The sequence below is a fragment of the Podarcis tiliguerta genome, assembly GCF_965153285.1.
Source record: "Podarcis tiliguerta genome assembly, chromosome: 5".
NCBI classification, from domain to species: Eukaryota; Metazoa; Chordata; class Lepidosauria; order Squamata; family Lacertidae; genus Podarcis; species Podarcis tiliguerta.
This window is the reverse complement of record NC_139538.1, coordinates 52,658,719-52,720,996: the sequence shown is the minus strand read 5'-3', so window position 1 is coordinate 52,720,996 and position 62,278 is coordinate 52,658,719. Positions and strand designations below refer to the sequence as shown.

The window sequence follows — 62,278 nt, the reverse complement described above, 5'->3', positions numbered from 1 at the left end:
ATTCCATAGGACTGCTGCTGATGCTAAAGGCCTGGTTCTTTATTGCTGTCAGTTGAGCCTTGCAAGTATTAATTTTTTCAATTTAGTATCTAGCCGTTCCATTTCATTCAGTCTAACTGTAGCACAACACATCATGGGTTACTCAAGACAGCTCTGCAGTATGTAAGAACTGAGAAAGGTCAGTACTCTCCACTGTAAGCAGCATTCATATTTCTGATCACATTTGAGCCTCATCTGGATACATATTTCCTCCCATACCTTGCTCCCACCAAGATCTGCAGTGAGGAAGAGTAATCTTATGGCAGCTTGTCAGAACCAATAGATCATTGTCAAAGGTGAAGCCGAACTGAAATAGAAAAGAATGACTTAACCTGTCACCAGCCTGCCTTCAGAGGAATCTCTATTTACACTTCATAGCAACACAACCCTCTCTCTTGCAGTTATGAATTTTATCCACTTATTTTGAAGAAAAGGGAGCTATTACATGCTGGCAGCATATGTTTGGGCATAAAGGAAAGTGTAAAAGCATTTAGTACACGAAAGCTCATTTTCATGTGCTCCATGTGGGTGAATAGATTACCAGTGGCCAGGCAACTGAATTGTTAATAATGATTTTCCACACCTGCTATACCTTTTACACACCACTAGGGGCAGCAGGAGAGTTCAATGTAGCCATTGTAGAACGGAGAAAATTTCCAATTGATTCTTTTGTTTTAAGTAGTTTGTACACTTTCCAGTTCTAAAGCTTCCCTACTTGCTCCTGTCCCTAGCCTCTGCATGCTTTCTCCCAAACTGATCTCTTTCTTTGAGGAAGAACATTGCTTGTCAACACTGTGTTGACAGTTTCTTGCATCTGTGATACCACAGCAACTCAGCCAATGGCTTACAGATAGACGAAAACAGATATAACACACAAAAGCTTATGCCACAGTTACGTGAATGACACATTCACTAAGTACCTCTGTACAATATCAGGGTACATCTACAATTTCTATGATTACATCACAACACACTTAACTGTTTTTGAAACTAAATTTTAGTAACTTTTCCATGACTTAACAACAACAAAAAGCATTTTACAATGATTTCCCCCCCATCTTTGTACAAGGAATCGACGGGGCACTTCATATTGTGCAAAATATACAAACTTTAAGGCTGTAATGCTGTGCATATTTAGTTGGGAGTAGACCCAGCTGAACACAGTGGGGCTTACATCTGAGTAAACATGCACCAGATCATGCTGTGAAGCACATAAACCCAGTGTAAGAAGGCTCCTCTCAACGTCAACAATTTCCAAACATGATGGTACTGATTTAAAAAATGTTAACTATCACTATGTGAAATTCTAGAGTGACAAATGCACAGCCTTGTTTTTACAAAAAGACTGCTGCCGCTATACATGTCTTAATGATGGAGTCTACCAAGAGCATGGCTGACAGTATGTTATGTGGCTTAGCCTAAAAGTTAAAGCCTCAAGCCAGTTCTGTTGTGAATTTCCCCAAGGCCAAGTTATTACATATTTTCTTTTTACCAATGGACCAGGACATTGCTGTGTTGACTTTCAATGCAGTATCATGTTTAGCACTTCCTTCCTGTCTCCTACTTCAAGTCATTGTCTACAGCTTGCAAGGGGACACTGAATGCAGTGATGTGACAGTAGCACACTTAAAAAACCCCACACAAAGACCCGCAAGGTGTTTCAAAAGTGAGTTGGTAGGAGTTGCACACTTCCTGTATTGTCTAAAAGGAATGCATATTATGACAAGTGAAATGTGTTGAGGAAAATGTATTGAGAACACTTCAAGACATTATAATTTACAGTTTTCCATGTATATAAGCAATGGCATCAATTTTGCTTATTATAAATGCCACATAACAAATTCCACTGTGAATAGGTTTGCCGCTGGCAATGTTCTCTTGGTTTAGATTAAAATAATACGTCCACAAATTTGGAGACTACTGAGCAACTTTAAGTAATTGTGTGTCAATTGAATTAAAAAGGGTTTCTTACAGGCTTCCTAAAAACAGAGACATGTCTTTCATAAGGAGGAGAAAAGAAAGGGAAAGGAAATTTAAGAGACTAGAAGATATATGGAAAAACTAGACTACAAAAATTTTGAATACTGACAAACCACTAACAAATGAGCAAATTATCAAAACCAGGGTAATCAGTTTTCTGAACATTATTCACTCAACAAGCACTGTTTTGAATTGACCAGCTTTCATGAGCGCAAATCACATATAATGATGTTTTGCCCCAGCCAGTATTTCTAAGAGATAACTTGGCCTGCTATACAAAAAATAGATGTGGGGGGAAATGCCACTGTGAACCAAAGAAATAAAGATACGATCATACAGTCATCACATCCTAGATCTGTGTTTTTCTGATAGAGGTATTTCTCCTGTGAGCTGCCCTGTTAATTTCAATGGAAGCAGCATTTTCATGCATGTAGAAAGATATGCCCACAGATCTGATGCTTCAATTGAAATTTGTGATATCCCTCCACCCAGACTTTTACAATTCCTGCCAGATAAATGAACGGGAAAGGTCTTGCAGGTTGAAAACATTTGTAAGCAAGCACCTTCATACATTTCTCCAGCTTATGACCATTCTGCAGATAGAAATGCTCCCAGACATCATAAATGGGTTTTGAACAGATCTCTACTTAGTTATGGTACTGTTTTAGGATGTCTTCAAGTGGCTACCACTACTGTTTAGCACTAGCACAGAAGGCAGGCCACTCAAATAGTCTTGTTAACCACAATAGCCTTTCAACCACTGCAAAGACTCCCTGTGTTTCAAGAAGTCTGAGAATCTGAGTAAGACTATTCTCAATCTAAAATTCTAACGATTTTGAAATCACAACCAGATGAAAGAGGAGGCATCAAAAGATCCTCTACTGCACTGATCCTATGAAGCAATCTGTATGAAAAGGAGCCAAAGGAGACATTCAAAACACAGTTAAATGAATCCACAGTTCAGTGCACATTACATATTGCCAGAAACCAATTATCCAGTTCCCAGAGAAGTTGGAAATCCAACCAACATGAGCATTTCTCTCACAAGAACTTGAAAAGGGGTTATTTTGTTGTTCTTCCTTTGATAAGATATTTCATTTCGCCCTTCGCTGTGCCAAAGTGACATTAGCTGTTAAAGGCAATGCAGCCGTCTGTGTGGTTGCTGTGTGTTGCTGATTTATTTAAACTGGCAAACAAAGTTGTGTTTGAGGACCTAGAACCCATTTCTAAGTGCAAATCATAAGTGAAATTATAAAATCATGGAATGCAAATAGGTCCTGATAATACACTCTTATAATAAACACAATGAACAAAACAATATGGGCAAGTTTAAATGACCAAATACCAAATGTGTATGTTTCCCCTGTTTTCTTGTACTCTGCATTAATATTTTATTATTATGAAGCCCATGTAGGTAGGAAATGTTCCTCCTAAGTTTTATGAAGTCTTCATGTGTTTGCTCATTTCTGACTCTCCATCCCCACCCTTAGGGTGCTTGCTTGTGAAATATACATTTGCTCTCACTGAATGATTTACTACTATCTCCTATGATCAAGAATGATGTAGGGAGAAGCTGTCCCAAAGCGATAACATCTTTTTCTGCTCTAAGAATGAGTGAGTGCATTGTGGAATTTGGTACTGTACTGCAGCTATACATTTTTTGCACAGTATACCCATTAGATTAGATCATCAGCCAAAAAGGAGGAAAGTTTTGTGCGCTCCCTTCCGTTGAAGATGCATACTTAAAAAAACAGAACCCATAGATACCTCCGTGGAACCAAAGTGATTCAGGAAGCCATACATATTATGCCACAGTGATGATGAAAACCCATGCTGATTTTCTGGAGGAGAAACGCTGCATAAAATATTTAAAAGATACATTATTTTTCATTAATAAAGCTTTAATGTATACAGAATGGGATGGCAGCCTCGACACAAAGAGACCAGGCCGTGATCAGAATGTATTTGAGCGTGCAATTAAACACACACATAATGCCCAAAATACAAAAGGAGAAATAAAGAATTAGAATAATAGAACTGTGCTTGTCTTCCTAAACCAGGGAGAGAGAACCTTCAAGCTATAGGTCGAATGTGTCCCTCTAAACCTCTCTAGCCCTCAGAGCTTTCCTTAGGCCAAGGCCCCCACTGGCCTGCTACCTTGAGTGGTTTTGTCTAGTGGGAATTTATTTCATAAAATTTATACAGTTTGACTGTAAAAAAACACAAAAAGCTACGAAAAAAGAGCCCTTGAACTTTGATAATGTTTCTTGCTTGCCTAAATGTAGGATCAAAGACAGAAGAGCTGGAGTGGGGCTTTCACACGGCTGCAATGTAGACTGCACTACAGAAGGTGCGAGTTTTATCCGTTGCTCCACCTACTATGGCCTTGGGCCCCACCAACCACTGGCATGCAGGCCCCACAAGGCTGCCCCCACAGGGAAATGTGGCTCTGAAAAAGGACCCCTGTCCCAGTTCCAAACAGAAAACAATATTACGCAACTGGCAGAAGTTTAACCTTGGTTTCATTTAAAATCGGTTAGGGTTATAGGTGCATTTAAAATAGCCGAGAGAGCTCAGCAAAATGTACATGAGAGCATACTCTCATTTTTAGTTTTGTTTGGGAAATGAGCAGCTTTAAAGGGGGATTGGACAAAAGGAGGTTAAAGCTATCATGATGAGTAGTCATGATAACCATATACAACCTCCAGAATCGGAGGCAGCATGGGGACTTCTGCATAAACGTCCAGCATTAAATGGACTTTTGCACTCATGCCCTGCTTGTGGGCTTCCCATAGCCATCTGGTTAACCACTATGGAAAACAGGATGCTGGGCTAGATGGTAGGCCTTTGGTCTGATCCAGCAGAGTTCATATGTTTTTTATTCAAGTCCACTTGAAATTTCATCTATGTCTCTTGCCTGACTCCTTGACACAAGCAGGAAGCATATCAAATGCTGGCTCTGAAGGCCTCCAAACTCCTTCACAGCAAGAACTTGGGAAATTCCAGAGCTCGCCTGACAATGCTTGGGAAGCATCCCAACAAGGTGCTAAAGCTCAGGCAGGATCCCATTACACATTTTCTCATCCAAGTGGCTGCAAACAAGTCCACAGCAGAGCTTACTAGTCACATGGGCTTGGGGAGGGGGTGAAGGAAGACATGCACAGAGATCATGCTTTAAAAGGGAACCCTGTCCAAGCTTTTCCTCAACTGGTAAGGAAGACTGGTCAGACAAGCTCTGGGAATTACATAGCTCCCATGCTTTTGGGTGAAAGAGTCTCCCCCTTTTTGAAGAAGCTCACTTTGAGATGAAATACCAGGTCATCTCCAGTATCAAGTGAGCAAGCTGCTTAGATGTTGCATGGAGCAGTGATATATTTAGCAGAACGAGTGAAGCAGTGTACAAACTGAAATGTATGTTCCTTTTCACAAAGCCACAGAGAATGCTAGAATGCAGGACTGAATCCCAATATCATCTGCATCATTGTAAGAGACTCTGCTGGAAATGTCAGATCATGTGACATGGGTGCTTGGGGGTTGCAAAATGTTGGAACTTCTCCTGGCTCTGTACTTTTCATTCAAAAACACCAGAAGATGAATCATTTCTTTACCTTAAGTAGCTAAAAGCTCTTATGGGCACTTAAATTTTGGTTTAAGAGAAATTCAGACATTTTCCTTAACTCATTATCTCTACAAATTAGGAGAAAATTCTGCCCACACATGACATTCAGCATTTCCAATTTCTACTGTGACCAAACTGTATTTTTCATCATAAAGAAGCCCCCTTCATTGTCTTTTAAAAGAGTTACTTCACTGATGATTACATCTGATGGGAAATCTCAGTTTTTAGTGGTTCGCTTAAGAGCTGTCATTCTTCTTCTTTCAGCTGTTCAAGTTCATTCAATAGATCTTTACCAGCTGGTCCTGCTTTTGAGGCAAATAAAGTAGCAGCCTGTTTAAACCCCAGAGTCTTCAGGCTTCTGGCATAGTCTGCAAATATCGCATGGATGAGTTTTTGTAAAGTGTGGGTTAAGGAATGCACAGAGTGAAGTGAGTAAACAGACAACCAGCTACCAGACCTCTTCTGTCCCATCCCCCACAAAACAGAATCATAATGACTCTAGAAAGCGATTCAAATTAATTTAAATTAAATTAAATAAGCTAGCACTATCTGAGAGGAATACTTGGCTCTTGAACATGAAAATGCCCAATACTACTTGTGCTATTTTTCACTTAACTCTCTGCTTATAATCACCTGGATCTTCCATATCATTTTGGGGAAAATGTTATCCCTTCCCTCAACAATGAATATTTTTTTCTTCTCTCAAAATGAGTAATTCAGTTGAAACACACATTACACAGTACAGAACCCCCAAAGCAATCCTATTTAAGAGACTTCTTGTATTCAGTCGCTGGATAAAAAGGATATTTGCATCTTCGTTGACTTCAATTGTACCATAGTTGAGACAAGCTTCAACAAACAAGGCTGCCCTGTCAAAATACCGCATGCTGTTAAAAGAGAATAGATGATTTTTATTCTTAAGGGCAAGGCAGCTTACAACATTCTCTGTCACTATGAGAGTATGTTGAGAGGCTTGCGACTGTACTCAGGAATGCCTCTAAGGCAAAACCTGGAAAGGGTCACAGGCTCAGCTCCCCAATTCTGAGCCAGAATTTATATAGCACGTGCATTTGCGCCACTAAAAGTAAAAGTACTATTTTCTAGCCTCTACTGACTAAAGAAATGTAACAGTTCAAACACATTAACAAGGAGATACAAATAGTAGTTTACTCATTTTGTAGCTTTTGAGGCCCACTGCGTGAAATTATGTCTCTTGCGTGCATGTGTCTATCTGCCAGATGAAGATTCCCCATAGCATTTGATGGAGTGGACTCTAGTCCATGAAAATGCTTGTATTCCATAGACCTCTGCCCAGCGTTTATATTGTTCTCTTACATGTTATGTTTGTGTGCAACTGTGCTCACACACTTCTATACAGTGGTACCTTGGGTTACATACGCTTCAGGTTACAGACTCCGCTAACCCAGAAATAGTACCTTGGGTTAAGAACTTTGCTTCAGGATGAGAACACAAATCATGCTCCAGCGGCGTGGCGGCAGCAGGAGGCCCCATTAGCTAAAGTGGTGCTTCAGGTTAAGAACAGTTTCAGGTTAAGAACGGACCTCCGGAAGGAATTAAGTACTTAACCTGAGGCACCACTGTATTACCTACCAACTGAAAATGGCAGTTCAAGTGAGCTAATCCATAAATGCTTATACCACAATGTATCTGGCTACAAAAGGACACTTAATGTGTTTGCTGTAATGGACTAAAACACAAACAGCAGCACAATACAATAAATGTCTCCTGAAGTTTAATGAAGCTCACACCCAGGTAACTGGGTACAGGATTGGAGCCCAATCAGATTACCGTATTTTTTGCTCCATAAGACGCACTTTTTCCCTCTTAAAATCTAAGGGGAAATGTCTGTGTGTCTTATGGAGCGAATGTGTGGTCCCTGGGGCTCGGGGGGGGGGGGGGGAGAACCCGGGCTTCCCCCACTGCCAGCCCCACAAGCTCGGGGAGCAGCGGGAAGGCTGCTCCTTTCACTGAAGCCAGGAGAGTCCTGCTCTCCTGGCTTCAGCGAAAGGAACCCGAAGCCTCCGGAGCGCAGCAGGAACTCCCGCTGCGCTCTGGAGGCTTTGGGCTGCCTTCACTGCAGGCGAAGGCAATGTGGGAGAGGGAGAGCTGCGCAGCACCCCTTCAGCGAAGCGGGAGGAGAAATGGAAGGGGCTCCGTTTCTCCTGCCGCTTCGCTGAAGGTGCGCTGCGCAGAGAGGGGGAGATTTTTTTTCCTTGTTCTCCCCCTCTAAAACAAGGTGCGTCCTATGGTCGGATGCGTCCTATAGAGCGAAAAATACGGTACTTACTGAAAAATTAAGATGCTCTCTCTCAGAGAAAACACATGCATTTGAACTTATTCAGATATGACTTTTAGGTATAATTGCTGTTTTAATTCTCAATTGAATGTGTGTCTTTTCTACTTTTGGTTTTCCTCTGTTTGTATATATGGTCCTGTTGTTGACCTCAAAAATTCTAACAACAGTATTTTTACGTATGCTGCTGAGTATATACATCTATTGAGGAATGCCTAGTAAATTTTCAAATAAACAAAGCAAAGAAAAATGCCTCATTTGACCTGTGCAACATCTCTGCAACTCTCACGAAGCAACCCAGGGAAAGGAGGACAAGGATGGCCTTGGATTTCTGATTGATTTGTGGAGAACAAAGGTGATCGACCCAACGCTTGAACACATCAGCACACTCCTCTGGATTCAGACGAACCTGCAACAGATTAGAAATATTTGAAGCAATCTTAGAAGTCAAGAAACAGCACAATAAGGTACAAAAATATACATAATACTGCATACCAGTTATATTGCCTCTCCTTTGGGTGGAAGCTTTTAAAAAGGTTTTTGGTAAACAACATTTGGGGGTGGGGAGAATTCTTATAGATTTGTATTCACACAACTGTTTTGGTGAACATCCTGCAGAAAGCACCAGTGTTCCCACCACAAATTCCAAGGTCAGGTCCTGCCAAGAGCCTTGAGTGGAAACGTATTTCCCCAAAAGCAAGAGGGTTCCAGTTAAGCACAGGAAGTGGACTAGCAGAAAGCAACAATAACATCATCACAAGAGGCAAGGTCAGGGAAATGTCTGACCACAATAAAGAACACAAGGGAGCTTGAGAGACCATAGGAACTGGAGGCAAAGAGTAACATAAGGTCAGAAGGAGACTGTGAAGGAAGACCAGCTGGGGAGGCAAAAGTAAGAACCTGGAAGTAAAAGCTGGGCCTGAACTGCATTTTAATAAAAATAAAAATAAATTCTGGAGATCTATGAGTTTCCAATCAGGAAACATGGGCAAGACTTACCTGGCAGTATTATGAGGGAAAACAACTCGTCAGCTGTCATAGACAGCTCAATTCCAAAGGCAATGGTTCTGGTTAAACAACTCTTCTCCCTTGGAATTGGCTAACAGCCTCTCCCTGCCATCCCAATGTTGGTTGCTTCTATTCAGAAGTCTGCAATACTCTCTTTGATGTGTATCGTTAAACCTGAACAATCTTAAGTGTGATGTTTCCTGAACAGGCTGTCATCAAAATGTGCATGCGTGAAATTTACCTCCTCCAAGAGTTAAAAACACTGAAGCTGAAAATCCCTCACCCTCCTGTGAGTGAACTAAGAGTGTGCCAGCTTTAACATTTATTAGCAAGGAGCAACTCATACAGGATAGACTGAGGAAAAACGGCCTACTTTTGCAAGCCATGCTGCTCGATTCCATTCACCGTAGGTCTGCAGGTAACGACAGGCATCAGCAGCTTTATCTATTAAGCACAGTAACTGGACCCCCTCTGAAAAAGAAGTTGTCTGAGCTTAACAAAACACAATTTAAAAACATGGAGAATTTCAAAGAGATTGTGAGTATTTCTACCTGGAGAGTACAAGCAGCCCAATTATCCTCTGACCCAAATTCCATTACTTACAAACATTTACTTCTATCCTGTAGAAAGACACTTCAAAAAGCCCAAATAAACTTTCTAAGAGCTCAAAGAAACCATTTAGTTGCAGTGCCGTGTTTGCACCTATCTCTATTGTTGTTGTTTAGTCGTGCCCGACTCTTTGTGACCCCATGGACCAGAACACGCCAGGCACTCCTGTCTTCCACTGCCTCCTGCAGTTTGGTCAAACTCATGCTGGTAGCTTCAAGACCACTGTCCAACCATCTCATCCCCTGTCGTCCCCTTATCCTTGTGCCCTCAATCTTTCTGAACGTCAGGATTTTTTCCAGGGAGTCTTCTCTTTTCATGAGGTGGCCAAAGTATTGGAGCCTCAGCTTCAGGATCTGTCCTTCCAGTAAGCACTCAGGGCTGATTTCCTAACTCTATTATCCCCCTTCCTTTAATGCTTTTAATGCAGTCCCTGCACAGCATAAAATCAGCTGAACTTTATCCTAGCTAAATATGGTGCAGGCAATTTTGCAAGTGTCTAGCGGCACTCAAAACTGGGAGTGGTATCCAACTAAGTGCTGCTTTTGGCTGCACAAAGGAACTTGCCCTCCCTCTCCTCTCCGCCCCTGACCCCTAAGTCAGTTCAGTAATTATTTTGGGCTCAAGAAACAGAACGAACAGTTCACCTGCCAGCTTTCCATTTGCAATCATGTTGGTCGCTACCAATTTAATAGTACTTTGGGAAGGACCTGAGGAAGTGACTGTTGTGACCAGACATGCCTTTAAGGAATCACAGTAGTAATAGGGATTCTCGGCACTTGTCTCCAGAAGCAACTGCACAGCTCTGTCAGTCTAGGAAAGAGGAAAAACAAAACATTATGCAGCTTTCAATGGTTCTTTTACATTCAGAAATACCTAACCCACCACACAAGTTTGAGAACTTTTTTTTTAAAGAAAACAAAAACTACATTGTAGCAATGCCTAATGTCAATGTTTCACTCATTTATTCCTAGCCTGCTAATAAACTAGGTTAACTAGGTGCCACAAACCTGGCCCAAAAGCAGCAGCTGGTCAGTGCATTTTTTGGTGTGGTCGTAATTTGATCTCTTAACTTCTTGGAGATTGACCCTTTCAAGCTGGAATTTCTGCAAATAATGAAGTGATTAAGAAACTGAGAATGATTTTTCAGAAAACAAGACATATGAGACTACACCACTAATGAATCCAGGTATTTAGGTTGCATCACTTTGGGTCTATGATTGACAATAGGCTGTGGGTTTGCCTGACATTGAAGTTAAGTTATTGAAACTTTAGCCCATTTGTACAATAGGAGACAGGAATATTTGAGTTAACTCCACTGTTTCTGAAAGCCCCTCAAATTCACAATCAAGACCAGTGAACCTCTTGATAGTAATTCACCTAGTCTTTAGAGCAGAATTGGTATAAATCAGGCCACAGGCTATGGGGCAATGTAGCTATAAATGCAAAATAAAAAATAAATACTATTTCTACTGTGATCAGTGACCAATGTTCTCTAAATTCAACAAACATTGAACCGTGCTGTACATCTATTTACATTCCTTGTAAACCACTTAGAGATTTTATTATAACCAAGCAGTATAATTGCTTTTAAAAAAACCACATAATTAAATATTTTTGTGCACGAATACCAAAAACAATTAGACATGCTCTTAAATATAAAAGCTCTGAAAAGGAGAAAAGCCTTTATGTCAAAAAGATCTGACTTAGTTTTAAAATCTTGCAATACCTGGAAATAGGAATTTTCACACAGTATATCATAACATATATCTAGTGGACTGATCCATTTTCCTTGAGGAATCAGTGTGTCTTCAGCTTTTACAGTTAATGGTTTCCCTCGGGAAAAAGTATGCAAATAATGGGCAGCAGCAGTCCAGAAATGCAGTTCAGATTCATCTCCATACAGCCTGGCAAAATAAAACAGCTGCCATTATAGTCACCATCAGCAACACAAAGAAGTAATGCAGAAAATAGGCAATTTATTTATCACATATATAACCCATTTTCCTCCAGGTAACTCAAGGCGGAGTACATACTTCTCCCCATTTTATCCTCACAGCCTTGGGAGGTAGGTTAGGCTGAGAGTGATGACTGCTCCAAGGTGAGCTTCATGGCTTGAATGGGGATTTGAAACCTGGTCTCCCAGATACTAGCCCAATACTTTAACCGCTACACCACATGGTTCTGCACTGTACAATCTTCCCCATGAGGAAAGGTTACAACGGTGGCAATTTTTAGTTGAGAATGATAAATAACAGGTAAAGGATGTACAAAATAAATCATGGTATAGAGAAGCAGACAGAGGTTTTCCTTCCTATCCAAGGCTCATACAATGAAACTGAATGTTGGAAGATTCAGGACAAACAAAAAGTTGCACTTCATCACACAGTGCATATCCAAGCTGTAAAATTTACTGCATATCATAGAAGCAATGACCACTAACTTGGACAGCTTTAAAAGGAGATTAGGCAAATTCAGGGAAAATATGACTATCAGTGTCTTCTAATCAGGATAGCTGTAGCCAGTATCGAAGGGATTATGCCTCCAAATACCAACTGCTAGGGATCTGAAGTGGGGAGGGTACTTTTGCACTCATGTCCTGCTTGTGGACTTCCCATAGGCATCTAATTGGCCACTGTGAGAACAGGATGATGGACTGGATATAACTTTGGTCTGATCTAGCAGTGCCCTTCTTATGCTTATTGCTATGTAATGACAAAGAGCAGCAATATAGCCCACTTGGGATTATGATGCTACCACTGGTGGCTGGTGACCGCTGGAGCTAGTAGGGCAGAAGACAGTGAGTCCATCAGTAAGTAGAGCCAGAACCAATGACAGGTGGAGCCAACTAATTCTACTTGCCTCCAACTTCCTCCCTGCTGAGTTCCAGAAGGACAACACCATGCAGTGATTCTCCCTGGACTGGTTGTATATAGGAAGGTGGGCCCTATTAGCTTGAATGGGCAAGCCTCCTTTGGCTACTGCAGATGGTCCTTTCTACTATTTCCCCACATGTACAGAAAATTAAATTAACATGCTGGTTTTCTACAGGCAAGAACATTCAGCCACACAATCTCATACCAGCATTCTGACATGGCAAGTCCCAAACATTGATGTATGCTTTCCAGACAATGTATCTTGCACAAGTAAATATATGCAGTCGCACAAAAAGGATTAAATGTGATTTGACAGGTAGTTAAAGACTGAAAGGCTTTTACTGTACACAACTTTATAGATAACACCATCAAATACAGAATTTCAAATGATTTCTTTGATTAGTAACATACCCCTTTGCACCTATCATTTATACAGGGATGCTGATTCTGTTACAGAAAGCATGCTCTAATAGCCCTATTGGTTTTAAACAAAAATACCGATCACCAGGCTAAGGACTACAGATAAATTACTGCAAAACAGGGATTACACGTTTGACTTAAGTTCTCTGTTACCTTGAAACCAATAGACATCGCTGCAAGAGGGTGAACTCTGGATCAAGCAAAAGTTTCCTGATGTCACTAAGAAAAGATAATTTATAGTTTATAGTTTTGTATCTTGCTATGAAACACATTCAGACACAGTATGTGCATCAACCTAGATACTGCAGGTGGTGGTTGTTTTTACTTAAAAGGAAACCATTTTCCACACATTTTTATAAAAAGGTTAACATACAAATTATAACCACTGAAACTTGACAGGGAGCTTTGTATGCAAAAAGTCCCAGGTTCAATCCCTGGCATCTCTAGGTAGGATTGGAAAAAACTCCTGTTTGAAATCCTGGAGAGCTACTGCCAGTCAGTGTAGACAATATGGAACTAGGGGAACAGATAGCCTGACTCTGTATAAGGCAGCTTCCTGTGTTCATATAGAGTCAGTATATCACTATTACAGGATTTAAGTTATTTATACAAAATGACATCCATCTTTTACAAAACCATTCAACCAATGACTCATTTACAAATCAGATAATTTGTACTCTTTAATAGGTGATTCATAGCCATTCAATTAGAAGCATGGAGCTGTTTTGTATGCTTGTCAATATCAGTGTTTTACTGCACTAGAATCCCAATGAGATTCTCCTGCTGGTATGCTATTTCTAGTATTGCTGCTAGCGAGACAAAAGGATGGCTGTCTAAAAAGACATTACATTGCTGATTTAGCTACAAGTACAAAATTCTAGGGCATAATTTCATCAATGGTTTGCCTCCAGAACCCATTAATGATACTATATTCTTGGCATATATGAAAATATGTTCCCATAGCCCCTCCAGTATTTTGCGGAAACATTTATTATTAAGGGGATGCTGTGGATTTTTAAAGGAAAAGTAAGCTTGAAACGTATGGCAAATTTTGGACGTGATAAAGCTGAGTCATGGATTAAAACTGTATTTAAGTTCATGTAGTATGTGCCAGCACGGATTCTGCATCACACTAAACTATTTTGTTAATCCGTAACATTAATTTGGCTTCCAGATCAATATGACTGCCAGTAGCGGTACTAACACAAAAAGTAAAAATATAAAACTGTTCTAAAAGCTTCCTTGTCTGCCATGCAGTCTTATACACTACTCAGAAGAAACTCCATTAAATTGAATGGTAGTTATTCTGAGGCTAGCATGTATAGGATTTCAGTCTATAAAGGTTTGAAGTTAACAGTGTGACTAGATCTGATAAGAAATATGAACTTAAAGATTACTGCCACATTAATATCTCTCAAGATGCATATTGGGGAGAAACAGAGGAGAACTCAAAAGAAAACAGTGTTAATGCATTTTAGTAGCATAACACAAACTGAAATATGCTTACTTTGACAGTGAGTGCAACTGTTCCTGTAGCAGATTTTTAACGTTTTCATTCTCTGGATAATTTCTGCAAAGCAAACATTTGATTTAATAGACAAATATCTAGAGTCTCAGATGAAACATCCCAATCTGATGAAGAGCATGGCTGTGCTCAAAGTTCAGAAGAGCCAAAGGGGGGGGGGGGGGAGCAAGTCTAGAGTGAGAAACTAGAGTGCTGTCTGCTGTTTCTAGGAACTCCTCTCGTTGTGAAACTTTTCTGTATGCACCAAGTTTGTTTGGATGCTGGGTGAGAATGCAGAGGGAGGGTGTGTCAGAAGGAAAATGAATTGATATTGATTTATATATACTACTTTGTATTAATGTAACATGTTTATATGGAACCATGGATTTTTGTAATATTATGTTTAAGTTGTCTGTTGTTTCTTCAGTGTTTTGTATACTACTTAGATATATTTAAATATATTAAGCGGTATAGAAATTAAATAATCAAATCAAAAATAATCAAGAGCAATCGAAGTTGAAATAAGTGGGTTTCTCTCAGGTCTGGATCAGTGTTTAGATGCTGACAAGATGTCCCAGAGTCACTCTGGGCACTTTTCTACATTTCAAGTCAGGACTGCATGAACAGGAGAGAATATACTTTGCCCATGGATGGATACACTAAAATGATGATTAACTATCACTTCTAGATGGGTAAAATTCAAGTACTTAAATGGAAAATAGTTGGGTTTTATTACCCACCCGCATACCCCTAAACAGTTAGTGGGCACGTTGCCATTTTATAAAAAGCAGGTGTTTCAATATAATAATATATATTAGACTTACATATGTGAAATATCAAGAGAGTATTTATTGTTCCACGGTTGGTGTAGCAAAAATGCTTTCAATGCTAAGGAAGCTCTTGGAACAAGTAGATATGGGCACCACACAGGTTCTAGAACCAAAAAAAGGGAGAAAAAAGAAAGAAAATCTGTTGTTAGTCAATCTGATATTAAAGAACTTGGGATCTGTGCTTGCTTACAGTGCATCTGCAATGGAGTATGAGAAGGCTTGTTTTCATTAGTGTTCCAGAAAGAACTGCAGCCCCCAGAATTGTTGCCATTGCACAGACCGTAATATGGACGGGTGTGATTTTGAGTGCATACCCTGGGAATCATGACCAAGGGTTAGGAGACTGGTTTTCTCTTTTGTTCGTGGTTGTCAGTGCTTAGCTTCACTGGAAATATTTGGCTTGCAGGCATACTGCAGTCTGGGTTTCAAAAACTGATCTGAAAAGGTAACTGGTTTGGATCTCCTCCATCAAATTTTTGTTAAAGAAGTAAATGCATAGTTTAGGGGCATGGCTTAACAAAGTCCAGCACAGATTTTAGGCAGATTATTTCTCAGTAGTACATAAGAGCTCCAAAGTATAATTTTTCCTTGGAATCATATAGTTCTGCTGCTCTGGTTCTAGGGCATTAACCACAATTTAAATAAAGATCTGAGCAGTGATGATAAAAAAAAACCAAGTGGATACTTATAGTTAGACAGCACTAGAGGAATTATAAAGTGGCTCATGAAAAGGCAGGAGCACAGAGGGAAAAAGATGCATTCTGCAGAAACAGCACAAGCTATGTCACAGAATTGTCTGTGTTTCCAGGGAATATCTGATAGTAAATATACAACAGAAAATCTGAATCTGACTCAAAATGCAAGACCGTGAATAGTAATAGATATTATTATTATTAAAAATCACACCGGCAGTCTAATAAAATAGCAGGGAGCAGGAAGCATCATTATTTTACACTGCAAACAGAATTAATGATGTACTCCAACACATACTCAAGAAGTATAATTTTTCAAAAAATATGGACTGAAATACCTCTTGAATCTGCTGAATAGAAGATGTCAATTTATTTTAAACATAGAACTTGCATACACATTTGTGTATAAGTATCTTTAGGAAAGTGCCCTGTCACGATACTAAAAACAAAAATATTGAGTACCGTATTTTTCGCCCCGTAGGACGCACTTTTTCCCCTCCAAAAATGAAGGGCGTGAGGCTTGGGGCGGCAGCCTGCAGCCCGAAGCACGGGGAGCCAACTGGAGGGCTCCCCGTGCATTGGGCAGGTGTCCGCAAGCCTTGCGCGCCCGACGGGAGGTCCCGCTGGGCGTGCGAGGCTTGGAGCGGCAGCCTGCAGCCCGAAGCACGGAGAGCCCTCTGGAGGGCTCCCCGTGCTTTGGGCAGGTGTGCGCAAGGCTTGGGGCGGCAGCCGCAGCTGGGGGGGGGGGAAATAATTTTTTTTTATTCATTCCCCCCCCCCAAAAAAAACGGGGTGCGTCCTATGGGCTGGTGCGCCCTATAGGACGAAAAATACGGTAATTGCCAAAGTACAATGATTAAACTCTTGTACAGTGCAATGTCTAAACAAGTAAATCAGATAGATTTCAAAGCACACGCTGACGGGATTCTGTCCTTTTCGATAGTAAACCAGAGAAAGGACCTCAGAATAGGCCAATAATTTTTTAATAATAATTTTAAAAGGTAGAATACATAGTCAATAAAGAAACATTCTTCATTTTATTCTGAAGTGCTGTTATGAAGTACAGTAATCATTTAAGGCAGATATATTGTAACATTAATATTATTGTGAACACTCAGTTTTGGAGCCTTTGCCGCTACCACTGGCAGGAAAACTGCTAGTGGTAGCTTCCTGCCTGAAGTCAAGAACATTTCAGTTCTTCTGACTCCATAATCCTGGTAAAAAAATATATGCATCTATCTCATCCTCTGGCTATTTGAACAGGGAACACTCCTCTGTCAATCACTTCATGTGCCAAATGAATGCAATCTAATAAAGCATTGAGCTGCATTTGCTTGGCCTTTGTCCATACCTGTTAATTCTTGCTCATCCATTCTAAAACATGCTGATTTCATTGTCATCTCTAGCACTCTGATGCAGCCATCATCTGATGCCAAGATCACTTTGTCAGAGGTACACCAGTCAACATCAAGTACTCTAAAATTGACATTTCTTCCAGTTCTTAAGCTGTTCACCATCTGTACCTGAAAAAAATGCAACATATTTTAGCTTTAGAAGACGAAGTGGTCTCCCTTTCCATGTACAGACACAGTGAAATTATGTTTTGTTTCCACGATTCTCAGTAATATAATCTGGCAAGGGAGAAAGGCTGTCCTTTAGAGTCAATTATATAAAACAAAAATTAAAATGTAAAAGCCTACCAGCTAATATGTGGCAGCATTACTGTGACAGTCTACAAAATGTGAATATTTCATAAATGCTTTAAATATTTTCAACTTTACTACTGTCAGTCCTTATTGCAAATATTACTGGGTTCCTTTTGTTTTATAAACATCTAAAAAAATTAAATTTAACACCACACATACATTCAACTGTAATTAGTAATACTTGGTTCTCCCTTCCACCCTTGTGGTTGAATTTGAAGCTTCTCTATTCAATTAAATCTAGTCAAGATGGTAGTGATGTGTCTGATCAGGGCACAATGGCTGTTAAGCAAAACTCTAGTATTGAAAAAACAAGGACAAGCCATCATTCAATAATGGTCGTTGTCATGCTTGGTTGTATTTCTACGTGGAATGTATTTAACTTCCAAGAACCTTTGGTCTGAAAAACAGACAAATTAAATACACTGAAATTGATGGGCTGATTTATTCAAGTAAATATATATCCCACACTTTTTCACAAAGGAGCCCAGGGCAGCAAATGCATCTGTGATAAATAATAAACACAATAAAACAATTACCCAAGTCCATTGATTTCAGTGGCTCTGCTTAGAGTATGACTGATGTTGGATTTCACACAATTAGTTTAGCAACACTTTAATGGCTGAAAAATCTAGGCAAAACCAACTAAGCAGCTGGTAGCAGTTTGAAAGAGCCAAGAAAAGTTAAATCTCCTTTGTGACACCAGTAAGCATCATTTTAAGCTTGCAGTTTAGAACCAATTCAGACAAGTAAAGCAAAATTGGTACTGACCTCCTTTGTGTCCCAAACTTCAGCTCCATCATTGTACATTGCTATTAGCTTTTGGTTTCCTTTTCCAGGGGCGAAGCGTATCTTCCTCACCCAGCCGCGGTGTGTGGGGATGCCTCTGGAAAGGAAAAGGTAGGACACAAATAGTACATTTCCCCCTTGAGTTTACCTTAAGGACAGACTGAAGAACTAAACTTCAGAGACCATCTAAATGGAAGTATTCCATCTAAATGGAATCATAAGGAGAACTTGTCATCTAAACCACCACTTCGCTCCTCTACAGTTACTCTTATTTTGATTAAATACATAGCAAACGAGTGAAGCATCAGTGGTGGGCTTTGGGCTCTTAAATTTCAGCAGCACCGTGTGTGATGCTAAAATTTGACGCACCCCCCCAACCTCTCTCGTTCCGTTCTGCAGTATTGTGGGGGTCCCTGCAGCACAGCACCCTGTGCTGCCACACTGGTTGTGCCACCCCAAAACCGCCTCAGGAAGCATCACTATAGCAACAGCAACATGTCAGCTTATTACGTACACAATCCCAGTATTTGTGTGGCAATCCTTCTGGACCCGTATTTTGTAAAAAGAAAGCTGTGTGGCTAGTGTGCTCATAGACAACTTGGGTCTGACCTGGTTTTGTGGCAAAATTTAGAATTATTTCAAACACATGCTATGAATTAGATCCACTTTCTCTATTACTTGGTATAGTAGTTGCCAGCAAAAGTAAATACAGCACTGAACTCCTACGTGTGTGCATGGTTAGCCATTTTTGTTAAACATAACCCTTGTGGTTTGGGCATTTTCTAGAAATGTCAGGAAGATTCTGGAGGGATATGTGTAGAGGAGCTTTCCTGGGCAGTTTCTCACGACGGGATTATTGATTCACAGAAAATGACTTTCCACACCTCAATCTCTGACTTTTTGGGGGGCAATCACTTGAGTCATGTGCGAATTAGGCTTCATTGGAGGGGTTTGTTTTGTAGTTGTTGTTTAACAGATCACTACCTGGATACTCTGGCTTTTAAGTCCCAAAAGTTCAAATTTCCATCAACATCTCCCAGGACCAAGATATCTCCTTTCCACGCGATGCATGTTATGCTGCCCATGCTTCCCTGCAAAGTTTTAAAAAGCAGAGATTAAAGCTGTGAAACAGAAACTACACAAAATAGGCATAAGTGGCAGTATAAACCAATCAATCATTTGTAAAACAGTTAAACCGGGCTTGCATTCCAAATTAAGTTAGCTTAAGAAAGTTCATGGAAGGAAAAGTCTCTTCTGCAGACTCTTCCTGCTCCCTGTTGCAAAGCCTCTTCGGAGGGTGAGAAGGCTCTTCTGATCATTGTGAAATCCAGCATGGGCACTGGGAGATGTGGGAATCATTCCAAACTGCCCCGAACTCCACTCACATTGATCATAAGGGTTGCACAACTGTCTGAAGAGGCTTGTGGGAGTAGCATGCAGATGGCTGCAAGGGATAGAAAACTTTTCTTCTGTGAACTTTCTTAAACAAATTTGCTTTAGGATCTAAGCCATAATATGCAAACTTGTACTTGCTTTTTATTATCAACTATGTGGTTAATTTCTAGACTTTGTGATGTTGTGCCAACTCATGCAGAGTATTTTGACCTCATACCAAAAAAGAGTAAGTCAAATTCTTCCATTGTTGATACAAGAGAGGCCACTAAAAAACAACATTAATATAGTTTTGAGGCCAGAATCTTATTTTTTTAATACTGTATTTTGAAAGCTCGGGAATATGTGTGCTACACTGTAGAGTTGTGGTTCTTTTCCTCCTTGGTTTGAAAATGAAAGCTTTCAAATGCTAAAGCACAAATGTCAATAAAAGGATCAATGGGTAGCAACTGTATGTTTGCTTTAGGGAAGAGAGAAGCCAAGGTCGAATATGCAGTCAACCTCAGTTACCTTTTCCTTTAATCCTATAACTGAATAAAAGGTCCTCCCTGACAAAGCTACTTGCTTAGATGAACTATTTTATAATGTAGCTCGGAGATGAAAAACAGAGAGCCAGGTTCTGACCCTTAAACTACTTGTGAACCACAATTTATTTATTTGTTTAGCACTATACTGCACATAATACAAAAATGAAGACGTATCTACACACAATCAAGTAAATGCACTTAAGAATCCACTGATGTTAAGTGATTTGAAAATAGCAGAACATGTATGCTCTCTAATTATATGTATGCCTCTGCACAGACACAAACCATTATCCATACAGAATGTAAAATAGATTATTTATCACTTGAACAACCCCCTCCCTTTACCAATGACATTCACATAAAAGGTTGTTGAAGTAGCTTCGACATTTATATATTACATCTATATTTGTAACAGATAATTTTCTACTAAACCCCAAAGAAAAAACTCCACAAAATACAGGAGTTTTGCCATTATTATTCTTCATCTCCTCAGTCCATAATCTGACATATTTCTAAAGCCATCGGAGGCTGGATTTATAACAGCAGGTCACTCTTTGTGATAGCTGTCACATTATCTGAAAACAGACACCCTGACAGTTTGAACAGAAGGATTTTTAAAATATCTTGATTGCTGACCTATATAAAGGAGGGCAACACCACATGAGAAAAGCATCTCTAAAAGATTTGTAAAGCTTTAAAGCAATGAAAAAGAACAAATGAAGACTTTCAGAGTGAAATGTTGAGCTGGGCCAAGAATGTCCTCTTTTGTGGCACGATTCATCTCCCCTGAAAGGGGGGGATCAGTTTTACTGTGACATGATGGCATTTGGAAGCCAAACAATCATTTAGCCTACAAATGCCTGTAGGCAAAATTACACATGGTGTGCTACTGCAAGGATGACTTCATGTCTTGCTTAGAAAAATCCAGGCACTTTAGAAGACAAATGGGGTTCTTGATGTCAGATTTACAATTGTTATAGTGGTCAAATAATAAATGGGCAGTAAGGCAGGAAACTAGCCTCTGGGGTTAATTTAGAAGCTCCTTTTGTTACTTGGATTTGAAAGCAAAGAACCAGAAAAATAAATATTCTGTTTGAAAATATTTGAGAACTGACAGTGAAGCTGCAAATCATGTAGAGATGGTAAAGGTTGATGGAATTTGTCAAATGTGAGTAGCTTCAGGGACGTAGCCAAGGGCTATAATTTAGAACATTTCAGCAATGAAAAGTTGTTTATGTGGCCACAGGAGGTCAGCATTTCATATGCATAACTATGACTTAAAGAGTGTGTGTTTAGGCATGCTACTAATCTGAAGGCAAAGGAAGAAAGCAGATTCTGAAGTGTTTTTAACAAGTAATCCTACTGGAGACACTGGGACAGCATAGCAGAAGATTTTGTATTCTTAGTTCTGCTGCCAGAGGTAATAGATTCCAAATCCTACTGGCATGGAGTTCCTTGTGCATACCAGAGTCATTACACGGCTACTGGAGTCGTTGGGTCAAACTAACAATGTTTGCCTCAAGAATAGTTGTTATATTCTTCAGTGTTCTTTCCGGTGATACTAAGCATGACCCTTAGTTCTAAAATTGGGAAATTTTGGAGCATGATCCATGAAGAAATAAAGAAAATACTAAGAATATCATACAGTAAAAGGCCAGAGGCATCCCTTTTATGCATATTAAACGACGATGTCCCAAAAGATAAAACTAAATTTTTCTTATACGCAACGTCTGCAGCAAGAATTCTGGTGGCTAAGTATTGGAAAGGGAATCAGTTACCCACTAGGGGAGCATGGTTATGTAAGCTTTCAGAATACTTAGAGTTAGCCAAAGTGACAGATATAATAAGACAAAAACCAAAAAGTGTTGTGAAAAAGGAATAGGAGTGCCTAAATGAATACCTTAAAAGACAAGGTTCGAGGACAGAAGTCTGGCTGAGTCTGGAATAACCTTGTGAAGTGAAAGGATAAGAAAGAGGGATATATATTTAGATGCTAGGATCGAGATGATAAGGAAAACAGGAAGAGAGGTAAAGGAGGTGCTGTGGGATTGGTGGAAGTCAATGTTTGTTTTATTTTTTAGTGTTTACACTATCGATTTGTAAGATTTGGATTTGTTTTTCATATGTATGTTTTTGTGTATTGTTATTTTTCATTTTTCGTTTTTTGTTGTGTGGAAAATACTAATAAAGTTTACTATTTAAAAAAGAAAGGGGAAAAAAAGAATTGGTACTTTTTGTTGTATGTTGTTGGAAGCTGTTTTGTAAAAATCTATAAAAGGAATAAAAAGTTAGAAATATAGCACTGAACTTACATCAGGAGGAATTCTTGCACTGTCTTTGACAGAATTCCCTTCTACTGTCAAATGATAAACTTGTCCATCAGTATCTGTAAACACGAAGTGTTCCCGAGCAGAAATGTTCTGGCTCAGCTCCGATTTACTCTCAGCTTCCTGCAATAAGCTTTGAAAGAGAAGCCAACTGCTGATTTTTATTTTCAAAACGATCAGATTCACTCAAATTACACTTACACTATTTAATGAACACATACTGTACGTATATGTATTATGTAATTAGAAAAAAGCCGTATCTTAATTCAAACATTGCAATTATAAGCAGCACAAACAGAAGCCAGCACAAGAAGTCCTAGTAGTGCAACAGGACCTTGCCCCCCTCCCCTTGCTTGCATGCCATCCCTAGATATTGCTCTGGAAGGTCAAGTGAACCCCCAAAACAGTGAATGTGGGGGAGAGGAAATAGTTCAATCAGCACACGTCAGACAGAATTATCAACTTAGGGCAATGTTGAATTCCACCCTAAGTAGTCTATTAATGAAAGCAACATAAAGAATCAAACACAATTAGCTTAAAGGAGGCAAGAAACAACCGCCTTCAGTTTCTGGTCCCTAGTTCCAGGGCATGGTCTAGAGGCCCATGATTAAACCAACAAATTAAAGTGAAGCTGATCTATTCATATAATGTCTCTCACATATACAGGGCTTCAATTTACATGCTACAGTAATGCAGGGCATCAGATTCTGACACATGCTTTGCCACCTACTGTTACTTTCACTGTACAAAGATTCTTAAAGGTCAGCCCATTTAAATTACAACATCGATAAAGGTCTGTAAATCCAAAATGCAGTGCTAATGCAATGCATTCTTGGCCCAAAAAAACAAATACTCAAAGGAGAAGCTGGTGTGATTTTTCACTGAGAATAGTGTTGACACCTGATCACCGATGACTCCAAACTGCTCTGTTCTGTATCTGATACCACTGTTTGCCGGGCCATAGCTTCGCGGGCTGCAAGCTGCTTTTTTCTTAAGCTCTTCAAGTTGTGAGAAGGCGACCATTCCTGGAAGAACAGAAGTCATGACTGTTCACATCTTAAGGTATTATTTACCAACCCTAAATTAGATTCAGTGTTACATGCATGAGAGTGATTTTTAAAAATGCTATGAAAGATAACAATATGCAAGTCAAGTCCCATTTCCTTACTGGCTGTTTACATTGGGAGAATCACAGAATTGTAGAGTTGGGAGAAACCTATAGAGTCATCTAGTCCAACCACCTAGGGTGAAAGGTTTCTAAGACTAGTGGACAGACACCATTCTGAAAGCAAGAAGGTATGTAAGAATTAGTTATCTGATGAGAAGCTGACTGAATTCATTCCTTACCAAAGCAGTAATTGTAGGGAAGTTCTTTGACATTTCTCTGAGAAGAGTACAAGTCCTGATATCCCATAATTCCAGAGGTTTGTCTTTAAATACTACTGCCAAATACTGTCTGAAATTTTAAAAAGAAGCTATTTACAGCATTATACATACATAAGAGAATTTCCCAGTAGCTAGAAATACTATTGAACTGAATGGGAGCTGCACAAAGCATGGTTGCTGCAACAAGCGTTGATCCCACCCTCCTTGCTTAAAAAACAAAACATTTTTCAGGATGTCAACGTTTCCAAAAATTGCATATGTTTAATGGAAAGTGTAGGAAGAGACAGGGGGTGATTGAATAGGCTGTAATATTTAATTCCAACCTTGAAAGGAGATACTTTTCTCTATGTATAACTTTTTAATTGAGTTTTTGACAATTTTATACCCATAAAACAAAACCATTTCAAACATTAAAATACAAGGTTCTTTCGAACCTTCAGATCTCCTTCCCTCCCTCCAAGGGTTCAATATTTATATTTAAATTTACTGCATCTTCTACCATTACCCATCTATTATATAACCATAATTACCATAAATAATTCCGCATTACAAGTGTCATTACATCCCTGCCAAAGACTTTAACTGTTTACAAATTTACTCCAGTCTTTAGAAAATACTTGATCTTCCTGGTTTCAGATCTTCCCCCTTGAAAGGAGATACTAGCTTGCTACCAGTGCAGGAAGCAACTCGAAATAATGTCTGAACTGCTTCTGGGAGAAATGGAAAAGTGGGAAGATTGGTATAACATTACAGCAATAACTCCCTGTCCTAGTTCATAAGCATAGCACTGAAGAAAAGCCTAATGTATTTGAGTGGCACACAACCAAGTTCTTCATCAGTACATTTGGATTTGTTTGCTCAATATTTCAATAATGTTTCTTCAACTGCCTTCCTCCTACAGAAAGAAATGCACTGTAGGTACTGGATTATTCTAGCACAATTCAATGCAGGGGAACACATAAACTTTTCCTGGCCAATCTGCTTACTTCAAGTGAGACACCTTTATCATTTCAATGGCTGGTTCATCACTGCCTCGTTCGCCACGAAATGCAATGCTTCTACCTAAGACGCAAGAGATACAGGGTAAAAGATGTAAAGTAGCAACCACAAGCAAAGCCACTGTAATTGACATATCAAATGCTATTTATTTAATCACACTGATCATCTTGCTTTTTCTTCTCAGCACTCAACTGCACGTAGAGTCTCTGCTGCCCACGCAAACACATTATGCTAGCATTTTGTAATATGGATATTGAGCATGAAGCATTACTATAATGCTGGCTCCAAGCCATTCAATTATACAAACCCAATTTTCCTCTGCTTTACACAAGGATGAAAACTCTGATTTCAATCTGCAATTTACCACCGTTCTCCAAGTCTTTTTGATTTAAGACTTTCCAACGATCTCTCGCTGATGTTGTGCTAACTCAATCAGTTTCAAGTTACAGAAACAGAACAATCAGCACAACACCTGAAGTCTCTAATGTGCCTTATTTGTGCAAACTATTGTAATAGGTACTGCAAGTTGCAGCAATTTCCTAAGGAAGCTACAAAAGACTTCAAATGCCCCAGGGAGGCAGGACTGGATTTCTGAAGGTATAACTGGTTACTTATTGCTTGTAAGCTGCTTTGGAATTCATGTGAATGATTAATCGATAATTATATTTCTATGCTGCTTTTCAATCAATCTCACCTAAATCTTCTATCGTGGGAATGTCTCTAAACTTAGGTCTGATGGCTATAAGGAAAGGACTAAAATCTGTAAAACTAATATTATAATGTCTTCTGAACTTGCTTTGTAGAATTTATGGAATGGGCATGTGGGTACTCAATACCTGAAGGATTTAGCAACCTGGCTACTGACAGCAGCTCATATTTCAACTTAACAAAAATGGAAAGACCTAAAGGACTTGCACATCACACTCTGGTAAAAGAACAGATTGACAATAGCTATTTCAGAAAACCCTCTCATAATTTAAAATTTCCACTGCCACAAAAGTCCCGGAATATTATAATGCCATATAGTGGGACTTCATTACATATCCTTCTGGTTCTGATTCAGAACTCATCTTTCTGCATAAGTGAGAGAAATTTGGGTATCTTAAATGACCTCTGTATCAATTGTGGTTATCTGTAAAGGTAAAGGGACCCCTGACCAATAGGTCCAGTCGTGGCCGACTCTGGGGTTGTGGCGCTCATCTCGCTTTATTGGCCGAGAGAGCCGGCGTACAGCTTCCGGGTCATGTGGCCAGTATGACTAAGCCGCTTCTGGCGAACCAGAGCAGCGCACGAAAATGCCGTTTACCTTCCCGCCAGAGCGGTACCTATTTATCTACTTGCACTTTGACATGCTTTCGAACTGCTAGGTTGGCAGGAGTGGTTATCTGTACTGATCCTATAATTGTCCCTTTAAAGTATTTGCATATTTTTAGTTTTGTTTGTGCTTTTTTTTTTTAAAAAAGCCCTATGGTAAGGATTAGATGAGTATCTATTGAAGATAATTTAAGGTGAATATAATTTGTGGTACTACTGGAGGCTGGATACATGATCTGTTAGATCATTTCCAACTACATGGTTCCTGCACAAGACAATAAGTATTGGATATATTCACAGCCTATGTTTAATAGAAGGGTACTAGCACAAAGTCAAAAAATATGCTTACTTGAATAGGAACAGATTTTCCAAATCATTACAATCTTATTTTTGCTGCCCTTCCCTCTGCACAAACCCCATATTAAACAGTATAGAATTGTATATTTAAAAAACTGTGGGAAAGCTATTTCAGAAAATGGAAAGGACATTTCCATTTCGTTAGCCGTTTCTAAAATTGTTTTTCCTATCAGTGGCAGATTTCTTTACTTAGTGAGAACATCACAGGAAGCAGCAATAGCAGACTGCCTGTGGAGGAAAATGAACTGATCCAGTATTTTCACATTTACTCACCAACATTCTTTCATTATAGCTCATAGTTATAAAACAGTATGAACGTTTTAAAAACATAATCCATCTGGGTAACGTTTTTGAAATTGAGAAATATGCTGAATGTGCTGCAGTAATCACAATATAGTGTGAAGTTTGTTACTAGCAAGCATATTCTACCAAGTTGCTAAGAAAACGAAGAAGATGGAAGGCACTGTCCTAGCCGTCACAATTCATTTCAATGGGGTTTGCACAGGGCTGCTAAGTTTATATCATCAGTATGAAAACCGGTGTGGTGTTGTGGCTAAATCATTATTTTTTGAACATAGAATCTAGCTCAGCCATGATGTTCATTGGTTGGGCTAATTACTCAACTTACAGCAAAACTAAATTTTCTAAATATCTAAGAATATATTGAGTGTACATAACTGATTTTATTTTTTGAATACTTCCAGCTATAGTTCAAAGTATTTTTAAAACTGCATAAACATGGCACAGTTTCCCTTCATCTGAAGAGATATTGCCATAAATATCAAAACACTTTAATTCTTGTGATGGAAACGGAACAAATCCCATTAATCCCATTTCCTTCAACCAACTGATTCAAATTTAAAAACATGTACAGATTAATATATACTACTTGCATATAGTAAACCAAGTTGAAGACATTGGAAACCCCTGTCCAAACTGTGAACTAAAATCATTTCAAGACTGGTAGAAGGAAAGAGTTGCACTACGCATTCCTCGCTGCTACAGGCCATTGCCTTCAAGTTATGCAGAGAAATGGGCTACCTCCAATGGGAGATGTTGAAAATACAGTAAATATAGTAAATTTAGAATGAGGACAAGACTGCATAAAGTATGAAAACTACTGAGTTAGCGGAAATTATAACCTAGTGCTGTATGAATTGGTGTTGAAGCTAAAATATATGCAGTTGTAATAGTATTCAACCCTTTGCTGACATAGACACTTCTTCTCCTTTATGCCCTGAAGATGATTCATGAAATGAGTGTGGGGCTTGCTGAGCTATCATGGTCTAAAATGTTTTGAATTCAGAGTTCAAAATCGTTACATTAGCCACCTTGCTCGGTTATTCCACTCATGTCTTTATAATGGAGATGAAGCCAACCGATAGGAGTCTGCAAAAAAACCTACATTACACAGGTATCACTTCTCACCTATCTTGTCATCAACGGTTATGCTTCACAATATATTTACCTGTGGGAAGATCAACCAACTGCAGCTCGTTTCTCACCTGCCCCAGATTATTAGGAGTCGATGTGGCAAAGGAAAGGAAGCCGCTCAAGCTTGTCCACTCAATGCCCCTGCCGGAGTAGAATATATAGAACACATTATGCAAACTATCTGAATTTGTAGGAAATGCTGCAGATTAATGGAGTGGGGAAAATATGGCTCCAACTGCATGCTGCAGGAGTGGGGGGGGGGCGATACAACAGATTATTATAGAGGACTGCATAGCACTCAAATTGGAAACATTAAATGTATGTCAGACAAACTTAATTACTTAAAAAAAAAAATACAGTATATTCTGCTTGCCCTTCCCTTGAAATGGAAAAGAAGGAGGCAGTCTTTCAGATATTTGAGGCCCAAGGGAGGAATTCAACATTTTGCTATTACAAATGGTCTAGCAGTGCAAGTGTTTTTGCTTGCCCAAGTTAACCATCTCCCCACTCCTCCTCCCATGTGCTCTTCTGATGGTTCTCCTGATGTCAAATGGGGCCAAATGGGGGGTAGGCAATGGGAAAGAGAGTGGGACAAAGCCCCGTTGTGCTAGCTGAAGTACTTGAGTGGACTTCCACTAGCGGGACCAGGTATTGAATTAAAGCCAAAGTCTTTTGGGACTTTAAGCACCTTGAATTAGGCCAAGAAACAAACTAGCAATCTGTGCTTTTGAAAAAACAGGAGGATGGGAGTTCTAAATGGAAACCCAGCCAAGATAAACTCCTTCCAGGATGGTGAAACCCCAGAACAGGCCATTTCCCCACCTCTTGAGCTAAGAGCTCTGAACATACTAACACTTGTCTTAGGAGAATTCTACTTCTGGTCCACTTCCAAGCACCATCTAGCACTCAAACCACCTCTCCTGATTACGATGGGAGGGAGAGATGAGCTGGGCATCTCCTGCATATTGATGTCACCTTGCTCCAAATCCAATGACAGCTCCCAGTGGCTTCAAACAGACGTTCTGCAGAGGCCAACACTGCATTCTCAGAGCAGGGCACAGGCACTAATGGGTGATCCAGCAGACATGCTTTTGGGGCTGGCCCTGTATGCCCTTCTCTTTCAGCTTCAGAGTCCTTGCCCTCGTCCCCTGAAAATGAGGACTCTTGACTCCAGGGTGATGATGTTCTCTCCTCTATATTAAGTCAGGTTCAGACAAATGTTAGCTCCACCAGACCTGTAGGCATCAGCCCCCCTGATTCACAGCATGCAGCTCACTAGAGAACCAAGGCAGCCTGCACACTCCACAGTGATGACAAGGCCACTTAAGTGCAATTGTGTCAATGGCTCTACACATCTCGGGATAAGGAAGCTTCCTATGATACTGAAACCAGACCTTTACAAATTGCAGTAGGACACACCATGGTCACGTTAGATTTCCCACAATGCAGTGTTCCACAATCCAGTGTTTAGGTGTTCCCAGATGCAGGTTGACACACTCATTCCCCACAGTAATCAGTGTATGGCACTGTCTTGAGTCCTAAGTAAACATACTTGAGATTGTGATCTTAATGATTTACTCTTAACCCACTGAGAATTTAGATGCATTGATGTGTTCAGACGAGTGTACTCTATTGTACACACTTTATTGTACTCGATTGTGCAATATAAGGTACAGGATTAAGATTTATGGCACAAATATTCTTAATTGAGGACAAAATCCACTAAAAAAGTCTCCAACACACAAAACCCATTACCCATTTTTGTCCTCTCCTTATTATCTGGGTCCTGGGGAGAAGAATCTTTTTGTTCTGGAATTCTGGGCTATTCTGCTACATCTAAACACAACACACACATAGAGAGAAATATAGTTTCATGCTGATGGGGGAAAGCCACTTAGAAGCATTGGGAGTCAAGTGTACTTCTGCTTATAAATGCTTGATAAAGCCTTTCCTCGCTAATGTCCTTTGAATAAAGGTGCAAGAAATTTGTTCACTGCATTAAATCAGAGCAAATGTTCCAGCATTAATGCAAGAGCAATCTATTACTGGAATATTGCCATTTTTCAGATAAGTTGGCATAAAAAACTACCTACCTCTCATTGGATGCAATTAGTAGTCACAGAACACCGGTTTTATGAACTGCACCTATTTCTTTAGTGCAAGGCTCATGTATTTTTATATACAGTGCAATTTGTAACAGCCACTTTAACTATGGAATAGAAAGATATTGAATTTTGCAACTTCTTAACTTCTGACTAACCCAAGGCAACCTGCTCAAGTCACTCTTTAATATTAAATTCATACAGCCTCTGTGAGGAAATGTGGCCTGTAGAAGAGAAATAACTGCTAGGCTCTCCTTCCCCTCCACCTTGCTATTTTAAAATTGTTGCTTATCAGTTCAACAGTTCTGATACACACCTGCTTGTTCTAATGAGCACCTGCATGCAAACACATCCCTCAATGCATTCAGTAAAGTCCCACAGAGCTTTAGAGGAGGACTAGCTGAGGTGCTGCCATCCAGATGTTTTGAACTACAACAACTCCAGTCATCCCTCATCATGTTGGCTGGGGCTGATGGGAACTGTAATCCCCAATTTCTGGATATCACCAAGCTGGTACCCATTTAGATGAATACCTTCTGGAAGAGCAAGATGCTCACTGAGTAACCCTAAGCCATTCACTTTTTCTTAGTCTACTCCAGGCATGGCCAAACTTGGCCCTCCAGATGTTTTGGGACTACAATTCCCATCATCCCCGACCACTGGTCCTGTTAACTAGGGATGGTGGGAGTTGTACAGGAGTACCTCTGGATGCAAACGGGATCCGTTCTGGAGCCCCGTTCACATCCAGAAGCGAACACAACCCGTGTCTGCGTGTGCCGCGATTCGCCGCTTCCACGCATGATGTCATTTTGACCGTCTGCGCATGCGCAAGCGGAGAAACCCGGAAGTAACGCGCTCCGTTACTTCCGGGTCACTGCAGCACGCAACCCGAAAATACTTATCCTGAAGCTACTTCAACCCAAGGTATGACTGTAGTCCCAAAACATCTGGAGGGCCAAGTTTGGCCATGCCTGGTCTACTCTAATCTACGTTGCAGGATTGTTGCTAGGATAAAACTGATATGAGCACAAACAGTGCCTGAGCAATTTGGAAATACGGCAGATTTTTATTATTTTTTTAAAGGAAGGTAAATGGTTGCTGACTATGTCTACATACCCACACTGTTCACATTTGGGAGTTTACTCTATTTGATTCTGCAGGACTTGGTAAGAAAATATATGGCAGGCACTCATTTGTAAATCAGTCCCACAATGCTTACTGAGAAATATATTTCAAAATATCTGAGGGAGCTGGCGTTTGTCCACAGACAGCTTTCTGGGTCATGTGGCCAGCATGACTAAACTGCTTCTGGCACAATGGAACACCATGACGAGTGCCAGAGTGTACAGAAACGCCGTTTACCTTCCCGCTGCAGCGGTACCTATTTATCTACTTGCACTGGTATGCTTTCAAACTCTTACCCTTTACCTTTCAAAATATCCATAATTTCAGAACCTATATACAAGAATAATAATAACATTTCCCAAAACAGAATATATTTTGTTTCATATATAAAACAGAACAATTAATAATGAATAGATTCCATGGTTTTGTAGCTAAGAAATGTAAAATTCAGTTGCATTTTGTCACTCTTCTGTCCATCTGCTTACTTCAAGTGAGACACCTTTATTTTTTATTTCACGCACTTCTGAGGTAGTTATGGGCTACGTGCGAATTTCAGTTAAATTTAATTTAAAATCTAAAATGTTCAAAACGTTTTTTAATACTTGATTGCATTTAAGATTGGGCTTTTCCAATACCCAAACTAACATTATCAATTATTAAACTGAGAAGAAGATGAAAGTATAATTATGCTTAAAGTGAAGCATATAAAATTATGTAAGACACTTTTCAAACTGCAATGAGATAAGGCATTTAAATAGTTTTAAAATTAACTTTGGGGAAATATTAGCACTAATGTTTAAAGCATTAAATGTTCCAGTATTAATATAAAACATGGCAGGATTCAAAAGCTGAGCAACTGAATATCAAAGTTACAGTAGCACATGATGGAAGAAAAAAGAAATTAGACAAAGATTAAAAGCAAATACTCTTTTCCCTAGACACTGCTGTGTGCAATAGAAATCCTCTATATGAACTTGGCAATAAAGCTCACAGCAGATTTTCATGATCACCCACTTCTAGTTAACTGCTTCTTGTGTTTTGATGTCTTTAGCAGTGATATAAGCCAAAGTGATTTGGTCTGCCACGTGCCACACATAAATGTCATGTTGTACTGTATTGCATAAACCACTTTCTGATTTGTTTGTAGCCTGGGGAAAAAGCATTATCAGAACCAACTGTGCTATCTCTGTGCATAGATAACAGAAATAATGTTTGTCACAGACATTTCTTTTCCAGCATACCACATCCTGGAAGGTAGTGGCAAGTTTTGTTTTGCTTTTTTAAAAAAGATCAACATGTAGGTACAAGAGACCAGTAGTTCAATCAGCTCCGCATATCTGTGACCAAACACCTGGTGCTTCAAGTACAAATGGGTAATTGTATATTCAAATTGCATGCTTGTTTATTTCTGTCTTGACTCTGACCAGGAGTTCCATGCAGGTGAGTGAAGCAGGAGCACAGCTCTGCTTTGCCAGCCAGATCAATGACTATACTGGCTACAAAGGAAGTGGATTCACCTCCTCCTCAGGCGGCAGGTACATAGAAGCTGAATAGGCTGGCAAAGCAGGGGGAACCTGAATTTCTTTGCCAGGTGGACCAGCTTCTGGGCCCAAGCTGTGGGCCCAGAGATACTCTGGGTGAAGGACTGACTCAGGCAGCTTGAACTGTCTCCAACAGCACTTCCCTTTGGTGGATGTGCCATTATTAAAAACGGGGGGGGGGGGGGGGAGAGAGAGAAACAGAAAGGCACCACTTCCTGATAATAATGAGAGCGGCACCCATGGGGGGGAAATGAAGTGGAATCTTCTGAGTAAAAAGGAGCAGGTTACAAATGTTTCCAGGCTAGTAACTTCTGGAGGCTTTTGCAACAAGTCTGGTTTACTCTAGTTTCAGATTTCACTGAGATGCTCACAAAACATGCTGAGCATGACTGTATCCTCTTGAATTGTTACCTAGGGGCAGCATCTCATAAGACTGTATATCTACTTGTAAATGCAGTTGTAGCACAAAAGTAAGTCTCCGTGAACAGACTCTGATCTGCAATGAAATATGTCACGAGAGTCATAGCAACCAAGTGACTTGTAACAGCCAGCTTATTATTCCATATCCTGAAGTTTTACTTTTAAATAAATAAGCAGCCACGTAAGCCTAAGATCAATGGTGAAGGACTGTCAGCAGGTTTGAAGGACCGTGCAACCCTTTTCCTACTTATCATGTCCACCTCCCCCCCCCCCACACACAAGGGACAAAGACACAGGACAAACAATGGGATGAGAGTTCAGAGTTCAGCAGTCCATGGTCTTCCCATAGCTGCTGGTCCTCCATTCCTCTTTTCAGACTTCCATGGCCATTTGGGGCTTTTGTTTAATACAAAACACAGTCAGGAGGAAGAATTGTGGAACCGCCTCGCACATAGTATGGTCCTTATAAATATAGCTGTAATCAGACTCACATTAGGCAGAAATTCTCTATGCTGCAATGTCTAGGGACACAAAGGCTTGTGTTCAGCCTTGATCAACACACACACATTAGTTACCAATTCAAATATTTATAAAGCAGAACAGTTTTCACAGAACTATGGCTCTATTTGCAAAAGAAAACCACCCTATTGAACAATCTTCCTGCATACTATTTTATGATTAAGCCAAATGCCAGCACTGCTTATAGCACATTAAACATTTTAATCTTCCTTTCTCCAGAAAATCAACAACTATTTAAAGAAACTCACTTGACTTCACAGGAATGAATGCTTAACTCTTTGTGTAGGAGCCCACTGGTAAGATTATACACCAGGACCGAGCCATTGCTTGTTCCTGCAAGGAGTCAATTGAATATTTGCAAAATTTACAGAAATCACATTGACATTTTAAAATCAACTTTGTCCCCCTCCCCACCACAAAAGTGAATCTCTTATACTTATTTTTCCACATAGTTTCCTTTAGTCACTCATCCTCAAGTGATGGATTAGATTGCTAGGCAGGTTTTACATCACCCACCCACAACAATAGGCCCGATCCACTGGTAACTACACTAGCCTTGAGTGTAAGAGCTTACCGGGTAGCCATAGGCTACATAGACTACTTCCATGGAGGAAAGTGGGTAGCGCAGTGGAAGTGAAATGGGCCACTCTCACTCCTATGCTAGCAAAGATAGCGTCCAAGGAGGCCAGGGGGAAGGAGCTTCTCCTTCTCTGCAGCAAGCATGGAAATTCAATGAGCTGTTGGAGGAGAGACAGAATGTTCCACAACCCCTCCACCAGCCAACTACATTTCTATGCCAGCCGTGAAGGAAGGAAAGTCCCTTCATCTACAACCAAATGAAGAAATGAAGCAGGCTGGCAGTGGAGGGACAGATTTTTCTCTCTGCTCATTTCGTAGAAGCTCCCCTGCTTTCTTTAACCAGGTTGCTAACACCACTAACAGCCTGGACTTCCATGTTGCCTGTGGGGAAAGGAGCCTGTCCTTTTCCACAGCCAATACTAAAACACAAGGTACTGGCCTCTTAGTAGGCAAGTGACTTTTGCAGCCTTTTTTCTTGCAAGGCTGAAGGTATACTTCATACATAGTAGCACTTGAGTAGGTAGTTGGGTAGAAGATAATCCAAGTGGACAGACTTTATACAGTGGTACCTCGGTTTTCGAACATAATCTGTTCCAGAAGAGAAGACCACTCGACTTCCAAAACGTTCGAAAACCTAGGTTCAAAGGGTGGTCTGCAAATTCAATAGAGAAAATTGGAAAAAAAACAACTCAGCGGAAGCCATTCGACTTCCGAGGCGTGTTCGAAAACGGAATCATTTACCTCTGGGTTTTTGGCGTTCAAAAACTGAAACGTTCAACTTTCAAGACATTCAAAAACTGAGGTACCACTGTATATTCAAGTAAGGAGGGTGCCAGACCATAAGTAACCTTCAAGGCAGAATCCTGATAGACTGATTTTGATTTATTACCTTGTCATTACACAAGCAGAATGAATACATTGAACTTAGGACTCATTTCATACATAAATGCTTCCTTTAAAAAGTCAGTGAGAAACTTGCCACAGTAAGCATCAAACTTCAACTTGCGTCAGTACTGAACCTTCAAAAATCTATTGTGCTGTGTAAAAACTAAGGCAAGCCATGACAAGATCTGAGTGGGCACAATTTGGATTTCTTCACATAGCATGGGATCAGGTCAGCCATTATACACTGAATCCATTAATTGCTTTCAGAAGATGCATTTTAATACCTCACTAAACCAGTTTTAAGAATGCATTATATTAAAACATAAGCCAGGACTTAATGTGCTGATTGGCATTTTGGAGTCAGAGTTAAGCAGGTATTTAGCTGGGGTCATTTAAATTCACTGCTCTTTTAGCATTTTGATTTTTAATGAGTGGGAAAATGCTTTTTTAGCCACACTAAACGTTTGTCTTAGAATGGGATACAAATCACAAAATTAATAATATATATAGCAGGAATATCTAAGAACTGGAAAAACTTTTCATCTCTCTTTTAAGACAGCATTTATTCTGGGAAGTAATTCAAGCAACTCAAGGGCATGCTATTTCAGACAGCAATAGTCCCCAGACTGACACACAGTTTATCATACAAACGTATCACTGCAAAAAATCAAAATGAGCAATATATTCAACTGTACTGTTTAAGACACTTACCGACAGCAAGGAGAGGCTGATACTGTTTTAAGTTTTTTGTGGTGAGAGGTGGGCACATGCGGATAGCAAAGGGAGGCAAAGGGAGTCCTGAAAGGAGCCCTGTTAGCAGGAACTTTAAATGCACTTCTTGCAAACAGTAACTTTTTTGTTGCTCTTCGGTAGAAAGTGTGCCTTGCCCTGATGTACAATATAACAGAAAAAGCAAAATAGATTTCATGATTTGGCCATAAGCAATTTCCAATCTCAAAACTGTGAAACACAGCTTTTTGCTTTAGAATACTATAGCAAGCTGAATTAGTTACCAAAGCTGAAGTAAAATATAGAAGACTGTTATGGCTCACATACTCTTACCTATCATATTATCCAGTGACAGGTCTGGAAGTTTATTCTGAGATGCCCCAACAGGTATTCCACAGAATGAGACCGGCGAGTACAAAGGTGATGCAGTTGAATTGCTGCAAAAGACAATTACAATAAAACTGAAGAATGGAACGTTCTATCATGCTTTAGCCTGACCGCCAAACAGAATCCAGGATGACCTATGCAGAAAGGTTCCTTTTCTACAAAAAGGAGCATCCTTGATTCTCAGTGGCTGGAATTAACAACTGATTAGTCCCCCACCCTGATGGTATTCCTTCATGAAACAAATGGCATTCATGTCCAGGGGCAAGAGTAAAACACAGCACGTTACTGCGCTGTTGCAATTAATGGCTGGTTTCCCCATTCTGTGTCAACTGAGATCCCTTAGAGTGCCTCATGTACAGATGACATCAACACGCTGCACCTCTCTGCTATATACAAGTTTGTCCTCTGCACAGACATAGCTTGTTGTGATCATGCCTATTTAAATCGATGGAATGATATTGAGGAGCTAACTGAGATCTTTTAAGAATGAGGGAGCTCATTTTATGTCAACACTGATTTTGAAGGTGAGAGAAGACAGCACCACTATTACCAAGAATAAGACACGAAACAAGATGACAACCCATGCTGTATCACACAGGTGCAATAAGCCTAATAATTGTGGCCTAATACACACAACATTAGTATAAATCATATACAAGTCTTGTCAGACGTTATGTATACCACGTCCCTATTAGCCATAGTCATCTGGCTGCTCATTTTAAATGACAGCTTTGCTGAACAACAACCCTTGTTGTAGATAGTTGTACTAAACAACATGGTTATAAACATTAGAAATGAAGCAGCATTGTCAAGTCCACGGATTCCTTGTATTTAAACTACTAATTAAAAAAAAAACCCCGAACATTCAGTAAGGTTACCTAGTCCGTTGACTTCGGCCTGAAATGGTGGACTTCAGCTCCCATATCATTACTCTACCATCACTGACTATGAGAGCTGCAGAATTTTCATTCACAGGACAGCACACCATAGTGAAGGGGCGAACGGTCTTGGTAACTCTGATGGCATCACACTGACTTCGTAAGTCATAGACCAGCTCCTGAATGGGGTCAGGTTCTGCAAATGTCAAAACATGAGATATCAGATACGCACAGCTTTCAGTCAAATGTAGCAACCACTGGGCTCTTGTGCTAATTCTGCTGGTTACCACTGTTACATCTATAGTATGATATAAACGGACATTATTTTTAATAATATAGAGGTACACAAAATGTTGGGGGATTTGAAACAGAGGCAGGTCAGTGCACTGGAGGATTTACATAATAAAGACATAGTAACTAATTACTAAAAAGACATTTAGAATGTGAGGGTACAGGGTGCATTTGTCACATCTACAGCTTTATGTCTTTCATACCCTGTTCAAGTCTATTTTAATGAATCTGTGCCAGAGGTCACTATTTCAATGTGAGTGCTACATATATTGCTGGCCAACACAGCAATATTTGCCAGTGAAAGGCAAGGCCAAAGTTGGGATTACACTCATCTCCATCTCAGCATTGGGCCAGGTGGTGGGATTTTTATTTGACTTGTGTAATCAAACACCTTCAAGTTATTTACTATACTGGAAATGATACAGCTAGGAAAATTGATGGCCAAAGTTTTAATAAGAATAAATGCAAATTTTGGTTGTAACATTGAATTTGTAACTTCAAATGCTAGACACCTAGTTCAGTAGACTGGAGTAGCTTGCTCACCTGGATCTTCATTTAATGTGCTGTTTATACAACCAACAGATCTGCGAACTCTCAAAGTAATACAGCCATTTTCATGCAGGCAGAACAACCCATCACGCTGAAAACATGGGATTACCTAAACAAACAAGAACCCCCAAGTTTAATATTATTCTTCACGTTGAAATCATACCCTCCATATTAATAAACCTGCACAAATCACGTAAACAAGAGGAGGACTTGTTACAGATATCTCAAATGTCCTAAAAGTTTGTTGACCCATTATTCACTATGGAATAGGATGGGACTCATTTTTTAAAATCCTACTATTTTATTAGACAAACAGAACTCTATCAATCCATTTTTCCCAATTGTACACACGCTTGTACATGTCACAGGGTAGTCTGGCAGGTTACTTGCCAAAAAGAAAGGGCTGAAAATGTTAATTATTAATGCTAATAAGTAATTTACTGCTTAGAGTAAATGCACACTTAACATCATATAAAGTTAGACGGATTACGGGTGATAGAAGGTGTCCTGTCCCCCTACAGTGGGCAATTTCCCTGTAAACAGCAGTGCAAAGTACTGATCTAAATAAGTGCACAAGCAGCACATAAGATTGCACAACAGGACATTTTCCCCTTCTCCTTGACCCACATACCCCTAAATCTGATCCGAGGCTCCCTCCACCCTTTGGACAGGATTTGGGGGCAGCACAGGGTACACAGAGGGAGTGAAGAAGGGCAAAGTTGCCATTGTACAAGATGAAGTTGTTCCGCTCATGCAATAATTTAGTTTAATACCGCCTAAAGAACTTAACACCGCCTAAAGAACCACACCTTAGAATTTGTATAGAAAACCTTGGGTATATATGTATAGTGAGAACATCCAGTTTAAGAAAACTGCACATCATATGACAACCAGCAGGTACACCACGTATTTAAACATCAGATGAGAGGCTCTAACCAACCCCCTCTTCAGCTGTTCCCCCACTGATGGAGATACCGAGCGCAGAAGAAAGACTGGGGAATGAGATTTAAAAAACTAAAATGTCTGACAGGACACCCAATTACAGGCAGCTTTGCAATGAACAATTTTTCAGATGTCTTGAAAGCTGATTATAGTTATTTATTATTATTTAGTTAAAACAATATTATTGTTTAATTATAATGGGGATTTCAGCTACTCTGTCTTAATAATACACATGAGTGCTTGTATCAATGGAATCATTCAGGTTTTAATTCTTTCCTTAAAATAATAAGCCTCTGATGTCATAATCACATGAAGGTGAATTTTATTTTTTATGAATACATTCAAAATAGCACCATCTTAGTAGCCATAAATGTGAACCATCCACATAAGTGAGCAAACACACACATTTTAGTTTCAGACAAAAGCTATAAAGCTTAGCATTATTTCTTTTTAGCTCACATAAATAAAATATTCTAAAAGATCAAGGCAGCTCAGATAAGGCTTCAGACATGACTTAGCTGCCTAACCAAGCAGAAACAGATGTTCAAATAAGCTTGTGCCTTTGTTGGAAGAAACTTCTAAACAAGTATAACATGCCATTTCTTTTCACTATGGGGTTGTTTCCACTTTAGTAATTTTTATAATACCACAAAATGAGGTGGATTTTTCTAGCAGACACTAAAGAGCTGAATCATTGGTCATGTCAGACTCTTAATTGTCTCATACCTTATAGCTTTTCACTACACATTGACCGCAAGACTACCAGCATCCAAACTCACAATAAAAACCCAGCAACTGCTTATTGTATTTGTGGGTTTTTATAAAATACACTTTGCAAAGCCTAGCAATGCCTACTCGGAAGTAAGTCCTATCGAGTTCAATGAGGCTTACTCCCAGGTAAGTAGATTTGGATTACAGCCTTATGTTCTATTCTCCATTTTGTCACCCACAATCTTCAACAGCTCACATCAATCAAATTGTCAACAATTATTCTGGAATAGTGCTAGCAAGGAGGAAAAAGTGATCTCAAGGTTATAGCTGTCAGTTGAAATGCCCCTTCAAGGTTAGTTTATTTTTTTAGCAATCAACCTTTGCTTTCATGTTCCTCACTGACTCACAACTTTTGTATTGGATGGTTTTTGCACACATCCAGTGTATCAACAGAAACATCTGTATTCCATAAGGAAACAGAGCAAGTGAGCCAAGGCACTAAGTCTCAATAAAACCTTTGGGAAATGCTTTGTGGAAGAAACAAGCTTATTTAGCACAGGGTTGCATTTAGCCTGCAAATTAAAGTGTTTTGTCTCTTGTGTCATCTACAGCTTTGGACAAATACAGGGCAGAATGGAAATCTAAAGATAAAATGAAAACGAAGGCATGCACAATGGCAAGATGGATTTATTACCTGGAGGAAAGGCACTCCTGTTCTTTCGATTGCTATCACACCTACTGTCTGGTTTACTTCAAGGTCAAGAATCAAGATTTCTCTTGGGTAGAGTAACAACATGTAGTTTCGCTTGGCAGGCAGGTAGGATAGCTGAAGGCAGTCATTCAGTGTTACTGATTCAGCACTAGACACATCACAAATAAGTCTTATTAAAATACATTTCATTGCAAAGGGTCCAGGATTTCAAGTGTTCAAATATCCAAAATGCAATCTATGATCAAATTAAACAGCTATATGTAATCAAGCTTTGCAAACAGCTACCAAGCCCATCTCAGATGCTTCTCTCATCAATAATTGATCATGCAACTATAGAAGCAGCATCTCTCCACGTTCTTAAGAACAGCCGAGCCATTACATTAGTTACTAAGGGAAGCAGTAAGCATTTTTAAAGGGTTTTGCCCGGGCTAAGAAAAAGAGGGTTCTTTCATTAACTGAGTAGACGTATTGGTTGGATAGTGAGAACAATCTTACAGGTTATATTCAAGTACACACCTAAGTTTTAAGTATAAACCTGAACATGTAAACTGTGACAAATGTGCCTTTGGAAACATCATACAGAGCCAGGATCCGTTACAATCGCAGGTTTAGGTTCTGGAGTAAACCCAGGCTCCCTACATGGGTTTACAACCACCACCATCACACCCTTTTAGTTTTTAGCTACGATAACCCACCTGTCATGTTCAATGCCCTCTTCTCCCATCCCTGATTACAGAGAACAGCAAAAGAAAAATGGAAATTCACCACTATTATATCACATTTATTTATAATATTTCAGCCTTTGCAGCTTATTCATACCTGCATGTACCCCTTTAAAGCAATCTGAGAGGGGCATGGAATAGGGCAAGCACTTACATCTGTCTAATCCTAATAAAAGGCTCCAATTCAGACAAAGTTAATTATACTTGTCCCACTGAAATCAATGAAACTTGGGTAAGACCCATAATTCTTAAGGGCATGTGCAAGTCATCACCGAAAATACTTCTATCATTACTGGGCAACAAAGAAACACAGCTGCCCCACTAGTTTCCTTTTTGACAAGGAGGAAATGTAAATAGTTCTAGGCTTTTCATGCCCTTCCAGTTGACACGAGATCACATTTCACAAAGAATTGCAAAATGAGATGCCATCAAGCCTATTGTTCAAAACTTAAAGCTCTCATTAAAGTATTGATCTTACCAACATTAACATGTTGCATTCAGCACGGATTCACAATACAGTCTGATGAATTTGTTAAAACAATTACTGACACATTTAAAGGTATTCAGGATGAAAAACAGCAACAAAGAAGGAAAATTGTGCCATATGGAGCTTAATGTTTAATTGTTTGCGGGAAAAATATCAAAATGCAATAATCAAGTTTAATAGGTGGTAATATTTAAAAAATCAACAGAGATTCCCCCCCCACACACACATTTACACATCAGTAGACACTTCCAAGACCCACAAAAGAGCACACATTTTAAACAGGGCTTTTTACAGGAGAGCTTTCCAGCAGACTACATAATCAGGAAGCCAATTTTTACCACATTTCCTCCCTGTGATCATTCTCAAATGCCCCACAACCATGTAGAAATACCACCACATGTGAACAAATAGATAAATTCTGAAGCAATTTATATAAACTTATTTTTTTACGCTACAACAAATACAACCAACCAACCAACAACAAAAATACCCATCCCTCCCTTCAAATGTTCTTATTGCATTACTGAAATTTTTATTCCGGGCAGTTTATAATGACAATTATCATGCAACCTCATTTTTTCATGAGATAATGATTCAGGGTACTGCTTTTTTCAGAATCCAAATCCCTGGAACTTGTCCATGAATGCACGCAGTAGTTTATAGTCCATTCAAAGAAAGTATTGAAAGGTCCAACTGGCTTATTTACTGAATATAATGAAGTGGTTTCCAACCTTCTTTTTTTTGGCCATGCCCCACTTAAGCATCTCTAAAATCCTGACAACCGCCCCCCCCCCTGGTAACATATAATTCTTATTATTCAAAAAGAACTCCTACTCATGTGGAGAGAGCCTAAAAGGCCATTAACTGTTAATAACTCATTCTCAAATTGCCCCCCTTAAAAATCAAATTGCCCCCGTGTGGGGCATGTGCCCCATGCTGGGAACCACGGATATAATGTCATTTTTGTTCAGAAACAGCCCTACTGGCCAAAACAAACAATAAACTCTATGTAAGACCACCCTCAAATGGCAAAAAGAATATAAAAAACCAAATAACTTATGATTTTCTGCCCTGCAATGGTACTCCAAAATCTGAAAATGAGCTGCCTTCCCTTACCTATTGGTAGAGCTGACCCAATCATCACTTCTTAGAGTAGAAATTTACTCACTGCTTCCCTTTGGGAGAAATCCAAATGCTGCACGAGCAGACTTACATTGGTGCATTGGGACTTTGCTTTCCTCTCCTCACCCCGCAAGCAGCCTCCAACACGCCCCGAAAATTTGCTCCAAATGATGGCCGGAGCAGATTTCAAGGGTGCACAGGATGGGATTGCACAAGCTGGTTGTGCTGGTTGCAGAAGCAGAAGTCTGCTCCAGTTGGCAGCAATCTTGTTTCAAAAGTGGAAAAGTAAATAAACTTTTTTGAAGCAAGATAACTTAAGTCACAAAGGGAAAACTGGTAAGTAACCATGTCTACATGGATAAAGGAAATACCTCATTCTGAAAGCCTGATATTTCACAGCCATATATGGCTTGAAACACTGACAGCAATCCCAGGTCTCAAGCACAAAAATGGAATACTGGGCTTACCCTATTCCTATTCTTGATTAGCCAGAACGACATGCCTTGCACTGTAGGTATTATATAGATTTACAGTGGTACCTCGGGTTACATACGCTTCAGGTTACATACGCTTCAGGTTACAGACTCCGCTAACCCAGAAATAGTGCTTCAGGTTAAGAACTTTGCTTTAGGTTGAGAACAGAAATCGTGCTCCGGAATGAATTAAGTACTTAACCCGAGGTACCACTGTAGCTATATAGAACAAGTCTTGTGAGCACAGTAGAAAGCTTAAGACTTACCTTGGTTTTTCATTAGTGATGAGAATTTTTACTTTGTCCAGGGCCTTTTTAGCCCCTGCAGCAGATACCAGCTTGTTATGAACAGGACTAGAACGAGGGCTGGAAATGTAAACCTTTTTCCCTGAACTGACAGGAGCCTTGGAAGGAGAGAAGTCCGAAATGAACACTATTCCCTCACTTGTAAGCACTGCAGCAAGAAAAGAGACAGTTATTACTGTAAAATACGAGGAGAGATTTGATGGTAGCATTTCACTTTTCAATGTACTTCTGGAATGAAAAGTGGTAACAAATTTTACGAATGCTGAAATACATGGCAAACTGATAAAAGGAACATCCTTGTGGAAAAGAGTGATAGATGATCCATTCTTATTTGAGGCCATAAAAGTTTAACCCTTTAAAAAATTATGTAAGGTTACTGGCAGACACAGTTGCCCTTCACTAACTTTCACCTACTTGAGGCTCCTCAACTATATTGTGTTATCCCAAAGCAATCTCCCCAACCAGGCACCTTCAAGGTGTTTTGGACCACAATTCCCATAATCCATAATCTCTGACCACTGGCCATGCTTGTAGTACAAGGAATCAGGTTGGAAAATGCTGCCAATTCTTATATGCAACACTTTATATAAGTGTGTGTGTGTATATATATATATATATATATATATATATATATATATTTGCATTCCTATACAACTCACCCAAAAGCAAGTTCCAGTGAATTTAATTGGACCATCTTCTGAGAGAACATGCCAAGCTACGTATCTCTTCACATGTAATACACAGAAGCTATTTCCTTGTTTCTAATTATTACACCCCATAGGCATGATAAAGCTGTATTTGCATTGTAATATGAGCTACAATTTCACTCTCCACAACTTTGACTTGAGGCAAACTTTGTAATTAACTATGAATTCATGACTTCCCTTCACAATCTTATTTGACCATTCAGATTCATTTCCCCCACAAACTACCTCTAAAATAACACAAGGTTAATGAAACTGTCCAATGATGTTCACTCTCAGTTCTCATGTTGCATTTTTAAGCCTCTGTGGCACATGTTACAATCTAACAGCAAGATTTTGTATGACAGCAATATTCAGTCCTGTAGAACAGAAAGGTAACATACTTTCCTAAAACAGAACTCACATGTCAAATTTGAAGGATCAAAGGGATCAAACGAAAAAGAAAGGATGTTTTCTGCATAACTTTTCTTCCAGAGTTTAGTGCCAGTATCTGCATTCCATAAGACTATGTAATTTGGTGGGTGAACTGCAAGGAGAAGATCTCGAGAGGCATCCTGATTCCACAGCCACTGCATGTCTGTCAAAAAGTGAAAGGAAAGGAAAGGAAAGGAAAGATGGAAAGAGAGGGAGAGATGAAAAGTCAGTCAGTCAACCTTGGAACTAAAAATAACAGCTCCCCTTTCCATCTTCTAGGTTTCTGAGGCAAACATCAGAATGTGGCATCAATAAAATATAAAGTTAGAGCTCTCGTTATTGATGTAAAAAGTCTGTTTATTAAAGAAAAACTGATACCAGAATTGCTCAGAACACCTTACAAGTAATGAGAACCATGCACAGCTTTCCTCATACAAACTCATGGTCCCAAGAGCTCACACAACTCAGCCAAGTCCTGCTGCCAACCCTTGCCAATGTATCTCGCCCAAGGACATCCCAGAACATTTGTAATCAGTGACAGAACATGGCACTTGTACATGGGTAGAGCTTGACATCAAAAGAGACTGAAGCTAGTAAAAACCAGCAGTTAAGGACTCCTGAGCCAAACCCACATAAGTGTGCAAGTGTAAATTGCATTTTCCCTTTGTTAACTGGGGAGTCAGGAAGGAGAGGTATGGCAAGAAGATGGTTTGAAAATAAAAACTGAAAACATAGCTACTGTAACAACATGGTGTTAACACAATATTTTGAGAGATCTGAGCTGGCTTCAAGCAAGCAGCCTATTAGGGTGGAAACGATTGTTTGTTTCCACATGTACACAGAAGACTTGTTATTCTTCAACCAAAATATTTTGTCCAGCAGAAAATGCAGAAATTTTTCAAGGTGCATTGGAAATATTTCCCCTAGCATGCTTATTTACTTGTATTTAGCAAAGTTTAGCTAAAAACTTTTAAGCTGCCAATGTTACCTAATGCTGTATTTGCAACTTTCATAGTTATGAATTAATTCCAACAGAAAAAAATCTTGATACAGTGACTTTAGTAGTTCAGGCACAGATGACATCAATGTTGGATTACTTCAAGCTACAATCAGCAATCCAAATTATGCTGTAGTATTCTCCACTGACAGGAGACCCAGGCATAATACAGTGCCCTGCTCAGAGATATGCAGTGGCTGCCAATGTGTTACTGGGCCAAATTCAAGGTGCTATTTATTAATATATAAATCCACCAACAGTTTGAGACCTGTTTACTTGATCCAGTGTATGCCCATTTAAGCACTTAGGTCTGTGAAACTAGCACTTTTGCAGATGCTACGTGATGTTTCTTCTGCACTTCCAAGAAAATTGTAAGCCACTTAGAGGTCTTTTGTTCTAGTAAGTGGCTTATAAATGTTAAATGAACAAAAATTTCTGGTGGAATCATTTTAGCCAGCTACCCCATGGGCAACAGAGATGAATGAAGACTTGATTAAAGGCAACCAATTAATACACATTCTGTATTTCACAGGTAAGCATGAAAAATTTAATATAAATCCAAAACCTGCCACCAAGTTCAACTGAAGAGAATTCATATTTCAATTGCACTTTTTAAGCAGTAAGTTGTTTCAGCAAATCTTAATCATGAAGTCTTTTTCTTTTTTTACAGCTAGGATCACCAAGGCTCAGATCAATAACTGTTCCAGGACAGATTATCTGACATAATGGGTGTAGATTTTATTTCTTTGCCCATCAGCTAGCAATAAAGATCTTCAAATGGCACTTACAAATCTAATAAATCTAAACCTTAGGATTATACTGTAACATCACTTTTTACTAGGAAAGTCCTGAAGCGATTTAAAATAATACCTAAGTCTACACAAAACTAAACTTTACGTCAGAGGTTGCCAACCTTTTGGGACCAGTGGGCACATCTGGAGTTTTGAGAAAATGTTATGGGGTGCCAGCCAGAAAATGGCTGCAGTTGGATATGTTGCATTACACAATTTTGCTGCAATTTGGTGTGTGGCATAATACAAATGGGCTGCCATTTCTAAAACAGAGCAAAAAAGGTGACAGGGCCAAAAAAATGATGTGGGCATCAGCCACCTCCATCAGTGGGAAAAAGTAATCTATATATCATTGTTCTCATTTTAAACTATTCCTTATCTGTGACAGAGGAAGCTAAAAGAAAAATGAATTCTGAAGAGAATGTGCATAATTATTGGAAGGGAATTACAATGCTTTCATTTTTATGTTGCTAACAATTGAGGAATGCATTAAAGATTACCTTACGTATGTGGGCAGCTTTATTGATAATGAATGTGTCCACAGAGAAACATCAGAACTAAATAACAGCAAAACCTTTTCAGCAATTAAACACCTTAATATTAGATAAAAGTATTGAGCATTGAATAGTTAAGTTATGCATTGTGACCATTTCCTTTTCCACATCATCATCAGAAGCAATCAACACAGATTTCGCGTAACTTCACCAGCTTTTTAGCAATGCAGTAAAGGGGTGGGGGGTGGAATCTTTGGGTCATTATGGTACATGAAAAGTTTTATGAGACAACTTGGCAAGCAAACTATCAATTATTCATGAAAACCCATGCTGGAAATTAAATTTCACCAAGATGCTGTGAATTTTACTTCAGGAATAAAAGACATCTATAACTGTGATGATAATGAGGAATGTGGGCAGCATTATACACAGCAGGAGATGCACAGCTTCCTGGAAAGTCGGGAGGGGGAGAGAGAGTGGAGTGCCACAAGAGAACTGAGAGACATTAGAGGGCATTAATGGGGGGCGGGGGCAAAATGAGAGAGAAAATCTTAATACAGTATTTTTTTTTTGCTCAAGATGCCACAGTCCACAATTTAAAGGGGAATCCCTGTATATTATTACAGTGGTACCTCAGGTTACATACGCTTCAGGTTACAGACTCCGCTAACCCAGAAATAGTGCTTCAGGTTAAGAACTTTGCTTCAGGATAAGAAGAGAAATCAGGCTCCGGCGGTGCAGCAGCAGTAGGAGGCCCCATTAGTTAAAGTGGCGCTTCAGGTTAAGAAAAGTTTCAGGTTAAGAACAGACCTCTGGAACGAATTAAGTACTTAACCCGAGGTACCACTGTACTGCCTTTTACTGAAAGATATTAAATTAGCAGTTAGTGCCATTTGATAATGATACATCTGGCAGGGTTACCATAAATACCTTTATTAGATTTTAAACCAAATCTATCTTAGATCAATTACATGATACCAAAAGGCTGAAAAAGAAGATAGAGACGACATGAAGACCTTTTGCAGGGGCTCAGCCACTGAGCTATGACTCTATACAATGTTTTATTTTTGCAAGTTAAAAGGTAAAGGTAAAGGTACCCCTGACCGTACGGGCCAGTCGTGACTGACTCTGCGGTTGCGTGCTCATCTCGCTTAAGAGGCCGGGAGCCAGCGCTGTCCGGAGACACTTCCGGGTCACGTGGCCAGCGTGACGAAGCTGCTCTGGCGAGCCAGCACCAGTGCAGCGCACGGAAACGCTGTTACCTTCCCGCTATAAAGCGGTGCCTATTTATCTACTTGCACTTAGGGGTGCATTCGAACTGCTAGGTGGGCAGGAGCTGGGACCGAACGACGGGAACTCACCCCGCCGCGGGGATTCGAACCGCCGACCATACGATCGGCAAATCCTAGGCACTGAGGTTTTACCCACAGCGCCACCCGCGTCCCCCTTTTGCAAGTTAGTCTATATCATTATCAATCTTCTCCAATATTGCTTCGCTGGCATCATCAAGAGAAATATCATAGGTTCATTTCAAGATACCTGTTACTTTTCTCATAAAAGATCCCAAATTTCCTCCCCCACCTGCCATTGTGATGAAGCGAAAAAATATGAACTAGTCTGGGTATGCAAGCTTCAGTGATAGTATAGTTTGTTGGTTGTGGATGCAAATCAGCAGTTATACAACCTGTACCACAAGCTGAAATGCAGCTGCTGAACTAATTCACTGTTGCCTAGCGACGGAGTGGCTTCTCCAGAAACTGAGCTAACAAGTTTAGGGTAGCCTTAAACAATGGGACATTGTTTGTCATATTTAACAAGGCTGGAAAGTCTGTATAAGCCCAACTCTGCAGGTTTTAAACCCTTTCCCTATGGCACTAATAGAAATAGATAGGAGCAACAGAACACTGAAATAAACACATTTTTCAAAATGTATAAACCACACAATAAATTGAGGGTCGTTTATATTTATTAGACTTTGTCAGCAGTACGAGACAGTAAGTCAATATTGGACAAATAAACGAAGGGAAGCTGTAAGACCATGGAGAATGTGAGAGGGGATAGTGGGTACAGAAAACTAAGGGGGGAGATTGTTATGCCCAGAGGAGGTGAGATGAGGAGAGAGTTATGACCTTGAAATGCAAGGATTTACCATTGCATAATAGAGTTGGAAGGGACCTTAGAAATCATCTAATCCCAATTCCCTGCTCAATGTAGGATCTGCACTGCAGGATGCAACCACAGCCTCCATAACAGGTGGCTGTTCCAAGCTTCACTTAAACAAGAGGCCTCAACCTCTTGAGGCAGCCTGCTGCACTGTTAAACCAAATCTTTCTTTTAGAAAGTTTTTACTAATGTTCAACTGAAATCCACTTTCATGCACTTTGCACCCATTAATTGCAGACCTGTGCTCTGTAGCAGCAGATAACAAGCCTGCTCCATCTTCTGCATGAGAGCCCTTCAGATATTTGAAGACCGCTATCTTGTCTGGGTTAGCGGAGTCTGTAACCTGAAGCGTATGTAACCTGAATCGTATGTAACCCGAGGTACCACTGTATTACTGCACGATGGTGTAACTCACACACACACACAAAAGTTTCCTTACCTTGAATGGGTTTTGTGTGCTCTTGTATTTCACAGCGAGCAGCTCCTGTAGCAACATCCCAAACAATGATCTTTCCAGTGGCATCAGCAGAAGCCAAGCGCAAAGAATAAGGTGATCCAATATTGTGGTGGTAGTTTTCCTTAGCCCATTTAACCTAAACATAGGAAGATAAATAACATTCAGATATATTTGTAACATAAACAGAAGCATGAAATACTATTTTTAACAAATTGCGTTTTTATACTGTATTTTAATGTTATGAACCACCCTGAGATCTACAAATGAAGGCCGGTATATAAATTTAATATAAATAAATAATGGAACTGAAGAAATTAGAACCTGAGACTAATACTAGTATATGCAACTTACAAATCTGTAACATGAGGTTGTATAGTAAGTAATAAATGTATTGGGAAGAGTGAATAAATCCCAAGGCGCAAACAAATCTAATACCACCAATATTCTTATATGGCAATTTGAAATTAATAAATTTCAAATTCACAGCACTCTCTCTGACAGTGAACTCAAGTGGTAAGTGCTGACAGAAATTAAACCAAAGCATGAGGAGGGCCACCAAGATGTGGAGAAGTACAACAAACTTAAAAAACAACAACAGAACAAGCACCTCCCCCCACAAGAGCCCAGTGAAGATTGAATATACTCTGTAGCCTCTGAATATGCTCTGTAGCCACAAAATGTTGAGTGTTGGGTAAAAAACAAAAATAAGAGAACTGGACGATAGGAATGAAATATCTTGATTGAAAATAATGGCTCACTGGAACATTGAACATGAACACTTTCTGTCAAGAGGTGTAGTTAGATAGCAATACACTTGTTACTTCTTACAACTGAAACAGCATTATGAAAACAAATGCAATTACTGCCTAAACATGATGGGGTTGCTGTTTGATTATTTTCTCTTACCTGATTTTTACATTAAACAGGTTACAATGTTATTAACTTACCTTGACAACATTAGCTTTGTGCCTTTCCAAAACCTGTAGGGTCTGGGCAGTCTTGGAATCAATAACCAGAACGAGAGAATGGCATCCATATGCAATCAACCCTTGCCAGCCCCTAGAAAATAGTAATCATACTGTCAGACACAGAAACATAATTTTGGTAAGCCGTAGAACAAAAACAAATCCAAAACATATGAAATGCATGATTAAACTACACTGCTTGGAGACTGGTGTTAAGTGGTATATAAATTAAAGAAATAAATTAGATCCAAAGTTATAGTCACTGAATGTCTCAAACCATCCTCTACTCCAAAAAAAAAAAAAAAAAAAAAAGGGAGAAGTGAAAGCAACTCTAGCTGAATCACTAGAGAACTGAAAGAATCGTTTGGCAACCACTCCTACGCATAAAAAGAACCCCCAAATTGTTGTATTTACCAACTGCAGGAGACTTTTCCCTTCAGTTTTCCAGTGAAGGCAAGTCTTGTGCTTTTATTTCTATCCTACCCTAAATCCCTCCACTCGTGACATCTTAAGTGTTTTACAAACAGCATTCATTTCCGCTTAATAAGGACAGGCTGCAACAAAACACGCCTCTCCTGTATGGGTCTCTACAGCCACAGCAAGCGCTGTAACTCTCCCAAGGGTTTTACTTTACCCCCGAAGGTGCACTCTTCTGTCGTCTCCCGAGACAGAAAGATGCCCACCAAACCAGTTCAAGTTTCTTCATCCTATACAGTGGTGCCTCGCAAGACGAAAAGAATCCGTTCCGTGAGTCTCTTCATCTAGCGGTTTCTTCGTCTTGTGAAGCAAGCCCATTAGCGGATTAGCGCTATTAGCGGCTATTAAAGGCTTAAGGGATTAGCGGATTAGCTGCTAAAAGGCTATTAGCAGCTTAGTGCCTTAGAAAAGGGGGGTGGGGAGCAGAAAAAAAAACCCCAGGAATCGCAAGACATTTTCGTCTTGCGAAGCAAGCCCATAGAGAAATTCGTCCTGCGAAGCACCTCCAAAACGGAAAACCCTTTCGTCTAGCGGGTTTTCCGTCTTGCGAGGCATTCGTCTTGCGGGGCACCACTGTACTTGATTGAAATCAACCCAGTTGCCAAAGCTCACACACCCATGATGCTGCCCGCTCCCATAATCAAGCACTACGCCTGTCATTCTTTTCTTAACCCACACATGGCTGGCACCCATCTGTCTTGGGGGACCTTGGAAAGAGTGTGCCTTCGGCAGAGAAGTCAAACAGTTACATACATGTCAGCCCACACATGTTCCATACAGTGCTTTTTTCTGGGGGGACGCATACCCCTAAACATTTTGTGAATCTAAGTTTAGCCTCATTGAGGAGTGGTATTTCAATATGAGTAGGAAAATGAGAGTACCCCTAAACATTTTTTTTTGGTGGGGAGCACTGGTTCCATCCATAAACACACACACACACACACAGTGCTTTTTTTAAAAAATGTTTAGGGGTACAGTGGTACCTCGGGTTAAGAACTTAATTTGTTCCAGAGGTCCGTTCTTAACCTGAAACTGTTCTTAACCTGGGATACCACTTTAGCTAATGGGGCCTCCTGCCACCGCCACGCTGCTGCCGCACGATTTCTGTTTTTCTCACCCTGAAGCAAAGTTCTTAACCCGAGGTAATATTTCTGGGTTAGCAGAGTCTGTAACCTGAGGTACCACTGTACTCTCATATTGACTCAAGAAAATCACCAAAACCTGTAGGGTCTGGGCAGTCTTGGAATCAATAACCAGAACAAGTTCAAATCAGGAAAAATAAAAACAGTACAGTAAATAGACAAAAGCACAAAGATTCACAAAATGTTTATGGGAATGCTCATCCTGCGTACCCCCAGAAAAAAGTTCTGTATACACACACACACACACTTGCACCATAACCCCATACAGGCTTTAGCAATAGTTTGCATTATGTAGCTCTTTTTGAAGGCTCTATGAACTTCACTCAACTGCCATTAGCAGCTTGCACGCCTCAGGGAAACACTGGATCCTTGGCCCCTAAAATCCCCTCTCACATTAGGACCATAAGGCTGGTCGGTCTAAGGCGCCCCTCTCACACCTATACACTGCGACCTTGTGCACGCCTCCTCCCGAGTAAGCCTCGCTGAAGTCTACGGAGCTCCAGCATGTGAAATGGTACGGCCACCTCTCTCTCTCCCTCTCTCTCTCTGGTAGCTCGCGCGGAGCTATAACGACCCTCTCTCTGCGTCCCGCCGGCCTGGGTGGCCTGTGCCCGCCTCCTCCCCAGTCCCTCGCCGCTTCCCCCACTCACCAGTCCGCCGCCCCTCGGTTCTGCGGGTTGAGCGCCCCGGTGAGGGTCCGGGCCGACAGCTTGATGTTGACCATGTAGGGCTGCATGGCTGTGAAAGGAACAAGGTGGGGGCGGACCGGTGGGCCAGAGCGGCCGACAGGTCAAGGAAAAGTACCTACGGAGAACTAAGGAAGGAAGCGATCTCCGTTAGATGGCGCACCACCAATCCAGCTCCCCGACTGATCCGGTGTACCCCCTCAGCTGAAGAAGATTGGTTCCGCCCCCCAAATGATAGTTCAGTTTGGAGTTTGTGTTGGGAGCGAGGGGGAAGGGGATCCTAGGAAAGATTGGCCAGGGCTCCCGGCTGATTCTTTTCCGCGTACTAAGGCAACGGAAACTGCTGTTGCTTAACCGCCTTCGTTCTCTTTTGAGCATGCTCAGGAGCCTTCAGAGCAGACATTGCCTTTAGTTTCTGGCTTTAATGACGCGGACGGGATTTCTGACATTTATTATTTTACTGCCCTGCGATAGAGCGAGGAGGCAGGGATTGCGCAGAGGAGCAGGGGAACGAACGAGATGTAGCTAAATCTAGAGCAGGAAAATGCACGATATTCGCAATTCTAATTTATTTTGGGAGGGTTTTTTTGGCGGAGGGCGGCATGCCAGTGATGCCAGAAGCAAAAGTGTGTGTAGAAGAACTATGAATGTGACTACTTGACACTTAGGCGCTCACAGAACCCTCCCTACCCTTCACCTAAGGTGAACAAGAGGTATTACCTGAATTCAAGGATACAGTATATAGCCAGACAAAAACAGTCAAGGAGGATGCAAAGAAGGGCTGGTGAAGGATGCAGCTTAGAGACCAGTGTGCCTGGGGGGGGGGGTGGCCTGGGGAGAATCCCAAGGGCCAGATAGAGATGCATGATGGGCTGCATTTGGCCCCTAGTCCCGACATTTCTCTTTCCTAGTGTAAGGTAGCTAAGGGTTCTCTGGAACACGGTTTGAAAACCACAGGCTTGCTTCTTGTTGCCTTGAGGTTGTTAGAAAGAAACAAGACAAGGTTACCTGACCAAGCTTGGATGAAAACTCTTTCCTTAAGAATAATTTTCTGCTTGGTAACTGGCAGCTTTTTACAGAAGATATCTATTTTTAAGCCTAACAAGCCTTGTGGGACTGAAAAGCATGTTATTTTGTACTTTCTCTGTGATTTGTCCTTCCCAAGTGGGCAGAGGCTGGCTTGGTGTTGTACTGAAGACAAAAGACGACCAGGCAGCTGGGTAGTAAGGAAGTTCCCTGGAAGCACAGATCGGAGAATGTCTCTCCTGCTGCTCTTTTACTCCTGGCTCTGCACCATTCATGCTTTCTATAATTACTTGAGGGTTTTGCTGTTCTGGATAATGCCTTGTGTTGATAAGCTGTTTGCAAAGAGTGATTGCTATTTTCTCCTTTGTCTGGCTTGAATAGACTTGTGAGGTAGCAAGGTGACAGCAATACAACAATGGAGTTGTATAGGTTTTTGTGATACTGTATTGTAATAATTCAGAAATTTAATCCCCTGATGGGAAGAGACAAACACATTTTCCAAACAATGCTTTGAGAAACAATGGGATAATTCTGTTTCCCAGTCAATGTGCTGTTATCATAGACACCACCAGATCTTTTCTATGTTATTCTTGACACACAGCCCTTTGTGTGTAGGTTACACAACTTTCTGGGAAGATGCATCTTGCATACATATTGTGCAGGATGACTTTCCTCCCCTGATGCCAACCCTAAAGCTATTAAGGTGGCCTTTCCCAGCCTTGATTCCCCGTATGTTGTGGAATCACATGTTATTATAAGGTGAGCAGACTCTGAGAAGTGGATATTTTTCATTCCATTTTTAAAAAGACAGCTATAATATTTTGCTATGCCTAGATAGAAGAGGCAGATAGGATTTAAGTCAGGTATGAAGTCCTGCCATGTTGCAATTTCTTGCCAGCCACAAGAGTTTTACACTTACAGCCCCCCCCCCCCTTTTAGAGGGGAGTAACAAAGATAGGGCTTCTTGTCCCATTTCCCTGTAGGTACTGTGCAACATTTATTGTGTGAATATCATTAGTAAAAAGTTTCTCCACAGCTGTTACCAGCTGTGGAACTTTAGTTACTGTACATTGAACAGCACCCACACATAAGATGTGCTGTGCAGCTGCTGATAAAATGGAAATATTACAGTGTCTGATTCAGACAGAATTCACACATTCAAATTCAATATGCTTTACTTGCGTTTTCTACTAGCACTCCAACATAGTCAGGTTATGCACATGAGCCAACTGACGGCCAATGTATTTGAAGCAATCAGTATTCCAATGGCTGCTTCAGAGCTGTGTGTATTTTGCTCTCATCCCATATAATCAAAGAGATCAGTGGTCTTGCTATGGTGCAGTGAAACACTCAGGCCATTTTTACCTTTTACTTAACCCGTTTGTTTGCAGCCAAGATCTGTTCTGCACAGATACATACCAGTTTCTGGAAACAAAATGGGCAAGGTATATCCTGCTGCAGTGCAACAGAACATTTCAGGGTGCGGCACCAGAGCACAATTTCACATACAATGTCCCCAATAAGGGGTACATTTTTACAAGGTGCACCAATGTTCAACAAACCTGCTTCTTAAAAAAAGTAATCAGCCTTTTTTCAGTAAGAAAGGTGATGGGAAATGCACCGGAAAATATGGTATAACTAGCCCTTGACTATGATGTAGGGCTGATCCAAACTTCCTTTTGTGCTGCATTTCTAGGCACAGGTCTGTGCTTTAAAGCTCCCTCTGATTGCTTTTTTTGTTGCCTGGTACTTTCCCCACAAAAAGTCATTCTTTACTGCTGAATAGCAGCAAACTGCAGCCCTCAGAAAACCCGAATTGTTGTTTGTTCTGATCCAGTGTTAAAGAGCGTGTTTCCTTGGGGAACGTGATGGGAGAAAAGAAAAAGAAAAGATCTCAGACATTGAATTTTAAAGTGCAGACCTGTCCCTGGAAAGTGCAGGACAACAGGTAAGGTGCCTTCATTATATATCTTTAGGTGCCAGGCAAAAACATTCCTCTTCTCTCAGGTCTTTGGCTAATGAAACAATCTATGGCCTTTTAAAATGGGGAGGGGGGGGGACTGTGTTTGTGCCTTATTATGTTATATATTTTTGTATTTTTGCATTTTTATATTGTAAAATGCCCTGTGGTCCTCAGATGAAGAACAGTATTGAAATGTAATTAAATAATAATTGTAAAAAATTACAAATCAGGAGGAGTGCTAAATAAACAGATTGTCTGGAAGTGCCCTGAGGCAGCAGTGCCTGTTCTGTTAGAAACTCCTCAAAGGTTGCCTTTGCTGATTGCCTTTTTTTGGAGCAAGCCAATTGATTTACAGCATTTTTAATTGAGTGTCAGCATGTAACACCATGTTACAAGGCTTTAAGCCTTAGAGTTTTAAGGTGAGCTGCTGAGGAGTTTCATCAGGGGAGTGCAAAAATAGTAATTTACAGTAGCTGCTGACAGCAAGGTTAGAGCCACTGTTATTGCCCTGGTAGATAACTACTACTCACCTCTCTGCAGTTATCAAAGATAATATCAATCCAGTGCCTTTGTGTGTTGTGACTGGCTACTCAGTGATTCAGGGCTATCTTCTGCTAGGTAAAGAGAGAGGCTGAAGGCAAAGGCAAGTGATAATTGAGAGGAGGTTGGACGCGAAGAGAAGTGATAATTGAGAGGGAAGGTGGAGAAGGGGGAAATGCTGAATTGGAATTTGTACTCCTATGAAGTTGTCTCTGTTTGAGCACCTTGTTTGGTGGTATTAGCAAGGTGCCCAGCACTGTGAAGGACAAGGTGTTGCGTGTGACTATTGCAAGGACCTCCGATACGGGGAGAACATCCCTATATGCTCAGCACACACAGAGAACATCCACACATGCTGGGCCTCCCTGTGTAAGGAAAATCACAGATCACCAGCTAACTTTAAGATTTTTTCTTTTCTTAAACATTAATTCAAATGATGCCTGCAGAATCTCTACGTGAAGGGCATTCCGCAAGATTTGGCCGCTAAGCCTGACGACTCAGTTTCGTGTTGACATCAGATGAGCCTCGCCAACTTGGGAGACAACCAAAGATGCTCTAGATACTCTTCTCAGTGATCGGGGTGGGATAGAAGGGTTCAAGCAGTACTTAACTAAGCTGGTCTGAACCCAAGTTGTTTAAGGCTTTGCAAACAAGATAGGCAGTCATTGCAGATGTTTTAATAGTGGTGCCATATGTACTTGCCCCTCTCAGCAGCCACTACATTCTGCACCAGCTGGAGCTTCTAGACCAGACCAAAGGGCAGTCTAGAGTGCATTGCAGTAAGCCAGCCTGGAGGATACCAGCACATTGACTACAGTGGCCAGGCTATCCCTGCCCTGTAATAGCTGTAGCTGGGGAAGCATGCAAGATTGATAGAAGGCATTGCTATCTGAGAGCCAGTATGGTGTAGTGGTTAAGAGCGGTAGTCACGTAATCTGGGGAACCGGGTTCGCGTCTCCGCTCCTCCACATGCAGCTGCTGGGTGACCTTGGGCCAGTCACACTTCTCTGAAGTCTCTCAGCCCCGCTCACCTCACAGAGTGTTTGTTGTGGGGGAGGAAGGGAAAGGAGAATGTTAGCCGCTTTGAGACTCCTTAAAGGGAGTGAAAGGCGGGATATCCAAATCCAAACTCTTCTCTTCTTCTTCTTCACAGGACGCTTGAATAAGCTGTATCCAGGAGCACCCTCAAGCTATAGGACAGGACATAGGACTCAGCCACCCACAGGGCCTCCATCTGATATTTCCTCGCTGACTCTATCCACTTGGGCTTGATGGGGGCGAGCCTGCAGAAGGCCTCTGGCCCAAGGCTCTTCATGGAGGAGCCTTGCTTGCTATTCCAGCCTCTCCTTGTCTCCACTGAGCTCCTTGGCACACACACACACACCTCACTTTTTGGTTGGTTTGGTCTCAGTGTCAACAAAAGTTTAGACTCTTTATCTCCCTAGATAGGGCTAAGGTGTCAGCAATAATTAACATTTAAAGGATTTACCTGCACCTGGCCAGCAGGGGGAGCAGAAACACCATATGTTACTATTGCTGAAAAGGAATGTAGAGGACAATATAATAATAACAAATGTAGAAATTTGCCCCCACATTACCCAGGTACCTGTCGTACACATAGTCAGAATATTCTATACCAGTGGTTCCCAATTAGGGGTTTGACTTACGAGTTTGGGATTCATGCCTCATCTTGCCCAACAGGGGGAATAGCTAAGTCAATTGCCACTATGATTAAAACGACAGCTCAGCCTCTGATGATTTAGTTTAGGGTTGGGCGATACTTTCTTTTCAACATTGTGATATATCAGCAGCTAAATACCGGAATGTGCTGATATATCATGATGCCTGGAATTTATCTCGGCTGCTTCTTCCCGCCCTAGGGAAGCAAGAAGCAGCTGAGATGCATGGCCCAGCCGTACACAGTCAGTGAGTCCCAATGCCTTTCAGGCTCATCGGGGCTTCCCTGAACTGCTCAGCTGGGGGGTGGAAGAGGCCTCCCCCCCCCCCCAGCTGAACGAGCCAACGGCAGACTTGGGACTCTGTTAACTGCTTGGCTGAGGAGAGCAGTAACCACTTGCCCCTCAGTGGAGTAGTTTCACAGAGCCCTGCACCCCGCCACCAGCTCGTGCAAGCCAGTGGGTGCTCTATAAAACTGCTAGGCTGAGGCAAGGGCAGCTGCACACTCCTTAGCTGAGCAGTTTAAAGAAGCAGAGGGAGGAACAAGCTGTATCACGCCTCATGGATGCAGCTTGTTTCTCCCTCTGCTGGTATGAGGGCAGAGTGGGATGGTGGCTTCACACAGGGGTATATTGCTGGTGCAACTGCCGCCACTCCTGAGTCCCTCTGCTAACAGTGCCAGCTGGAGGGAGCCAAGAGTGGTGATTTCACTTGCGATATACTGCCAAGTGAAGCCACCATCATGGTCTGCCCCTCATACCACTCCTGGGTGATGTATTGAGGCCTATTTAGTGCAAAAGGCAGCCTGCGTGGATGTTGTTTTCTTGTTCTCTGTGGGAAGCTATGTGGTTACATTTGGGGGTGGGAGGAAACGGATGTACAGCAGAATCCTAATAAGTTAAAAAGTTGGTTGTTCCTATTGGGTAAGCAACAAGAATAAAAACCTCACTCCAAATAAGTATTGTATTTAACTAATTAATCTCTTTAAGCCAGGGATGAAACTTGGGTGCAGGAAGACTAAATAATAATAATAGATTACTACTACTACTATTACCAACATTACAAAAATCCATCTGTTTTCTACTCAGTCTTCACCAATACTTTATCAATCCCTTATCAAGCCATCAGAATTATCTTTGTTGGCCTAAAAGGAGAAAATAAATAAAAATTCAATGTTAAAGAAAAGTGAATTTTCCAACGTGCATAATTTATACAGAGCCAAGGATATTTGCATATATTTGCATAATTTATTCTGTTTGGGATAGTCATGGGAAGGGACTCACCGACCACTGGTTAGTCCCATGTCTCACTTTTGAGATGTCACTCGTTGCCCATATGCTTTCAATGCCTACCTTTAAGCTTCAAAAACAAAAAAATACCCTTTTTTAAAAAGAAAAGAAGTTTCACAGTACATTACAGTCTAAACCACATATATGGACTGCAGCTGCAATGGATATACAGCCCCAACTTATATTTTGTTGGAAATGCCTTTAGCATAGACCTGAGTTGGGAAAAGCCACCCCTACTGGTTGGCCTGTGTGTGTGTGTGTGTGTGTGTGTGTACGTGTGTCAGTGTCATTTGCTGTGCCACCTCCGGCAAAAAAAATGTCTTTTGCTGGGCTTGATACCTAAATACAGCACCACTCTCTGTGTGTGTATAAGTTTTATAGCTCTGGCTTGTGCTTCTGAATATAAAAGCCATAGCCTCACCCACTTCTATCTGCAATTTTAAAACAACAGCATTTGCTCCTGTCTCTTCTAAGACAAATCTTCATGGAATATTCTCCATAGTTTGGCATAGTTGCCAAAACCAGATAAATCTATCTTTAAAAACTGCCTCAGCTGAAATTTCCCTGGTCCATAGACAATGGATGAGATTTGCATTATTGTGCTATTCTTCATTAATGATTATATGAATTACTGCAGTGACGGATGGAAGCTATTTTCGCATTTTTAACTTTTTCAGTGAAGCATGCCATGAGTTAAGAGAGCCAGAAAAAAAAATAGTTCTTGGTATTTTTCCTATTGTGGCCTGTTCCCTGTTTGAATTTTAGAGTTGAAAGAGCTTATGTAAATGTTTCCCTCAAGTAGCCCCATGATTTGATCTGACTGTGAAATAGTGCTGAAAAAGCAAGTTTTACGTTCACTGCTAAAAATTAATGTGGAAATAAAGCATCCCGCAAGAACCATCGCAACTCACATATAAAAACGTCTTGCACTTGCAAATGTCATTACAAGGGAATGACATTACTGAAATATTACGTCCATTAGTAGAGTTGAAAATATATTAGACTTCTTAAAGAATTGTTGTTGTCAGAGACACTTTTAAACAAAGATATTGCATTTGCCAACCTGATTCTAACCCTGATCACCAAATATCTGTTGACCAAATGGCAGTCCTATTCAGAAGTTTTATTTGCAGGTTCTCTGCTTACATGTGAGCATGGAATAGCTGTGCTGACTAGCTATGTTCCAATACTGTGGTACCTCTGGTTACGTACTTAATTCGTTCTGGAGGTCTGTTCTTAACCTGAAACTGTTCTTAACCTGAAGCACCACTTTAGCTAATGGGGTCTCCTGCTGCCGCCATGCTGCCAGAGCACGATTTCTATTCTCATCCTGAAGCAAAGTTCTTAACCTGAGGTAATATTTCTGGGTTAGCGGAGTCTGTAACCTGAAGCGTATGTAACCCGAGGTACCACTGTATTGCACATCTGGCATGTGTAGGACTCACAGACTTGCTCACACTCTTCAAATAATGATGTCCTTAAAGTTAACACTTTATCAATGTATTAGAGCTGGAGGCTGACATAGCAAACATCAAATGCATTTGAAGTTGACAAAAAGGAGAATTTCATTTGGTCCACGTTTTAAAACAAACTGGCCTATTCCCAGCTCCCAAACATATATGCAGATGAGAATTCTGTTTTCAGCTGGATTGCACACTACTCTGAAGTTTGTGATACATATGCAAAAGTGCATATTTTATCCATAATGTGTACAATAAATATGTATTTTAAGGGTAAATGCATTCAAAATGTATATTTTGTGTTCTCATTTTGTATTTTTATGTTGTGAACCGCACTGTGATGGATGAAGAGTGGCATACAAATTAATTAATAAAATAAATTTTACAGAAAGGGTTGGATTATCTACTGCTACAGATTCTTTCTTGCCCACCCTTACTGGGCTGCTCTGCCTGTTGCAATCTGGCAGCCCTAGTCTCCAGTAGGGGTGGTGGTGATTTTTGCAATAATGACGTTTGCACTCAAGCTGAGTCCTACTCGCTTGCTCACAGCCATTCATGAGCTTTGCGAGCTGATCAGATTTCATTTGAGTGTAGCTGATACTCAGCAGTACAAATTTATCCAGTCATAAAAAAATAACAAGCTAAATGGCAATTTATACAACCAGACCACAACTGCGCAACCCATTTCAATGTCAGATCTATTCTGCTGCTGAAATGTGTATTCTCTTGAACTCTCTTTAATTGAAGTGATGATAGTAGCCATTAACATTCCTTGTTATGTTTCAAATCCTGATATGATTTTGTGAGTGATGTGTGTGCTTGTGAAGGTGATAATGTATAATGGTGGTAATTGGGAAACTAATTTTTTGGATAAAAGTTGTACACAGAGAGACATCCATGGACACACACACTTCGCCATGTTGTACAAGATGCCATTGCCATGGCAGTGTCACTGCTTTTGCTAACAGATGATAACAAAAATAGTAAAATAATAGCATCTATGTACATAACTGGCCTAGCCAGAAAACCAAGCCTAACCATGTCTACTCAGCAGTAACTTCCATTTAAATCAATGGTGCTTACTCCCAGGTAAGTCATGTTAGGATTCCACCCTTATACCTTTTTTATTTTTTACTGTTGCTAAGTAACTATCGCAGAAAATTTCAGCCACCCCTGCTCTCTGATTCCCTTTACCATTTTATTTCTTGCATTGAAACCCAATTAAGGGGAAATGTGATATAAAAGGGACAAGATGGTCAGGAGCCCAAGTTGCTCTGCTGGTATCAAAGACACTGCAGAAAGAACAAATTACAATATCCCTGGGGGCAAGTGAATGGATATTTGGTGGGCCTTGATTAACAGGAGCAGAACTGCAAATGGCTGAAAATCTGTCAGGAGTTCTCACAACACAGAGAACTGGAGAATCAAAGTCCATTGC

General features: G+C 40.4%; 1 protein-coding gene across 2 annotated transcripts; it reads right to left on the bottom strand.

Moving 5' to 3' along the window:
• Positions 1-3,902: 3,902 nt before the first annotated feature.
• WDR11 (WD repeat domain 11) lies at positions 3,903-53,232 on the bottom strand. 2 transcript variants are annotated; one of them, XM_083439591.1, is made up of 29 exons: positions 52,850-53,232; positions 50,563-50,674; positions 49,598-49,751; positions 44,703-44,876; positions 43,557-43,743; positions 40,469-40,634; positions 38,116-38,230; positions 37,282-37,477; positions 36,350-36,453; positions 35,999-36,175; positions 34,072-34,156; positions 28,151-28,257; positions 24,999-25,074; positions 23,974-24,082; positions 23,527-23,651; positions 22,612-22,759; positions 19,365-19,471; positions 18,363-18,477; positions 17,240-17,411; positions 15,191-15,299; positions 14,370-14,432; positions 13,016-13,081; positions 11,296-11,473; positions 10,577-10,672; positions 10,214-10,379; positions 9,334-9,431; positions 8,216-8,361; positions 6,446-6,525; positions 3,903-6,033 (listed from the first exon to the last, which is right to left on the bottom strand). In XM_083439591.1, exons 1-29 carry the CDS (start codon positions 52,933-52,935, stop codon positions 5,885-5,887), a joined length of 3,666 nt encoding a protein of 1,221 aa, XP_083295717.1. In that variant the 5' UTR covers positions 52,936-53,232; the 3' UTR covers positions 3,903-5,884. The 2 variants fall into 2 exon arrangements, with proteins under 2 accessions (XP_083295717.1, XP_083295718.1); XM_083439592.1 differs by lacking the exon at positions 52,850-53,232 and adding an exon at positions 52,528-52,798.
• Between the last annotated feature and the right edge of the window lie 9,046 nt (positions 53,233-62,278).

Excerpts from the sequence above, each read along its gene's own strand:
- WDR11 (XM_083439591.1), bottom strand. The coding sequence starts at position 52,935 with ATGCAGCCCTACATGGTCAACATCAAGCTGTCGGCCCGGACCCTCACC. Across the intron at positions 14,433-15,190 it reads TCTCTTGATATTTCACATAT|AAATTATCCAGAGAATGAAA; the intron begins GTAAGTCTAATA and ends TTTGCTTTGCAG. Across the intron at positions 9,432-10,213 it reads TGCAAATGGAAAGCTGGCAG|AGGGGGTCCAGTTACTGTGC; the intron begins GTGAACTGTTCG and ends CTTCTTTTTCAG.